The 64,319-nt window shown below is 32.4% G+C and overlaps 3 protein-coding genes and 1 long non-coding RNA gene across 4 annotated transcripts in view; all 4 read left to right on the top strand.

Annotated features, from left to right (window-relative positions):
• The window catches only part of LOC132758781 (uncharacterized), a 9,930-nt gene extending 5,045 nt beyond the window's left edge, over nt 1-4,885 (top strand). The window contains exons 8-11 of the long non-coding RNA XR_009629627.1: nt 2,344-2,467; nt 3,899-4,045; nt 4,347-4,511; nt 4,694-4,885. This is a non-coding gene — a long non-coding RNA (uncharacterized LOC132758781). The remainder of the gene's footprint in view (nt 1-2,343; nt 2,468-3,898; nt 4,046-4,346; nt 4,512-4,693) is intronic.
• Nucleotides 4,886-19,004: 14,119 nt separating this feature from the next.
• Nucleotides 19,005-27,394, top strand: LOC132758779 (uncharacterized). Its single transcript, XM_060750476.1, has 7 exons — nt 19,005-19,132; nt 20,881-21,108; nt 21,863-22,003; nt 23,101-23,145; nt 23,668-23,824; nt 24,821-24,943; nt 25,849-27,394. Exons 2-7 carry the CDS (start codon nt 20,906-20,908, stop codon nt 25,876-25,878), a joined length of 699 nt encoding a protein of 232 aa, XP_060606459.1. The 5' UTR covers nt 19,005-19,132; nt 20,881-20,905; the 3' UTR covers nt 25,879-27,394.
• A 5,069-nt stretch (nt 27,395-32,463) lies between these two features.
• LOC132758782 (degenerin mec-10-like) lies at nt 32,464-35,870 on the top strand. Its single transcript, XM_060750478.1, has 3 exons — nt 32,464-32,811; nt 33,040-33,435; nt 34,981-35,870. The coding sequence occupies exons 1-3, from the start codon at nt 32,682-32,684 to the stop codon at nt 35,694-35,696; spliced, it is 1,242 nt and encodes a 413-aa protein (XP_060606461.1). The 5' UTR covers nt 32,464-32,681; the 3' UTR covers nt 35,697-35,870.
• Nucleotides 35,871-51,020: 15,150 nt separating this feature from the next.
• On the top strand, nt 51,021-54,230 carry LOC132758780 (degenerin mec-10-like). The gene is made up of 3 exons (XM_060750477.1): nt 51,021-51,231; nt 51,445-51,840; nt 52,982-54,230. Exons 1-3 carry the CDS (start codon nt 51,102-51,104, stop codon nt 53,950-53,952), a joined length of 1,497 nt encoding a protein of 498 aa, XP_060606460.1. The 5' UTR covers nt 51,021-51,101; the 3' UTR covers nt 53,953-54,230.
• The last annotated feature ends 10,089 nt before the right edge of the window (nt 54,231-64,319 follow it).

Here is a 64,319-nt window from a genome sequence, read left to right on the forward strand (position 1 = left end):
ATATGGATACAATAAAGGGTACGGAATTCCGTATATTATAGATAGACAGGTAAAAATAAGTGAAATTTGATGTACGGGACCGTATATCATGCAATACGTATATGACTAATATACCGTGATCCGTACACTCGTAATATGCGGGAACTTTGAATGAAGTTCGTATTTACTAAAATACGTATTTTTTTTAATTACACGATCAGATATTACCAAAATATGTTTTTTTATTCTTGTAAATACAGATTTTGTATATAAAACAGTGAATAAAGATGTACTTCAGAATTACCCACTTTCTACAAGAGGAAAGAAATAATAGTCTGATCTGACATTTGTCAGAATAACATTAAATAGTAAAACTTTGAGTAAAATGTAATATTTCTCGGTTTTATTAACATGTCAGTTGCATACTGATTAAATAGTTAGTGAAACATCGACAGATCCTCTACAGTGCCCGTAGCATGTACAGACAAAAAAAATGACAATATATATTGAAATATCTTTATTTTGTATAAAGATTTACAACGCAACACTCCTTTGTGCAGTATCTAGCTCAGGGCCGCCGGTTCGCTAAAATCCGCAGACGTGTATTTACAGCGTTTCATTATATTTCATGTTTAAAGTACTGTTTCTAAATTTTCCTGTTCAAAATAAATTCTACCATAAATTTGGCTATACAGTGAATAATGAATATTTGCAAAGGCCGATTTGATAGTAATGTTTTTAATACAGCGTTTATGGTGAATCCTCAATTAATCGTTATTTTTAACATTATGATATTCTAAAATGATAAGCAAAACGAGAGAATATGTATTACAGATACTTGTAGAATCGAACGTGCTACATCTGTAATCCAACACCCACTGAGCTAACGTTTCAAGCATGACTGTTTGCTTCACGCTAATATAATTGACTAAGTTTCATTTATGAACCGTATATTTTAATTTGTCAATATTTCGCCAATTCTGTCAAATTGTTGCAATAGTTTTTGATTACAAGTGAAATTCAAATTCTGGTTTTTAATAGGTGAAATAAAATACATATCACTCACAGTATATCACTCATAGTGTGGGTAATGCAAAATGTATAGATTTGCAGAATTTCTTGTAGACTACGTATTAATTTATGATTGAATTTCCGTAAATTTCTAAATTTACATAAAAATATATAGTTGCTTTTGTTCCTTAAGGCATATTTCTCGATTCAAGTTTATTAATCTTATTGTATTACAATATCAAAAAGGAACGCCGCAAATGATTACTCTCAGCTGTATTTACTTTTGTTTGCGCAGTGTACGCGTTGCCGTTGAACGCCTGACGTCATTTTCTTTACATGCGTCTGTTTACAATTCCTTATGAAGTTATTAATCATGCTTAAAAACAAGAAAAAAATCGTTTGTTTTTCGCACAATTTTAAGAATTTGCAATGGAACATTGTTGTTTTTGTTTTATATGTATTAGTAAAACTCTAGAACAATTCTCTTGATAAGCTTTACATTATTGCCGCACTTTGAAGTCTCAAACGTATCGGCATACGTCGAATTTGGTTACAAAATTACTCACAGGGTGGGGTAAATAAAATCACGTGTACCGAAACAATTGAGTCGGTGACCCCCTAATTTTTTTAGTTATTTTGACTAAGTATACATTTTAAAGGACGTTTAAAGAAAAAAATCAAAAATTTATTTCAGGAATTTTTTAATAAGCCGCTTTAAAGCCGAAAATTGCGGCTAAACTGAACGTCAAATTTTACACAAAATTGACAATTTTCTTTCCATTACTCAAACAATTTTCGGCGTAAAACAATAGATTTTATATCTGCTTAAAGGAAAAAATAATTTCCGTCGAATGCTGTAGGATTTCAGATATTTTGTCCGCCAATGGCGTTGAAATACCCGTAACAGTTGCCAAGGATACGCAACGACGTCATGTTCAAAAACGGGCTTTGATGGTCAACTTTGACGTCATGTGTACAAAAATTGGCTGAAACTATTGAAATAAAATCAACGAAATCCAATCAGAAATATGGTAAATTATTTGCATGCCAATTTTCAAGACTCTACTCGAAAGTTCGCAAAGTGTCGCGTTCTACCTTAATTTGTGTATATGTCTACCACAAATGAAAAACATTTGATGTGATAAAACGTGGTGAAAAAATATTGAGGTGCAAAACCCCATGCGTTTTGTTTTGATGGAATTGATCGTCCTCGCTCATATTTCCGTAAGATAACAAGGTGTACAAGAATCCTATCGTTTATATAATTTTGTAGTTTTCTTTTCGCGATATTCAAAATTAACATAGAATGAATAATAAATTACTCTGTCTATTTATTTGACAATTATTACATAGGACTGCAACACCCAACCTGTGAATATGGCTCCTATTATTGGAAAGCGGAGTGATGAAAAATCTTGTTCAGTGTGTTGCAAAACGGACCATTGTAATCTGAAAGCTTGCAGCAATAACCCAGCAGGTATTGTTTCGATGTTTTGTAGACATTTAATGCAACAATAATTTGTCTTCATTTTAGATAGGCATCGAGTTAACTTAAAAGTGATATTTATTATGGAAGCATTTATTCTATATTAAATCGGCCGATATTTCGTATGAATTTACAATGTTTTGTACATTATAACAATAACCTTATATGTGCCACTTCAATGTGTTGACAAAACTGAGTAAAGGGCACTAACAAAGGTTCTAGTCCAGGAGACACTGTCTGCTATATAAGTTGAAGAACAATTCACTGCTGTTTATACAGGAGCGGCTTTCCTTTTTTCATGCAACTTTTAAACTTAAGGCGGTAGGGTCCATACGTGGCAGAAAACCTTACATGAACCTTACATGAATGCCCAGGTCAGGATGGCTGACAACTAGTATCAGGCCATAAAACACAGAGATGGTACACAGTGGTGAGGGAAAACCGTTGTAATATTTTCTATGAGCTAGAAGACGTAGCTAGTATTTCATATGGATCCATAAGCAGTATATTGCATGTCAATGAATCCAAGAATGCTTTTAGGTGACATGGAACTGTCTAGGATTACGATCAGTGGAGCAGACATGCGCATTGCCCAGATGGCTTTCATTATAGAGTTGTAAAATGTGATCACATCTGGCTTACCATTATGATCCTAAGAAACAGCAATTATGACATGGAAACCAATTCAACATAGACTTCCTTATCAACCATGAAGGTATCAAATGGCGACAATTTAATGGAACAGTAAAGAAGTGATCCACATCAATTACTTGGAATACTGAACCACAGTGAGGCATCATGCAAGTCTTGGATAGAAGTTGCGTCATCATTCAATCAAGGCAAAGTCCTGCGTGGAATCCTGTTTCATCTGGACAACGCACCCATTCACACCAGCCGGATTGCAATGCAAGCATTCCCCTTTTTCTCAAGACTAAACCCCGAAACGAACAATATCTTTGTGCAAGAAATTTGTAATGATGGTCAGTTGATTGCTGCTTTGGAATACTAGTTATTGGATCATGATTATGACTTTTACCGATCGGATTTCAATTACTTTTAAACTCAAATAACAAATGTGTAGAGCTAGAAGGATGTTACGTTTACAATAAAATAGAATTAACTCTCAATGATGTGGATATTTCGTACTTAACGCTCAATTGTTTTTATTCATATAGCCTCGTATAAATATGAATTGTGATATAAATTCTGCACTTGTATCAATATACTGTTATCAACACATATAGATAATAAATATTCTGGCCTTAAGATGAGCTTAGAAATTAAATACCGTCTGTACATTTTAAAATATATACCAGATTTACTTTTCTGTCGTGACAAAGGGTAAGTTATCATATGGTACCGAGAAACATACTTTAATGCATAGGAAAAACAAGATAACAATTAGAAATATTCATTTTGAAGGGCATATTTTTCCACTCGGACCAATTTCATCCGATTTGTGTATCGACTACGACACTGCATTGTGTTCAACATTCGGTCGTCTTAACCCAGACGCATGCAAAGAGCAAATAGTACTGAATAGATGTCCATCGTCCTGCGCTACTTGTGGTAAAAACGATTTATTTTTTATACCAATGTTGATTTTCGTATATTTTTCATTTCATTTCACACTCGTTAGTACATATATTTGGAAATAATGATTATCATAAAGATTGTTAAATATCAATTGAATTTTGTGCATTCAAAAGTTTGAGCATTCAAAGACTACAGTAATTTTTATATGTGCATACATGCATTGTGTAAAAGGTATTTTAGAGCCTCATTTTATCCAAATTTTTGTAATTCTTGATTTTTTTTGTGAATTTTATCCAATTTAAGCATATCTAGCATATAAAATAATATACTACAGCTCATGTTGTATGGGGCTCGTGGCAACCATGGAGTAACTGTTCGGCTCGTTGTGGGCTAGGTACTAGGAAACGATCGAGAACATGTCATCGGCGTTTCAACTTTGTTGGGACTTGTGCTGGACCCTCGGTTAGCAGTGCGGCATGTGAAGGACAGTACTGCCCAGGTTTAATATATTTTAGAAATGAAATGTTTTAATTTTATCTGAAATGTTTTAATCTTATTTTCTTTTAAAAAATTGTTATATCGTTAAATACATAACTGCAAAAATTAAGAAAGAAGGACAAATACGATAAACATTAACCATGTAAACAATCTTAGCTAGTAATCATTCAATTTCCTTTTTAGTGAACGGTGGATGGTTTTATGGGCCATATGACGACTGCAAAGAGGTCGGCGGTTCATGGCAATTTCCTGTAGAGTGTACTCAAAAAAAGGCATAACCACATGTTCTTGTCCATCGCCTCAAAACGGTGGTCTCCCATGCAAATAGATTCGTAAAACAATCGAGATGTAAATTTCATCGTGTAATGTTCATATCTTGGCGATGTAAAAAAAGAATATAAAATATGATAATTTCTCAACTGATTAAAAATATATTACATAACATAATGAATTGCTTGTAGCAAAATATAAAGCCTTAAAAAGCTACTACTACATAATATTCCATACATATATCTCCTTTATTTTAATGTATTATAATGCCTAACGATTGTACCCTCCTTAATAGTCAACACGGAAAAATAGCGTACCAGTCAACCGTGACTAACTTCAACAAGGAATTAAATAATCTCAAGATGTAAAAATGTTTTAAATTAAAAAATTTTTTAAATAAAAACTTTTCCCCATCTAGAAAATTTGCTAAGAAAATGTTTAATTGGGAAAAAAAAAAATTCCCTTGTTTTTCAAAAAATAAGTTAAATTTTCTTTTTAATTTAAAAGCTGCAGGGCCCGGGACTTTATAAATTAATTCCCGGGAAAAAAAAACGGTTTTATACATAAAGAATTTAAAATTAACAATTTTTATTTTTGGGTTCCCTTCCCCCGTAAAAAAAGGGTTTAACTATTTATTTTAAACAAAAAAGGGGTGCAAAACTCCCGTGGTAATTTTTTTTTATCTTTTCCAAATTTTTTTACAATCTAAAATAAAATGGGCTATCGTATGAATTTTATTTTTTTAAAAGAATTTTATATTAATTTATTTTTATATTTATAATTCATCTTAACGGCAGGGGGCGACTGGGCGTTTTTAGATTTTTTTTCTATAACAGTTTTTGAGATTTTTAATACATATGAGATTTGCCCTGACTATAAGTTGCAATCAAAAAAAAATCATTTTTCATTTTAGTTTTGGGACCGTAGTCCCAACTAGTGTACTTACAAACCCGAAATTTCCAACTATACAGGGTAAACGCCCACTGCCAGTTGACGTTTTCATCACCACTCTATACTGCTATAAATTGTATTCTTAAACATTTTTGCAGGTAAGTTGAATTCATAAAGTGTTCATTCATCCGACCATGACTGACGCATAACCGCCTCGAAGTGAAAAATAGAGCTCTGTAAAATTTCTTGAAAACTTTGATTTATTGCGAATAAGAAGAGAGATAAGAAAATTATTTTTTTAAAAATCATTTTGCAATTGTGCTTGAATAACGGTATTAGAAATGTAGCAGATATAATTTGAAAAGGTCGATTAATTCTATGAATGGAATGGTAATTGGTACATATGAGCCGTGTCACGACAAAACTAACATAATGGGTTTGCGACCAGCATTGATCCAGACCAGCCTGCGCTTCCACGCAGTCTGATCAGGATCCATGCTGTTCGCTTACCAACTCTATTACAAGTAGAGAAACTGATAGCGAACAACATGGATCCTGATCAGACAGGCTGGTCTGGATCCATGCTGGTCGCACACGCACTATGTTGGTTTTGTCGTGACACGGCTCAATTATGAAATCGACAACTTCCGGTTTACTTTACAGTATGACCTACTTGACAAGCATATCGACCTGTTTATCTCGCAAAAATTTCTTTAAAATTTTAACGAAAAGTTTTAGGGCCCCAAGGGAAAAGAAAAACTGACATCAAAAAATTAAAAATTTTTCTTTGTTATTCATCAAAAATTTATAACATAAATTTTGGGTTTTTAAAAAAAAATTAAACCCTTTTGGGCTTTAAAACCCGGTCGATATGGGTTGGGCAAGGGAGGGTTTTACTGTTAAAAGTAAACCGGAAATTGTCGAATTTATAATTGAGGGGGCTGTCACGAACCCAAAAAAACATTTGTGCCCCTGTGCGGAAACCAAAATATTTCCGTTAAAAAAGGGAATTTATGGGGTTTTATTTTTAACCCTTTTATTTTTTTCATTTTTATCTGAAAAACATTTTATTTTTTGATTGATCTTTAAATTTTGACATTTAAACCCCCTTCCCTACCCCCCCGGGGGATTTGATGCAAACCCAAACAGGACCTCCAGGGTGTGGATTTAGACAAAAATGGTTGTCTTTAGGGTGGGGATTTAGACTTCAAACATTTTAAGATGTCAAATTCCCCATGGTCAGGAAAGTAATGACAGGTGCACGATATTCACTTTTTATTCACATATCTACATGTCATAAATAAATATCATAATAAAATGATAAGAACATTTTCTATTTTAGTGGTAAAATTGTGGAGTAATATGAAGAAATATTATTATCAAAAAATTTCAAATTTTATGTCATTTCATGCTGTACACAATCATATAATAGTGTACATATATATATATATATATATATATATATATATATATATATTATATATATATATATATATATATATATATATATATATATATATATATATATATATATATATATATATATATATATAATATATGTGTATATATATATATATATATATATATATATATATATATATATATATATATATATATATATATATATATATATATATATATATATACATTGTATATACACATATATACATTGAAAGATACACATACTAAGAGAGTAGTATTAGATAATTTTGACGATGGAATCTCTAAAATTGATATTTTCAGGGAAATAAAAGATCATTTACTCCAATATTCACTTGGAAAGGCTGGTACATGTAGCTATTAAAAAAGAATAAGATTAAAGAATTTAGACAAGAAGATGATCACAAACAACAGGTACTTGTATAATATTTGATGTATATTTCACAAATCAAACTATTTTCCAAAAAGTATTCATGAAAACATATGCCTTTTTACCAGTGTCACCACAGGCCAGTGGCAAATAATGCCAAATATGCTTATTTTTTCCAAGTTTAGAAAAAATCATAATCGAGTCAAAATTCCCGTTATCTTTGAAAGTTGACAATTTTTCTTCATTCCATTTCAATCAAATATGGTACCAGACATAGGATGTTCAAAAACACATTTTTATGTATTTTTTATGCTTTGAATGATATACAATTTGTTCGATTAACAACTTTGTACAAGGTTCTGAATAATTTTCCCAATTAAGATGCAAAATTTCCTAACCTGTGCTAGGAATTTTTTCCCAAAATATGTCTAGGAAAGGGCTTGAAACTGAAAGTGTCTAGTTTGCATTTCTAAATCTACATTACTGAAAATAGTCCAAGACTTGTTTTATATATATAAAGGGAACCCCCCTAAAATAGAAGAAATGTAGGGGGCAGCTCCCCGTTTTTTTAAGTTTTTTTAAGGGGTTTAAAAATTTTTTGTCCCCAAAGGAAACCCATTACATGAAATATCATGGTAATTTTTTGGTTTTTTTTTTTTTTTGTACAAAAAAACCCAAACAATTAAAAAGGGGGTTAAAAGGGAAATTTCAAAAAATTTCAAATTTTCAGTTTATTCCCCTTTTGGAAAAATTTTTACAATTTTTTTATTTTTCCCCAAGGGGTTGGGGAAAACCCCAAAAGAAAAATAATTTTAATAAACAAAGCACCCGCTGTGAATGATTTTTTTTCCCCCCCAAAAAGATTTTAAATATGGGATTAAAAAAAGGTTTTTCCCCCCCTTTTTATTTGGAAAACCCTTTTTTCTTTTCTAAGGGGGTGGCCTTATTTCTAAAAAATTCTGCTTAAATTTAAGGCTGTTAAATTTAAAGGTTTTAAGGGAAAAAACCTTTTTAAAAAATTCATAATTTGGTTTTTTTAAACTAACCCCTAAATTTTTTCATTTATTTGTTTGGGCCAAAAAAAATAAAAATTTTACCCCCTTTTAAAAAAGATGCCCTTTTAAAAAAAATTAATTGTTAAAACTGTCTGATTTAATTGTGAAGAAAAAAAAACACAAAAAAGGGGGAAATTTAAATATTTTCTATTTATAAAATTTTTTAAAAAAAATTGTATTTCAAATATAAATTTAAAAAAATGCTAAAAATTTAAAGGGCATTTTTTTTAAAGACAAGAAAAAAAAATCTTTGTTTCCCCCTGCTTATAAATGTTAAAGGGAGAGACAAATTTAAAATAAGGGATTTAATGGGGAAATTTTTTTGCATTTTATTTTAATTGTTATTTTTCATTTTTTTAAAAGGTGGGCATGTGTCACTGTTCCCAAGGGAAAATTTAAGAATTAGGGAACCCCCGTCTGTGGGGAATCTTAAAGGGGAAAACCTTAACCCGGTTTTTTATAATTATTAAAAACCCAAAAAGTTGTTATGTCCATATAAACAATATATTGGGGGTCAACCTTTTTCCCCTTAAAACCCAAAATGCAAATCTTAATATAAATTTTGGGGGAAACCATCTTTAAAATTTTAGTAAACCCGAACAAATATTTGATGTTTAAAAGTATTTTTTTTAATTTTTATGTCAAACTATCATTTTTTACGTTTTTTGGGGAAATTTTTTAATATTTAGTCGGAACCATCCCTTTTTTTAAAGGTCAAAAAAAAACCCCAAAATATGGAAAGGGGCAAATCCCGTTTCCCTTTTATGATGTTCAGTCTGCCATTATATGATGTGAAGTTATGAATATATTATGTGGAATAATTCTTATATAGAGTCAGCATTATATGATGTCAACGCGTCCTTATATGATGTCAATCTATCATTATACGAATGTGCATTTTTTAGTATATTAAGTGAAACCATCCTTATATAGAGTCATAATAACAATATATTATGTCAATATGTCCTTATATGGTGTCAGTCTTTCATTATATGATGTGCAATTACGAATATATTTATGTGGAATCATTTTCTTATATAGAGTCAAAACAACATTATATTATGTAGAACCGTCTTTTTTATAGAGTCAACTTAACATTATATGATGTCAACATGTCCTTATATGATGTCAGTCTCTCATTGTACGATGTGCATTAATGAAATATATTATGTGGGAACCCTCTTTTATATAGAGTCAACTTAAACATTATATGATGTCAGCATGTCCTTATATGATGTCAGTCTTTCATTATACGATGTGCATTAATGAATATATTATGTGGAACCATCCTTATATTGAGTCAACTTAACAATATATGATGTGAATTTGTCCTTATATGATGCCAGTCTTTCATTATATGACGTGCAATTACGAATATAGTATGTGGAATCATTCTTATATAGAGTCAAAACAACACTACATTATGTAGAATTGTCTTTATATAGAGTCAGCTTACCACTATATGATATAATTTACTTTGAGTTTTCCCGCTGTTGTCACGAACGGTGCATAGTGAGATATAACCCGGTAAATTTAACCCCATCAGTATAATGACAGAAGCACACCATATAAAGATGTTTGCACTTCATATAAAGCAGCGGTCGTATAACAATAGATGCACATCGTATAATGAAAGATTCACATAGTATATTGATAAGTTGACTGTATATAATGATGCAACCACATAATATATTAATAAATGCACATCGTATAATAATAGATGCACATCGTATAATGAAAGATTGACATAATATATTGATAAGTTGACTGTATATAATGATTCTACCACATCATATATTCATAAATGCACATCGTATAATGATTGGTCGACATCATATAAAGACACATTGACATCATATATTGTCCAGTTGACTTCATATAAGGATGCATCTACATAATATAATCATGAGTGCACATTGTATAAAGAAAGAGTGACACAACAACGTTCATTTTTACAATCATAAGACAGTCAAGGCTTTCCATAGGAATCTCCAGTTTCCAGATGTAGTGATCATAATTGTATAGGCACCAATATGAACTCTTGAGACTAGTTGGACTATTTTAGAGGGGTAGTCTGAGTTAGCACTTCAGTTGAATCACCTGTCAATAGTAAAGGGCCAGTCATGAACATTGTGTTGAAGGAAAATGTTAAATCTAGTTGTTTTGGCTTCAAACAAAACCATGACACTTACCCAGCAGTGATAAATTAAATGTGATATTTTGACTGTTTTCCCCAAAAGGTTCCATGAATTGAAGCTCCTGAGACTTGTGTAACATATGACTGCACATTAAATATTGTGTAATGTTTAGCAATGATGTGTAAACATTCAGAGCTAGCATACTTCATAAGTTATAACATGTATCTTAGCTTGCCTGGTTAAATGAAAAGTAATAAACCTGAGAATTGAAACTAGAATAAATTGCTGTTATTATCACCAAGAGGGGACTAAAGGCTGACCCCTTTCTGTATGTCAATGAAATCTGAATTCTGATATTACTCAAAAAGTACAAAAGCAAGGTTCATCGTACTGGTATCTGATATAGAACCATAGCATGTTATTATAGTTTATGCTCTCCAAAAGGGAGAGAATACAGTTGCGGTCTAAACCATCTGTCTGTATTGACTCAATTGATATTATGGATAAATATCCGTGTTCATTCTATACATACTTGTACTTGTGGGGAACTTGTACTTGTGGGAAGTCATGGGAGGAAAATATGTTTCTTATGGTGTTTTTGAGATTTTAGATGATTAAAGAAAAAAACCCACATTGTGAACTTAGATAGACATCCGTCCTTCACACTCTTGTCCTGAATATGAATATAACTAGATACGTATTGAAGGGATTTTATGTAAACTTCACAAAGTGATAGAGACTTTTGAGAGGAAGTGCAGTGTTCAAGAAACATAACTCTACCTTGCTTCATGTTTTAATTATCTCCCTTAAGTTAAAAATGCTTATTCCAAACTATCACTGAAACTACACCCAGTTGTACAGACTCGAATTTGCCAAAGTGTCAAAGAACCACAACTGCATTCCTTAGTTTTTTTAATAATCTCCCTTTATAATACATTTACTGAATTATGCTTGCCAAGAGAAATACTGGAAAAGAGTTGATGGAATTTGATTAAAATTTTACATAGTGAAAACATTCAAGTGAAAGGAAGTGTATTTTCAAAGAACCATAATTTTTCCTAGCTTAATTTTACAATTATCATCTCTTAAAATACATCAACATTTAAAATATTGGTTGTCTGGAGTAAAGCTTTTCAATGATATCTCATTCAAACTAAATACAGTTGTAGAGACTAGTGAGCAGAAATGCTGTGTCAAATAACCAAAATTCTACTTTAAGTAGTTTTTTAATGTTCAGAGAGAGGATTAGAATATTGAAGGAATTTGATTGAAACTTCATACAATGAAATAGATTTGCATGAGAAGTGCAGTGAACACTTTAAAGCCATTATAAGTTCTAATGACATGGCCACAATCATATAATGTGATGCAAAAATATTGACCATTTGAGTGTTTTCTTGATACTGATACAGAAAATTTGATATATTTATATCACAATTGAATTTTCCCATAGCTTTGTCTCCCTTTATTATGTCATGTGTTAAAAAAGTCGAGCTTACAGTTTCCTCTGGTAGCTCTTTATTCACTTGTTGCTTTTGTCAAAAGGGCCAATAACGGTTTGTGATGGACTTTCACGTACATGTAACCTAAATATTATATTCGAACATGTATGTCATAGAATAATTGTATCAACTACTGTTCATTTACTGAATTGTGCACTTTATATTTATCAACCGGCAACAATCTTCACTCATTGAATTATCTGCCCCCGAAATAGTAAAAAAATGGTTATTTTGATCCTTCAAGTACGTCCCAACTGCAGTGCCTTCAGCACTCTGATTTTATCTTATATTATATTCGCTTCTTAAAACCCTGTTTTACCTATTCATACACAGATTGTAAACTTTTGTCTGAACAAAAATTGCTAAGTCACTCTCACATTATTATAGTGGCAGTGAACTTTTGCAAATTTATAACTATCTAAGTGTTCATCTGCTTGACCTTCACCGCTGTAGAATCCCGCCAGGGCCTTAGGATTATTTCACGTGAGGAAACTATCCAGCTATCTTACGGAACTTAGGTGAATTAGCTCATGTTCCCGTTTGTGTGCACGAATGGTGCACCATAGGTCGGTCTCTACCACTTCAGAAGGAAAATCGCTTTATAACATTACTGAAATTGTCGGAAAAAACTAATTAGGATTTTGTATGTCCTAATTAGAAGCTTTTAAAACTTAATAGGAAAAATAAAATTATTATTTGTTCTTTGCATAAAAAACCTAATAGTAAGATATAAAATTCAAAGTAAGTTTCTATTTTATATTTTTTCTTTTGAAGCTTCTCCTGATTGGGATTTTATTTCTCATCTCCTAATAATATTTTATCGCTCCTAGCTTATTATCAAGAGTTACAAAGTTGTTATAAGTTTATTTCTCCTAATTATGAGTATAAATTCCTATTCAGTTGTAACTGGTACAAACAATAATTAGAACGTTTTATTTCTCTCTGATCAAAATCTTAATTAGGCTTTTGTAGCTCTCAAGCAAAACTGAAAAGTCCTTATCAGGCTTCTAAACTTAGTAACAAAGTTTAATAAGGTTTTATAAACTAACTTCTTATTACTAGCTGAACAGATTTTAAAGAACATAAAGATTATGCACCAGACAGTTTCGTACGAAAACACCTATGAAAACGTCATTTTATTAGAGATTTTCGATCATGCGACCATATACATGCATCGAGGACATGTTGTTAGGAAAGTGACCGTGCGACCACATACACGCATCACAGAATTCCCCTTCTCATACAAGAAAGGGACAAAGAGCTGTCCGCCCTAGTATTAAAGGGCAGACTTTAAAAATATGCCATTCCTTTACTTTAGTAATAAGAAGGCTAATATTCACAGATACGTCTTGAATCTGTTTATATATAACGATTGTAATGCAGACAAAGCGGGGTTTCAGTTTACGCCCTTTTAAGTCAGCTTTTTCAAAATTTCAAAAAGATCATTTATAATTTCATAGAAAATTTGAGTTTAAAGTTTTGTTCCACTTTTCATTCTATGTATATAACAAAATAATTTAATTTTACCAAAACATGTACGTTTCAAAAACGTTTAATATTCATTAAATGTTGGAGATATATTTCACACATCGTTTTCAATATATTAACCCTGGGGCATTTTTGCCAAAGTAGTATTTAATTTCTATATATTCGACTTATTCTTCTTGTAATAGAAAAGGTAATGTGATGGGCTGCAAGAAAAAATAGATTAAACTTGAGTAGCCGACAATTCTGACACTTGTAAGATTGTACATATTTGCAAGTTTCCTCCTACCTGCTGAATATGTAAAATGCACAAGATCTGTCTATCAATCTGGGATATAAAAGTAAACATTTTTAAAAGTTAGTCAGCAAAAGTACAAAATCTTTTCGGTTCAAGCAATGTAAAGGCCAGAGGTTATATTTACGTAAATGCTTTTGGTCTAAGTTTATCCGAAGTTTAAACGAATTCTATTATACAGTTTTTAATCTGCCTTAATTTATGTTTATGTAACTGTAGCCTATGCCTTTAAACTTTCATTTATTATATTTTCCCAAGATATGAAATGATTTGTCTTTATGAAAGCAAAAAGATAATAAAGTGGTATTTTGTTTTTCTATTATTGGTAAAATATTAAATCATTTTAATTGTCGCAAAAGATCGTTAAGCGTTTCAGCAATATCTATTTAGTTTTGTCATTCCTACTTAGTTACTTAATGGGGGTTCTTTCAAACTTAAAGCAGCATGGGCCAAAATATTTCCCAAAAATGAAATTTAGAAAAATATTCTTCGATTTTAAGAAAAATAAAAGGATTCTACAAGTTATATGCCACTAATGACTGATTTTGTAGTATTTACCACCATAATTCTACTGCGTGACTAACGCAGCAAGGGTCTCTTTTTGTTAATTTACCTGGATTGTAAAAAAGAGCCGCTAGCAATAGCATTATTGTTCACTTCACAATATATATTTTACTTTAAATACATTTTTAAATTTTCATGTGCATAAGCATGAATCTGGAGGCTTTAAGTAGTGTGTAACACAAACACGGGTCAGCACACATGCTTACAGGAACTTACTATGTATGCGCCGTATAAAACAAACACTCACAAAAAATCGCGGAAGTACTTATCCAATAAATATGTCTTTAACATCTTTTAAAATACAGAAACGTGTGTTTTCGATTTGTTGAATTTGATTGAGATTATGTATTAAATGGCCAAAATGGTGTTTCATTTAGTCCTTAACTTTGAGTACATAACATCTTGTATTTTCTCATGTATATGTTAGGAATGCTGGAGCTGCATCGAAATTTGGAAACAAATATGATATGAGCCGCGTCACGGCAAAACCAACATAATGGGTTTGCGACCATCCGCGCGGTCTGATCAGGATCCATGCTGTTCGCTTACAAACCCTGTAACAAGTAGAGAAACTGATAGCGAACAGCATGGATCCTGATCAGACTGCACGTCTGGATCCATGCTGGTCGCAAACACACTATGTTGGTTTTGTCGTGACGCGGCTCAAATCTTTTATAATACACTATGATCGCTGAATGGATATGGCAAATTATTAATTATCATTGTTTTGAATATGTGTAACAGGGAACCAGTTGTTAAAACGCTTTTGAGAACAAAATTAACAGAATCTTACAGGTCTAGATGGGCCTTTAACAGTTACTGTAATTAAAAATATATTGTCTTTAACAATGGTTGGTAAGCTGGTTGACAGGAATCTGCTTAATCTGCGTGGATATGGAATTAAAGCAGCACGCCTCCAGATTCAGGTTAATTTTCATGACAATTTTGAAAATGTATTTGAATGTGTAATATTGTGAAGTAACCAAAAGGTAGCAATTTTCACATTATCACTGGCACTTACAAACCGCGTAAATTACCAAAATGTTGTCAAAATATGCATAAATAGCATTTACTGCGTTATATTAACGCAGTAGAAATATAGTTGTAAATACTGAAAAATATGCCATTAATCGCTAATAATTTGTAAAATATAACTCGAATCGTGAAACGTTTTTCTTTTCCTTACATCTTAGTGCATTTTTCTCAAGTTTGATATTTATTGAAATATTTTGACTCGCCATACCTGTTCATCATTTGTGCAGAGGCACTGTCAATATTAATAAGAAAAAACAAAGATATCAAAGGTGTTATAATTAATGAGAAAGAGTATAAGATTTCACAGTATGCTGATGATACTAGTATATTTTTAGATGGCACAGCCAAATCATTAAAGAATACTATGGAAGTTTTAAAATTCTATGCAGAGATATCAGGCCTTAACATTAATATGGAAAAAACCAAAGTAGTCTGGTTTGGCTCCTACAGAAATAGCCAAGTAGTTCTTTGTCCTGACTACAATCTAGATTGGAACACTGAAGTTTTTACAGTATTAGGTATTAAATTATCAACAGATCTGAAACAAATTGTAGATTTAAACTTTGATTTAAAGATTGAGGAATTAAAAAGATTATTTGCTTCATGGTCCAAAAGACTAATCTCTCCATTAGGAAAATTAGTAGTTATAAAGTCTTTGGCCTTGGCCAAATTGAACCACCTTTTTTTAAGCATTCCTAATCCACCTACTGAAAAAATCAATAAAAATTCAAAGTTTTTTTTACAAATTTTATGGAATGATGGTATAGATAAAGTTAAAAGAAATATTATTACTCAAGATTATAAATTCGGTGGCCTTAAAATGGTAGAATTGAGCTGTTTTATGAATAGTTAAAATTGACTTGGTTAAGACGTATTGTTCATAATACAATAAATATAGTCAGATGGTAGAAAGTACTTTGCCTTGTATACATAATATTTTTAAGTATGGAACAGATTTCATAAAAACAAAACTAAGTTGTGATATTAAATCCTTTTGGAAAGTTGGAAAGATGTAATGAAAAGTTATATGAGTCTTTCTATGAAAGTTAAGCCAACTTTACTCTATTAATTTATGGTACAACCCTGGCATAAAAGTCGAAATTCTTGTGTTCATCTAACTAGATGGATTAATGGAGGAGTCCTATTCTTAGGTGATTTAATCAGTCAGACAGGTGAATTTTATTCATTCAATGAATTTAATGAAATATATAACATAAGAAGCAACTTTCTAGAATATATGGGGATTATTAGAGCACTGAATGAGTTTTAGAAAGAATTCATGCCAGAGATCTACCTAAGGAATATAAGTATAATGTACATATTCCCCAAACACTAGGCAAATTCTTCATGATAAAAAAGGTTGCCCAACAGATTTATTAAAACTATGATTGAAACCGGACAATATCCTAACTCTCTTTTGAAATGGAAAAATGATTTAACAGAGGCTGTAGAAACAGAGTTTCAATTTAATTCAATATATGAATTACCAATATAAATTTTACAAAGGATTCAAAATTAATCTGTTTCCAGTTTAGACTGAACCACAGAATACTTGCCACAAATTATTTGTTGAAAAAAATGAACATTGTAAATAACGATATATGCACTTTTGTAAATCTGAGAGTGAAACTCTTATTCATCTTTTCTATGATTGTGAAATTGTCAAAAACTTTTGGAGAATATTACAAAATTATGTCAAAGATAAATGTAATATTACTTGTGATGATTGGAATGTTACTGACATTCTTTTTGATAATACAAAATATGACAAAGTCTTAAATGGTTTGATTTTAAATGGAAAACATTACATTTACTATTGTAGAGTTAAACAAATAAGGCCTTCTATTGCTAATTTTAAAACTCAAATATATGCCAGATATACAGTTGAAAAATACATAGCTAAACAGAATCAAACATATGAATTGTTTCAGAAATCATGGCAGAAATACAAAAACCTAGCAAATTTAGAAAAGTGTTTGTGTATTCTGTGTATTAATGAAGTTTTAAGTCATGTATTATTATTCTACAACTTTGCACTTCACTGCTGCGGCACCGGGAGACACCACCAAAAAATCTAAAATTCCCTATTATTTGAAATTTCAGATTTGAATCTGAGATAAAAATCCTTCTAGTAGATTTCACCGAACCCTTTTTATTTTCTCCATTTTTTATATCCTTTTTCTTTAAAAAGCATATTTATCCCATAGGTACAATATTTAAATATGGTATTTAATTAAGCATTCATTACAACATTGCTTTAAGCTATAGAGTAAAACTCTAAATATTATTAAAGGGGGAGGAAGGAGTGGTTTTTTCCTTTCCTCTTCTCAAAATCACTGTACAATAATATGAAAATCCTCGATTGATATAGAATTCTCTCTACTGCATCAGAATAAAGCAATATTGATTATAGTTATGTACAAATGATATGGTTAATACAGGTTCAATTGAAATCAATGTATTTGTACTGATTAATATGGTTTCATATGAAATTACTGTATTTGTGCTGATTGATATGGCTCCATTTGAAACTATTGTATTCGAACTGATTAATATAGTCTCATTCAAAACAGTTGTATTTGCACTGATTAATATTGCTTCATTTAAAATTATTATATGTGTACTGATTAATGTTGCTTCAATTGAAAGTATTGTATTTGTACTGATTAATGTGGTACTGGTACTGATTAATATAATTTCGTGGGAAATCATTATATTGGTACTGATTAATATTGCTTCTTTCGAGACTGTTTTGTTGGGGTTTTTTTTGGACTGATTAATAGGGCTTCACTTGAAACTTGTGTATTTGAACTAATTATAAAGTTTTTCATAGGAGACTATTATACTTGTACTGATTAATATGGCTTCATTTGAGAATATTTGTTTTTATACTGATAAATATAGCTTCATTTTGAAACTAGTGTATGTGTACTGATTAATCTGACTTCATCTGAACCTAGTGTATTTGTACTGATTAATATGGCTCCATTTAAAACTATTGTATGTGTATTTATTAATTTGGCTTCAATTGAGATTATTGAATTTGTATTGACTATGTACTTTGATGCATGATTACAGTCAAACCTGTGACCAGGGTCTTACAGAGGAGAAATATAACATTTCCTCTATAGACAAGAAGAGGTCTTTATCAAGAGAATCCTCTATCTGTTAAGCACTGTAGGGTTAGTTAGGGTGGCTTTTGTCATGAAAATGAATAATTAGTTAGGTGGTTTGGACACAGTTTTGACTGTTTATTGATTGCCAATACATTATATTGACCAAAAAATATTTCTGTTACATGTTTTGTACAATATGGGAAATAAAATGTTAATTACAAAAAAAAAAAAAAAAAAAAAAAAAAATATTTTGACTCATCTGGAGCATGTAGCTTTAAAATGTACATGTACAAGGAATATTGCATACCTTCTCGCTCCAGTAGTTTTCTTTATTGGTCATGTATAAATGTTGCTAAAAATAGAAAAATCGATTTACGCCTAGTGTTAAGATCTAGCACACTGTATGGCATGTAATGTTTAAGGATATTTAACGAACGATTTGGAATTGTTTGAATACCAAGGTAATATAATTTTCAACTATAATATAAGTATATAAAATATTAATAAACTAAAGAATACAAACTGATGAAACTTGATTGAATTATGCCATTTTGATAAATTCTGATTTGTACAATATATTTTATACATTATGCTTTACAGTACAGGTACGCTATGTCATACATTGCTGGTCGAATCTATAATTTGATTTTCGTAATCTATAGATTGTATACAAAGTATACGGTCAATGAACAAAAAACATGTATAATAATAAACATTCAGATGTTAGCAGAAGTGTTTTCTACAATTATATAGATCTACACGTACATCATTCTACAGTATAGCTCGGCAGTATTTTTGTGTTGAGGTACTTACTATACGTGTGTTTTTTATGCCAATCAAGTATGTTAAGCACCTGTAGACACACTTTAAATCATTTTCAAAATTGAAGTTAATGTACGGGTAACTTTTAGGGTATACGTGTATGAAGAATATGGCGAGATTTTGTTTAAAAATGTATTTCATGTATGAACACATAGGTTTATACGTTTCGTTATCTTCAAGATTTTGTTTTTTCTTTAAAATAACAATTACATATCATATATGTTTGACATAAACTAATTTCACATTAATTTTGCCATTTTACTTTCTAAATATTCCATATGATATTTTACCCTGATCTTTTCATTACAATCAATATCAGTCGCACTTATATTGGCATGTAGCTAGGTCAAGCACTAAATCAACATGTTATATGATTATATACTACATGTATATAGCTGTGCCGGATTTTAACCCACCGTAAATCATCGATAACCGCTATTGTGTTTGTTCAATTGACTGTTTCATGTCGTGGCGTTACTTTTGAAACCATTCATTGTGAACAATTAACTAAATAAGTTTGATATTGGGAAAAATTACATCATGATTTCGTTCCACTTTCAGTTTTTAAAGCATATATATTAAGCCATTTTGAATACCCTTTAGTCAAATTTCCAAACTTACTGAGACCTATACAATATGCAAATACCTTTTACTTCCGATTACGCAATCATATATTGCAAACTTATATAGTCTGATTTTATTGACCTGTCAATTATGAATGATAGCACTCATTTAAATTTATGTTCGATCACACTTCGGTTCTGTCCGTGTAGCTACGAGAATTAAAATGGAGACAATAACTAATTTTTTGAAAAGTCACACTGGTTTAATGTTTATAGTTATTAATTTAAATTTAAATTTTATTTACAATAACACTCAGTTTGTATAATATACAAAACATGAGCAAATCAAATATGTAAACATATAAAAGAAATAGGTCACTGTGATTCCTTCACAAAACAAAAAATAGGTATATAACAAAGAGGACAACAATATTGATTTATGTTTGTAAGCTGAGAAAATATAGTTTTTAGTTTTCGTTTAACAAAAATAAATAAATGTTTAGTACCGTTTGATAAAAAAGGGGTCTCATTCGTTGTCACATCTGCAATAGCACAGTCGGTTGAGTGGTTGCTATGATAGATCTGTGGTTCGATCCCTACTGTTGCCATTATTTGAAATCTACTGATTTTTTTTATATCAAAGTTTTTAATAGTTTCTATTGACCATACAATATGCCAGTCTAATGCAGAAGTCAGGTCATATAATTTCAAAGTGAACATATCACTGCAATGCTCCAATTGGCTACATGTATGTACTTTAAATAGGAAAGTTTTATTTATCAAATTTTATATTTGTAATGGTTACTATTTTAAATTGTTTTCAGTGTATTTGGTAAATAATACGTCGTAATGTTGTCGGAGTCGGCTCTATACCCGGATGCACCAGTTATTGCGCAACCCGGAAACACTCTTGGTCCGGCTCCTGGTTCCGTGCCGGAAAATGGGGTTTCAGTTCGTTTGTTGCAAGACACGCCAGCTGACGCGGAGTTCGCCGGCAGATTAACCGTCGAAGGTTTTCGCGGTAAATTTGCGCATAATATAACAGAAAGAAAGTATGTATATTTTCTAATGTTTATTTTCTACCTTAGATTGATTGATATGAAAATCCTTTATTAAGTACATAGCTAGGAACCCCACAGTGGCACTGAAGATTTTTGACATGACATGATTGAAAATATTACTTAAAACTTGTGTATCATTAAATGCAGGTCGTCTGGACTTGTATGCGAAAATTCAAATCATTAATTTACTCCGTTTTTGCCAGAATAATGTTTGTCTATTTTGCAAAATGACCCAAAAATAAAAAGAGCCAATTGCTTTTTAATTCAAATCAGGTTAGGTGTAGCATTAAAATGATATTTTAGATTCAATTCTGATGATCTATTACATGTTTTTCGTTTTGCATATTTTTTTCTCTTGTCATAGTTTATCTATGTTAAAAATTCAAATCGTTTATATGTTTCTTGGCTTTTTTGACATTACTGGGGTTATTTTAAGTATTAGCCTTAAGTGTCGCTTTGAGACTGTTACGAAATACATGTAAGTAGAATTTTCAATAAGTGATTCCGATAATAAATGTTCGTTTGCCTTAAATAAAAGGTCGGGGCTCTACCATACGTATTTGGCCGCAGATATTACATGTAGCTGAAGACAAGTTTTCCTTGTATTGCACGGACAACATCGATGTAATTATATTGTATTCTTAAGTTTTTAATGTTTTACAAAATATTTAAAAATATATCCTCAAGATTAATGTATTTTCATACTTGTTAACTTTAACCTATACTGTAATTATTTAATTGCTAGACTGCCAATAGCTGTAAAACACATGACAGCACAACACAGGGGCCAAAACCCGGCGTTTTACAACCGGACTTTCGTAGCTGAACTACATGGAACACCTGTCGGTTTACTGCAGTTGAAATTCAAGGGTGACAAGGAAATAGAGTGAGTGTTCTGAACACTTAAATGATATATACGTATATGTTTGTCTGTTTGATTGGGATTTACGTCACACCGACTAGGTATAGGTCATATGACGACGTTCAAGCTTTACTGGTGAAGGAAGACCTCAGGTACCATTCCGTGCATTATTTCAGATACGAACGAGCAACTGAGCAGAACCACCGACGTTCCGTAAGCTAGCTGGATACAAACACATTGTTGTCATATTCTTTAATAAGAATAAGAAAAATATCATGGTTTTGTTATAAGAGTCTCAGCGTTTTAATACGCATGTATTATATAATTATACAGAAATACTAGTTGACTAACAAAATAATCATCTGCCATTTAACCAGCAACGAGATTACAAATCACAGAATGCTTGTTCTTTATACTGTTGAGTACCAAACGAAGAAGGTTAAAATGCAAATATAACAGTGTATTTAGTTCATGGATGGGTGTTTGTGATGCTGCACATTTCGTTATCCCTTAATTAATAGAGATCCGAGTCTTCAATTTTCAGGTTCTTTGACCTTGAGTTTCACTTTTATTGAGAAGGAGATTCTCTTTTCCAAATTATTTTAAACAAACCTAACCATATATGACTAAATTTGAGCCGCGTCACCACAAAACCAACATAATGGGTTTGCAACCAGCATGGATCCAGACCAGCCTGCGCATCCGCGCAGTCTGATCAGGAACCATGCTGTTCGCTTACCAACTCTATTGCAAGTAGATAAACTGATAGCGAACAGCATGGATCCTGATCAGACTGCGCGGATGCGCAGGCTGGTCTGGATCCATGCTGGTCGCAAAGCCACTATGTTGGTTTTGTCGTGACGCAGCTCATATGTTTTCATTCAGTCTAGCAATTGACCTATTATATGTACAGTCAAACCTGCGTGAAGGATTATCTCCGAATAAATACCATCCTGTAATTAAAGACCACTTTTGATTAAAATACAACTGAAATACCACTTGTCTTTAAAGGTCATGCATGGTCTCTCCTTTGAATAGCCTTTATTCGCAGGTTTGACTGTAAACTGATTAACATACAAAACACTTGTTTAATATACTTTGGCTTTTGTATTTCCACGCAGAAAAGATGACCATATATCGGAACTTGGATGCTGGCATGGTTGTAGGTATGTCTTTTTGAAGTCGCATAGTAATTCTCTCTTTTTTTTGAACAACGTGTCTGTATCACATGAACCAATATTAAAACGCAAAAGTTCAACAGATCTGATATAGTAGTTTACAAAGTATTAATTGAAATTGATAAATATAAGTGAAATTTGTAGCATTTTACTCTTTACTGGAGTTCTTTACTTCAACAGTTTTTTTCCCAAAATAATGTTATTTGTTGTTGAAATATTATTTTTTCTCATCTTACAAGTTTGCAGTTCCTGTTTATAGCGTTTCTTACACGCTTCTTTCCATTGTTGACTTTTCTTTCGTATTTGAATTAGAAGGTAGTTTGTAACAAAAATCTTGATTTAATTTGAAAAAACAAAAAAACAAAAAACAACATCAACAACAACAAACAAACAACAAAATTACACAAAATAAAACAACGACAATAATTGGTGTACTAGTATTTGCTTAAATGCTGTTGGTAGCAATGTGTCGTTTCATGTTTTATTTGCTCTTTATAAAACGTTGTAAAGGTATGCTTGCTTTGGATCAACCTTGGATGAATCTGTGAATGATCGTCTCAAATGTTATTTGGATCATATATGTGTAGACGAAATGGCACGAGGGAAAGGTGTCGGTAAGGTTTTGATGCAGAGGGCAGAATACGAAGCGAGGTTGAGAAATTGTACAGTAAGTTTATTAACACATGCATTTGATATTGTCAGCGTCAGTGTTTCTGTGTAAATAAGTCAATTTTTGTTACTGCAACTTCTTATTCAAGGACTAAACTAAAGCTTTTATTAAATACCATGATTTAATTACTAGACAATATTCTCATTTTCATAAAAATATATATCATAGAAATTATCTTAATAAAAATGTTTCTGAGATTATATCCTTTTCAAATTTTAGATTTTTTTTGTCATGCATATTGTGATAATTGGAAGAATGTTACCTAAATTGATAGTATTCGATTCTTTACCATGACATTTTTGTTTAAAAGGGGCTTTTTCACAAGTTGATGAAGGGGTCTTCGTGAACATTGTTGGGAAAATAACATGGTATTTTTGCACAGGAGTTCACTGAAATTTAAGGGAAGACTGTATGAAATTAAAGAAGTTAACTGGGAGAAAGCAACCAATAACGACCCCCGCTTTAGATAGCATCGTTTCAAGAAACTTGCTGACCCGGAATGCATTTGTAGATTAAACACATTTATATGTTAAGAATGAAACAACTTAATCGGATAATACCTGTCATAACTGTAAGGAGCCAATGAAATTGCTACATTTTTAAAGTCCAAAACCTTTTCTTACTGTTTCGCATTGTCCGATTACATAATATGACAGCTAAGTAAGAACTTAAAGGAAAACGCGTATGAATTTTAACTTTTATTTCACCCCTTTATTCGCAGTGCCAAAATATATTTCAAAAGTTAAGTAGTTACAAGAGATATTAATTATTGGCTGAAAGGCTTAAGTGACTGGTTACAAACATATACATGTATACGCATAAAGATGGAATTACCGGTAAGATAAAAGTAGAAAGTTGTCTGCTCGCGAGACAAACAGACAAACAAAACATCTTTATAACAGAAAGCCGACCGTTGTACGGTGTACATTATAATGGATTTTCTGATAATATGTAAGAAACTACGAACAAATGTTACAACTGTTTACATTTCAGTCAATATATTTGTGGGTTTTAACTACAAATCGAGCAATCTCGCTATATGAACGACAAGGTTACCATGAAACTAGCAGCACGAGTATGTGCGGATGTCTTGGATGTTTAATAGGCCCACCAGGGGTAAGTTATATTCTTTGCCAATGACTCAACTAATGCCCACTTGATTTCTTCTCAAATCAGTGCTGGTTAAGGATATAACAAATAAATAGAATAAAACATATTTATTTTAGCTGATTTGTAAAGAGCCTCTATCTGCAACCTAGGCTGACCGGTCTTGGGAAATTTGACAGGAAATTTGATTCGGTATCAGTGTGTGTGTGGGGGGGGGTGCTGGAGGTGGGCTCGAACCAGTGATCCCTTTACTGAGAGAATACTACCTTAACCAGTGGGTCACATCTTCTATAAATAACATAATTTAAGTAGAATAAGTGACTTTAAACGTATAGTTATTTGTCATAAATGTTCCCTTGAAACGCAGTACCGTTTACTGATATGTACATTGTCAAGTAACATTTTTTTAAGTCATGATTGAATTTTAATTACTATTTTGTTTAATACTTCTCTAATACTTAGTCATTTATTTCCGTTATGTTGTGTATCGCTTTTCTCACGGGCGGAAACCCATAGTATACATTTCGTAAACATGACATTAATATTTACCGATGATGATAAACAATCAAGATAATCCACAATGTTTAACGTTGAATTCTTGAATTCTGCTTAAGCCGGTGCTAGGGGGCATAGGGGATAGCTTGCAATTTCCATCGATAAACAGACTTAATCAAACCGAGCCTGTAACATTTTAAATTTTACTGTTATGCACGTTCTTTGGGGTTGCTTATTTCTCTATTTGAATGTCCCTAATATTTATGTATCATAATAGTGCTTGAGGACATGTTACACTAAACATTCGAAATCATTTTAGGTTTTGTACCATATATATCTACTTTACCTGTGTAATTATTGTTTCTAACCAGGACCATGAGGACTACATCCTAAGTGTTTTTTTGTTGTTCTTTTTGCAGAAAGTTAAAGAAATGACCAAAATGCTCTGAAAGATGCAAGTCACCTCAATTCCACGTACTGTCAAGACACAAGTGTTTGAGCCGTCATGCCATTTATTTTGCTGACAATATAGTCTATCATTGATTGCTATTCAAATGTATATATATATACAACTTTTATATATATTCATATATTTTGTCGTTATACAAATTTTACAGTCTGTCTTTTTGCAATATGTCATCGTTATGTTTAAGTAGAAGTTTTGCAGAACTTCATATCATGTGGCAGATAATTAAGTATATATTACGCTCATCTTTGAGTAAAATAGTTTAACTGCAGAAATTCATTGAAATCCATAAAATTCGTACTGAATATTTCTTAAAAAAAACAACTACAAGGTGTTTTTTAATGAGACTATATATTCATTAATTTAAAAAGTGTGAAGATTTAAAACATAACATATCTACTTCGTGTGAAGTCAAAACATGTTTATTCTATATTTGCAAAGAGACCGTGTAGCATTTATCAATATTTTCAAATATCAAATTTGAGCATGGTATATCTTTAAAGTTATCGCTTATCACTTTGGAGTGGACGGTACATTGCATTTATTACTGCCGTCCATGTCAAGCGAGGCACATCCTTTTCAATTTTGCGGGTTTTGGCGTTCTTAAAGGTTTCATTTCAATTGTATCAAATTTTCTTATTTACACTATTTTTGAATACAAATGGTACTTATCTTTGCTTTAAAAAGATACATTTTTATATTAACTCATTTACGATACCATATTAAAGGAACTCCACTGAGGCCCAAAGCCTGAAAATATGAACTTTGAATTCTTTACATAGATAAGCTGAGACACTGAACGATATGCAAAAAATAGTAAATAGAACTATACTCAGAAATACATTTAATGTTGTTTTTTTGGTGCTATTCTTATCCCGATTCTTATCATTTTTCACAATTAGATTTTTTTTCTGAAATGATCTGAAATTTCGCACCAAAAGTTATTTGTCTAGACCTACATCAAATGGGACATTAATCTCGAAAAACGATTTATGGTTTCGTCATGCCAAATACCTCAGTGTTGTCCCTTTTAAATTTTATTGACATTTACACTAAATAGCTTTATCCTTACATGATATATTTTGTGATAACATGTTTTGTATATATTTGTTATTATAATGATTATATAAATAGACATCTCTTTTTTATTACCACGTTTTTATTAGCTCACCTGTCACAAAGTGACAGGGTGAGCTTTTGTGATCGCTTTTCGTCCGGCGTCCGTCCGTCGTCCGTCCGTCGTCCGTCCGTCCGTCCGTAAACTTTTACTTTAAATGACATCTCCTCATAAACCACTAAGCCAATTTCATCCAAACTTCACAAGAATGTTCCTTTGGTGGTCACCTTTAAAAATTGTTCAAAGAATTTAATTCCATGCAGAGCTCTGGTTGCCATGGAAACCGAAAGAAAAAACTTTAAATATCTTCTTTTAAAAAACCATAAGAGATAGAGCTTAGATATTTGGCATGAAACATCTTCTAGTGAGTGTCTACCAAGTTTGTCCAAATAAAAGCCCTTGGGTCAAAATTGGCCCCGCCCCGGGGGGTTATTGATTTTCCCTATATGCATATAGTAAAAACTTTAAAAATCTTCTTTTAAAGAACTCAAAGAGCTATGGCTAAGATATTGAGCATCAAACATGTTCTTATAGGTGTCTACCAAGTTTGTTCAAATAAAAGCCCTGGGGTCAAAATTAGCCCCGCCCCAGGGGGTCATTGATTTTCCCTATATGCATATAGTAAAAACTTAAAAAATTTTCTTTTAAAGAACCAAAAGAGTTAGAGTTAAGATATTTAGCATGAAACATGTTCTAATAAGTGTCTACCAAGTGTGTTCAAATAAAAGCCCTGGGTTCAAAATTGGCCCCGCTCCGGGGAGTCATTGATTTTGCCTATATGCATATAGTAAAAACTTATAAAATCTTCTTTTAAAGAACCCAAAGAGCTAGAGCTAAGATATTTAGCATGAAACATCTTCTAATAGGTGTCTATCAAGTTTGTTCAAATAAAAGCCCTGGGGTCAAAATTGGCCCCGCCCCAGGGGGTCATTGATTTTCCCTATATGCATATAGTAAAAACTTAAAAATATTCTTTTAAAGAACCCAAATAGCTAAAGCTAAGATATTTAGCATGAAACATGTTCTAATGAGTGTCTACCAAGTTTGTTCAAATAAAAGCCCTAGGGTCAAAATTGGCCCCGCCCCGGGGTCATTGATTTTCCCTATATGCATATAGTGAAAACTTATAAAAGCTTCTTTTAAAGAACCCAAAGAGCTAGAGCTAAGATATTTAGCATGAAACATCTTCTAGTGAGTGTCTACCAAGTTTGTTCAAATAAAAGCCCTGGGGTCAAAATTGGCCCCGCCCCTGGGGATCATTGATTTTCCCTATATGCATATAGTAAAAACTTAAAAATATTCTTTTAAAGTACCCAAATAGCTAAAGCTAAGATATTTAGCACGAAACATGTTCTAATGAGTGTCTACAAAGTTTGTTCAAATAAAAGCCCTAGGGTCAAAATTGGCCCCGCCCCGGGGTCATTGATTTTCCCTATATGCATATAGTGAAAACTTATAAAAGCTTCTTTTAAAGAACCCAAAGAGCTAGAGCTAAGATATTTAGCATGAAACATCTTCTAATAGGTGTCTATATAGTTTGTTCAAATAAAAGCCCTTGGGTCAAAATTGGCCCCGCCCCAGGGGATCATTGATTTTCCCTAAATGCATATAGTAAAAACTTATAAAATCTTCTTTTAAAGAACCCAAAGAGCTAGAGCTAAGATATTTAGCATGAACCATGTTCTAATGGGTGTCTACCAAATTTGTTCAAATAAGAGCCCTGGTGTCAAAATTTGCCCTGCTCCAGGGGGTCATTGATTTTCCATATATGTGTAAAGCAAAACTTTAAATTAAAAATTCTTTGAAAAAAACCAAATAGCTAGAGTTTAGATACTAAGCATGAAACATCTTCAAGTGAGTGTCTACAAAGTTTTTTCAAATAAAAGCCCTTAGGTCAAAATGGGCCCTGCCCCGGGGATCATTGATTTTATTTATGTGTAAAGCAAAAACTTATAAAATCTTCTTTGAAAAAACCCAAATAGCTAGAGTTAAGATATTTATCATGAAACATCTTCCAGTTAGTGTCTTCAAAGTTTGTTCAAATAAAGCGTTAGGGTCAAAATTGGCCCTGCCCTGGGGGACATTGATTTTCCTTATATGTGTATAGCAAAAACTTAAAAATCTTCTTTAAAAAAAAAACAGAATAGCTAGAGTTTAGATATCAAGCATGAGACATCTTCTAGTAAGTGTCTCAAAAGTTTGTTCAAATAAAAGCCCTGGGGTCAAAACTGGCCCCGCCCTAGGGGTGTCATTGCTTTTAACTATATGTGTATAGTTAAAACTTAAAAAATCTTTTTTTTAAAAACTCAACGAGCTAGTCCTTAGCATGTTTAGCGTGAAATATCTTCTAATGGGTGACTACCAAGTTTGTTCAAATAAAAGCCCTGGGGTTTAAACTGGCCCCGCCCTGGGGGCCTATATACAGGTGAGCGACTTCAGGGCCATCATGGCCCTCTTGTATAATTTATATGCTTATTTTATGTTTCATTTTATTGATATTTCTTTTTACAAAAATAAAGGAATCTCGACTTTGATATACTCGTTTTGAGAACTATTTTTCTTCTAAATATCAACGTCATTATTGTCATTTTACTCTTTTCATGCCGTGTATATCTAAATATTTCTATGTTTGTTGTATTTTGTAAAAAACAACAACCCCCCCCCCCCAAAAAAAATGAAAAAAAAAATAAATAAAAAATAACTAAAATAAATAAAATAAAATGAAATAAAAAAAAAAAAAAAACTCCAAAAACCACCAAAAAAAACACAACAACAACAGCAAATCAAAGATATTTACAATAGATTATATGAGCTCTAAATTCATCTTTTACCTCGAATGTTGCTAATACCTTTCTTTTTATGCTGCTTTTTCTTTAAATACATGCTTAGTATTGTCAAATCTACACTAGCGATGCGTATGACAATCATTATATAGCGTACTAGTTAGTAGGAGGAAAGAACCACCAATATAATAATTACTAGTATTAATGTATTAAGTACTAGTTATCAGATATAATATGAAAATTCATTGATACTCTGAACAATTTTATATTAATTTAAAACCTGTATACAGATGGTATGTTTTAACATGGTAATATTTCAGTGTTTATCTTCCTGCTAAATCTGATAGATAAAAAATAAATTTTTTATAACTTGATGAAAGTTTGTACTTTATTCACTTTTGCTATACATTGAATGTTGGCAGAAACTTTCTAAAATATTGTTGGTTAATTAATGTTCTACCGCCTTCGTGGCCGAGGGGTTAGAGTCGATGATTTCTAATCCAGTTACCTCTTTGGTGTGGGTTCTATCCCCGGGAGATGCTTTGGTAGTTTAGCACGGAGGAAGGTAGTCTAGTACTGGTGTAACTCTCCAGGAACGATGGTAAGGAAACTACCCGCTATATGACTGAAATACTGTTGGGAAAAGACATAAAATGAAACAAACAAACAAACAAACAAACAAACAAACAAACAAAACAAACAAACAAACTAGATTAAAACCAGTGTTTCGTATAAACTGACATATTGGCGAAACTGTGACCGTAACAGTTTCCCGCCAACATTTCATATAGTCGGCAACCGGACATTGTGCTCCTCTGAAAATGATCACGTGATATGCTGATGGAGTGATACTATAGACTTACAGACATTTTGTAGACTTCTTCATTTTCATATCATTAAACACTTTTAAACTTCGAGAAAGCACAATGTAGGGTCTTACATTTTGAGTTTGGTTAATGACACGTACAGACTTTCTGTATTCCAGTTTTCCTGCCACCTGAGTCAGAAGTATGAGGGGATCACATAGGAAATGGAAAATATGTAGTTTTCTTCATAAACCAAATATTTGAGAGAACATCTAATTTAGAACCTAATCTAAGTTTTTTCTTTTCCAAACCTGACTGACTACTCAATGTCGATTAAAATTGCAAATTTTGTATCTATCATAACTCGTGATTCTATCAATATACACATTGAAGACAAAACTTGTGTAAAACACTGATTTGGGACAATATGTATATTTGGATGTTCTTTTACATACATGTCTGCCGCGATCAACAGGGATGAACAAAGCCTGTTTTTAGACTGTCTTTCATATAAAAATACTCTTTACCAACTACAATGTAACACATTGAAAGTCTGTAGTTTGCTTAATCGTAGTCTACTTGGTATTATATTTACCTTTACAATTGATCTAAGACCTTACGCTTTAGTGGGCTTTAGGCAACCACAATCACACGAACCTTTTGTATAAATTGAGAAATTGCTGGAGCAATACACCAAAGCATAAATGCTTGATTATAAAAGAATGTACTAGGTCACCGGTCGCACATCCTGGTTATGATGATGAAAGATGATCGATGGAGCCAAATATATAGCACAATTACTCAGTAATATTTAGAAATGCATAATTACTCTCAGATATTCTAAACGCATCACGTGTTTATAAATTTCTAATGGATGCATGCCAAAATATAACCTATACTTCGTTACGATTTACTACTCAAATCATATGCTTGAAAAGTGTGATAAATCATAAATTCAATATATCATATTTGCAATGACCCATACTCTACAGGTACGAATAATTGTGTGAACAAAATAATTTTTGAAGTCTTCAAGCATAAACAAACAAATATTATACTAAGGTATTATAAATCATAAAACCGTAAAGATAACATAATGATAATTATAATAACTTCATCATCATAGACATTATACTTTATTTAGATGTTTGAAGTGTTTGGCGATACAGAACAGAATTATGGAGAGTTTTGTATCATTCAGAACTCGCAGGAGACTTGCAAGTTTGTACTTGTATTGTCTATAACGACGAGAACAAACGTTAAATGATAGAAGAATATTGTTAAGCGTTATATAAGCAACTGAAAGTATTTTTTTCACATTTAAACTGATGATCAATTGCAGGCCAGTTTGCTTGATTAAAACAAATAATTCCGATTTAGTCCAAGTTTTTTAAGTGAATTTTCCCATCGTATATACTTATACATGTATTTAGTTAAATTGTAACGGCGATTGATTTTTTTCTTTTTGTCTTATAAAATTTCATATTATTGATATTACAAAACTTTTGGTCTCACAGATAAAAGATTAGTAAAATGTATAGCTGAAAGAATGATTTAGAGTATGATTAAGACAACATCTTAAACATATCAATTATACTTGATAACATTCAAGAATAATATGTCAGTTTGAAACAATCTATAACTAACACTTAATATAATATATAGTTCAATAAATCTCATATTAAAAATGGTGCATTGTCCTTTTTCTCATGAACCATGTCGGTAATACATGACAAAGAGTTAAAAAGACGTAGAGTACACGTTCGTCAATAAAGTGCTGTTTGTTTATTTGTGTTATAAATAGTATCAGCCACAATTCTACTCTAATCGGTTGAACAGATCAATGGATGAATTACCTGTATTTTGTCATAGCTGTTGCGTGATCTTCAAGTCATGTGTAACGTATGGATTAGAAAAGCTAACTAAACTTTAAAACTTGGCAGCTAAACTAGTCTTATTTCATGTCTCATTTTTATGGCGTTCATTATGATTGTAGCTTTTGTAAAGTAATTTAATATAATTATTTGTAAATGAAACAGGATACAATTTTTGGTGAATTATGATTTTATAATCAGAAGCAATGTCAGAAGATACTAATATGAAGGCGCTCTTCAAAGACTTGGGAGAGACGAGTTCTCTTCATGGTATCCCAAAAATTGTTTCTTCGAAGCAAATCGTTGTTAAAGCATTATGGTGCTTGTTACTCCTCGGTAAGCTTTATATATTAATTTGTTTGCCAATAGAGCTGTATTACACTGGAAACAAATTTCTGATATATTTTGTTAAATACTGGTATACAACAGATTATATTTCAACTTTTCATCCATTACATTTCGTGATGACAGAACCTATTTAAAAGTAAAAATGTTTGTCATGATATTATTTCACATTGTTTTTTGTGTAAAAAAAATATTATTTTGCTTTTACATTTCTTGTAGGAACAATGACAGCCTTTGCTATTCAGCTCCATGGCTTATTTGAGGAGTTTTACTCCTTTCCAACGAAGACATCAGTTCGACTCGATTTCAAACCACTGGCGTTTCCGGCTCTAACGTTTTGTAACATGAATCCGATTAGATTCAGTCAAATCGCAAAATACGAAAATATTATGAAGGTTATTGTAGGAAAATCTTTTGCAGACTACGAAGAATATTTTGACTATGAATATTTGGACGAATATAACGAAAACATTCTACAGGATCATGCCTACGCCCGAGACACGTTTCATGCATGGAAAAGTAGATTTCTGACCGAGTATAGAAAACTTTCGGCTAAAAACAAATCGACTGCAGGGCATCAGAAAGAAGACTTTATTCATAGTGCGGTATTTTCAGGTAAATTTAACATTTTTTTTTGTTTTTATTTTTTGTTTCTCATTTGACACATGAATAATTAATTTTCGCATTTGGTTTATCAAAATTTGTTGGCATTGCTTCCAGAGTAGCTGCATAAAAAATTATTTTTGACTAACATATTTAACCAATGAAAAAAAAAGTTTCCAAACCTTCAGCTGAACAAAGATGTTGATCATCACCGTAAGAAGCTGCAGTTATGAAATTTGAGGTCAAATTATGAACTTTCTACTTTAAAATTCTCTAAGAATAAAATGGTCAGACGGAAAAATAGAACACTGCGTATCAGCAAAATATATTTGTTTAAAAATACCGTCCTCGTCTGTATATACTTCGCAGACTTATTTTTCTTTACAGGGAAACTTCGATCCATACAAAATGTGAAATTACTATAATAATTAACTAAATGTCATGTACAAAGAAGTTATATGGCCAATAAATCTTTTTTCGAAAACTGTAACAAGATTAAAAAAAAGTTATTTCATTTTATGCTTTCCAGTGGATAATAGAATTATTTGTTTTTATTATTAAAACAAGCGATAATTCATATTTTTTTTAATAAAATGAATAATATCACCGCCATTTAACGTTGATTGTCGAACTTATTTTTCAGCCCAGGACTTCTTGTATTTCATGAGAAATTCGACTAATACATGTACATAATAGAGGCTACCATTGGGGAAAAAGATTTTATTACTGACGTTAATATTAAGGAAATTTCGTTTTAACTTGTTTTTAAGCATGTGTGTTTGTTGTGTAAGATGTTAGATGTGTAAGATGTAATTTTATTTCATCTCGTGGATTTTAAAAACACGCCACTCGTGAGAATACTGTTTTTAAAGCCCACTCGATGAAATAAAATTTCATCTTACCCACAAACAAACAAATAACCTCTATATCATTTTAGGGCTTTATTGTCATTTATTTTACATACGATTCATTATAGTAAAAAATGTTTCAAGTAGGGTAAAAAGGTTTTTTTCTGCATTTTTGAAAGGAATCTTGTTTTATCTCATTTAAATATTTATTTAAATCACAAAGATTCTTTAAAATATAAAGAGCACTTAACAATTCAAATTTTCAACGGAAGTGAAAGTAAAAGAAAACTGCAACTTTGTTTAAATTATTATTATTTGAAACACAAATTTATTTTGAACAAGCAACCGTCTATTTGCGACGAAGTTAAAATATGTACAAAAACGGGGCACTTATAAAATGAAAACTGTTCCCTTTTTTCCAAACATTTTGATCCACTGCGCATCCTGTTCATATCATCAGCGGTCGTCAATTAGGTATAAGTTTCATGTTTTGTCTCCAACTATTAAACAAGAGATTTAAATATTGATTAGACTATGATACCTATATATGACATTTGAAACTGTTCTCCTTTCGTTCCAATCATTAAATAAGTCAGCTTTTAGAATTTCAAGTCGTGTAATAAAGGTCACTTTATTCCTCTTGAATTATTTGCTTTGATGTAATATTATATTTTAAAACTATCTCATTACCTAGTAAGTACTCTTTCAGGTCACCGTATGAAACTGTCCATCTTTGAAGAAATGCAGTCACATTTGTATGGTAACTGTTATACACTCGACGAAGATAAATTAATTGCCAGAGGAAGCGGTCATAAGAATAGTTTGTATATAGTATTCAATATTGAAAGTGCTGAATACTTGCATGACATTACCTCTGCATATGGAGTTCGCATGGTTTTACACGAACGAGGGACGTTTCCACTTCCAGAAGATGAAGGACTTACTCTTAGTTCGCAATTTGAAACCCATATTGGATTACGCCTTACACGGGTTGTGCGACTTGGCGGAAAATTTGGCGACTGTACAGATGGTCATGAGTTCAAAATGAAAAACAAAATAGAATACACAGTTCCAATCTGTTACACTATCTGTGAGACCGAATATTTGCAGTCAATTTGTAACTGCAGGTCGCTGTCTTCATTAACTCTTGTTGTAAGTGAAACACTACGGTTTTGTGAATACGACGAGGACGATGTTTGTGTTGAAAAAGTAATTGATGACATAAACGGCGGAATACTCAAATGCGACTGCCCAATACGTTGTAACGAAGATTCGTTTTCAACGACATTTTCTAGTAGGCACTGGCCACACAAGGAATACTTGAAAAGAGTCATTTTAGAAGAAATTTGCGACAGAAACATAACTGAAACAATTTTGATAGAGTATTTCGAAATGTGTAATAAAAAAAAATGCACTTACAGATGAGGATTTAGATCGAATTGCGCCCAACTTCCTAGCTGTTCACATCTACTTCGAGGACCTGAATTATGAAACAATATCAGAAGAACCTTTGTACAACACAGTTCGGTTTTTATCTGATATTGGTGGTGCTATGGGGTTGTATATGGGGGCCTCAGTACTTACTTACGTTGAACTTCTACAAGTTGCTTTGGAAGTGTTCCTTCTTGTTAAGCGAAATATGAAGCGAACATCACCAGTCAAAGACAAAATAGAAAATTAAATTAAATGCAACTAGAATAATGTTATCAATTTTTGGAAATTGATAAAAACATTTCATTTATTCGTCTGATTCATAAGAAAGGTTACACGACACGTATGATATGTATGGTTTTTTTATGTGAATTATGAAAAAGATAAAAGTAAATGATTGAAAATTTGAAAAGTTGAAAATAAAACAGTTTGAAGACTTTATAAAAAAAAGTGTACGTTTTGATGTGAATTATGAAAAAGATAAAAGTAAATGATTGAAAATTTGAAAAGTTTAAAATAAAACAGTTTGAAGACTTTATAAATCAAAGGGCTGCAAGCTCTGTGGTATTTTCTGATCTTTGCAATCTAAATCATACTGACTATCTGTATGTATTTTCCTATATCAGTTTATTTTTATATACTATAATTCATCTTACGCAGCGACTGCGTTAAGATTTTTTTCTATAACAGTTTGAGATTGATACATATGGAATTTTGCATGACTAGAGTTGCATCAAAAATCACACCCTAAGCGAGAGCGATACGGGCGCGATACCCCTGCACCACGGTGAAGTAATACGTAATATGTAGCCTGAATAAAAACAAATACATTGTAATTCTAAATTGAGAATTTCCATTTCGTGTTTGTAATCCTTATCAATTTCGAGGCATTTTGTTCACGATAAACCTGTTTAACACTGATAAAAATAATTTAGCGAAAATCTTCTAGCCAAAACAGTCCGACATGTATATATTCCACTACTCGGCAGTCAGATTTATTTGTGTACTACGCCCTGGAGTATTCAGTAATCGACATAGCTAAAAATAGCATTTTCATTGATTAAAATGATATTCATCCGCGAAATTTGTGATTGTAACCTCATATTTCTATTGACTAATCTGAACTTTCAATGCACTGTAATTCGTTAAATGCCTACATTAAAAATTATTCTGTCTTTTAAATTGCTGGTTTTTAAGCAGTTTTGAGTGAGAACTACTTTGCGTTGTTAGGTCTGTTAGGAAATTTTGTGTTAGACCGTGGATGTTAGCTATGTATTTACTGATCTTGCGATCAGAAAATACAAAAAGTGTACTTGGAAGAAGTGTGGGTTAATATGTTTGCCTATTTTATCAAACTAGCACATATAGAACGTATTTCTTAATACAATGTATATTAATGTCAAATCGTATATTTTGTCCTGTTTTAGTATGTGCTGTGCGTGTGTCATTTTTATTATTATTTTAATGTTTGTTTGAAGTAAAAATTAGCACTTGGGGTCCAATATGAAACACTTCGAGAATATTATTCTTATGTTATATTATACTTGCTCAACTCCCTATTGCGTTTGAACCTAATAATTTATTTATTAATTATAAAATGATGAAAAAATAAAAGCATGTTATCGTTTTTATCAGTTATAACTGACTGGAGTCGGATTGCAAACAGATCCACCCAACGGATTTATTAAGTAGTAGTCGTTCAATTTTTATACATTTTTGTTGTTATAATCGTAGTTTGAATATTATCAAATATTTATAAAATACGGGAGAGTTGTAAAAAGAGTATAAATGATGATTAAATTGAGGTTTCGAAAGGAAATGCACGCCATTAAATATACTATAATTAAGATTTAATTGGCTAATTTTCAAAACTTAAAAATAATGCATTTCCTTTGGACATGATTTACAAAAAAGAAGAAAAAAAAGAAAAGGAAAATAAATAAATAAAAATAAAAATGAATCAATAAATAAATAAAGAATAGAAAAAAAACTGTCTAGTTTTCAGGATAGATTTTATTACTTTCAGAGATTAAAGTATGTATGTATGTATGTACGTACGTACGTACGTACGTGCGTGCGTTCGTTCGTTCGTGTGTGCGTATATGTATGTATGTATTCTATGCTTAATGAGGGTCTATCCACAAACAGCTTTCACTGTCGAGTACGGACCCCGGACGTGTCACAATTCATGATCTGAAAGGCCAAAGTGGTCCGTGCAATTTACAAAGGGTAGTAGCGATAGAAACTAATTCTGATCCGAGAAGATCACTGTACAGCGATCAATGAGCACATAAATGTACATTAACCACTGACACTAATGAAGAAGGTTAGCCGTATAGAGCTGTTTGTGCCAGCAAAGGGCGCCGCCGTTCAAATCGTTTCTTCGTTCTAAAAGCTCACGCACCGTAATATCTTTCATCGCCATCCCTGTCACATTTTAGGGCCAATTCCGCGGCTTTAATTAGGACGTCGACATCTAAATCGTACAGTGCGATAGAAGCTTAACTTCCCGGCGACAAAGAAGTAGTTTGGTCTCCAGGACCTTACCTATTTGCATAAAAACAGCGCTCGGATCATCACCAGCCATCATGTCCTTGGTGAAAAAATTTACCCAAACCTCAAATTATCCTTCATGCCTTCTCTACGACCAGCACGTACCGTGGGGAAGAAAGATTTAAGTACTGTATGTTAATAGTTTAATAATGTCTTAAAATTGTGTTAACACTTCGTGTTGATACATTTATTACCAAAAATGCAGTATATAATAAATCGTGAGTAAACTTAAACAAATTTTAAAGACTGCCGAAGTCCTACCATTGCCATTTTTGAGTGTTGCGTAGGAAAATAGTTTAATACCCTCGATAATGTAAAACATTGAGATTTTGACATTAACGTAAGACTGCGTGGTTACATGTAGGCATAATATTATGTAGATATTTACTCACAAGAAATAATAGTACTTCATTCATATTAATTTAATTGAGTGACTTGTTTCATAATTTGGTCGAATAGTCGTTTTACGTTACGCGGAATGGTTTGAAAAACACCTTAGTAAAACAGTTTTAGATGTTTGTGGATTCACTAGAAATGTTACCTTACAACACTCTAAAACTGCACAATTTAAGCTTTCCCAATTGCATAAATTACTGAAAGAATAATGCTGTATCGAACATTAATATCTTTAGGGATTTTGTGGTATTACATTTTCCAGACTAGTTATTTGCGTCAACAAAAGGTTAGTCAAGTACATACATGTATTTTATCAAAGTTACATCACGTGTTCCATTGAATAAGTTATAGATTTTTATCACCATGGCGTGTGTTTGAATACAGCTCAAAATTATTCAATATTTGTTTCATTTCGTAATTGCTTTGAAAGCTTCAACTGTAAATTATGAATTCAGAGGAGTGTTGTTATTGCAATTTCATTTGCTACTACCTAGCAATAATCATATTGATGATTTATATCAATCTTTTATAAAATACTATATTCAGCCAATCATATTTTTGGAGAAAATATAATGAGCTCTAACAAATATTAACACAATAACAATTTGAGTTCACAATGATTCGAGAACTGCATTCTATCTTTTATAAAGTATTAAGGAAGCATTTCAAACTTAGAGATATTTGTTCCCTGTCATCACCCATATCTTGCATGTGAAGCATTTTAATTATGATGTTTATTGACTCGAAAATTCTAGCTCCGATAATTAGGATATCTATTATGAATTGCGTTTTGGATCCGAAGAAACATGCCCATTAAGAGATAACAAAGCTTGTCGGATTATTATATCAGATCAACAAAAATCTCTGAATTATATATTAAAAGAATTATTCAATCTAAGAACTTAAAATTTTATATGAAAATAATAGATATGTTAATAATAACTTCTTAATAACTTTTCATCTTTTTTTCTAATATCAAGAATAATTTATTTTTATAATCACTCATATTCAATATATGACAAGGTTTATAATTCTGGAATCTATATTTAAAAAGTTTTGATATTGGAATTTCTTGTGAAATAGTTCAGTTTTTACTGAACAGGTTTCATAACTACTATAAGCGAGTTTCTTAACACTAAAACCATTATAAGTGTACCTTATAAGAATTTTCATCAAACATCTCATGATTATTAACTCTGACAGAAGTGTTTCAAACATGAATCCAATCTAATTTTAACAAATCCATTTTGTCTCGTTATTGCAGTGAAAACTTAAGAAACATATCGGAACCACTCTCGATTCAAGTTACTTGAAAAAAAAATAACTAGTACAGATTGCCTCTTTTGAAGTTTCTTGTCTTTTTAAGGCTTTAACTAAATCTAAGACACTATTGATATAGCATTTACATTTTTATTACGAGGGTGAAATGTTTCTGCACAGGTAAGTGACAATAGACGAGAGTCGGATATTTATTTATGAACCAGAATTAAAGAGACGATATTCAGAATGACATAAACCGAGATCAACAGGACTCATTTAGTTCAGGCGAAAGCAAACAAATTTGAAGACCATGATGATTTTCACATACGATAATATAGGTTTATAGGCTGAGAATCGGTGTCCGATAGGAAACGTAAGTAAATAGAAAATATAACGGTTCATTTCTGATCATCTTAAGACCGTATATTCGTAACAAGCGACTACGGTTTCCTGATTGTACTCCATTGAAACTGCATGAAAACGCCGCATTCAGAATACTGGTAGGGTGGCGTCACTTTTAACATCTTATGTCTAGCTACCCTCAATATTCTACTCGACTTTGATCTATATGTTTGTTCGAGTTATAAAAGGCAGGCTTTACAGTTTTATGATCAGTTTTATTATTATGTATCCATTCCTTGTAAAAATGCCTTAATTTTTCTTTATGGCTAAGGCGGGTGTCCACACACAATCATTGTATGAAAGTTTGCATATGAATTATAGGACAAATTTCACATAAAACTACATTGTACATGTTGTTTAGTACTTAATCAAACACCTGAATATTTTGACAATAGTTTGATAATAAAAGTGTTCAAATAATTTCAAATTCAAATAGACATGCTATTACGATGGTAAATAAAAGAATACCCTGCCGGTGACATTTTCTTTTAAAACAAGAGAGGGGTCTTCATCATTTTCCTTATTCATGATGTGAACATTACCAAATAGTCAAATCAACTGGTCATTCCTGTTCGCCCTCCCATTGTTTTCATCTTGATTTATCCCAGAATCATTAATTTCTTCACAATATATAACAACGTGATACTATTGTATGAACTTCCAAGCAGACTTGCTAAATGATCTAAATTTTCCAAGTTAGATGCTGGTTTAGTAAGGTATCGATTTTAACATTATAATTTAGTATTTTGCTAACCGGAATGTATCACAAAGAACTTTTATGGCTTTTATACATGCAAAATCATAGATCTCAGTGGGGTAAGTCACGGATCTTTGTTTCAAATGTGAAACACATCGTGTGTCGATTTCATAACGAAAATATTCTGCATTAATTTAATACATTCTTCTTATTGTAGTCTAAAACTTACTTGAATTGGATGAAACCGATTGGGGTAAAAATAGTAAAGACATACTTAATCAGAGTCATATAAATTATATGTACTCCAATTAGGTATTGTGACATTCAAATAATTTTAACCAAAAATTTAGTAGAGTTTTACCAAGAAAATTGGATTATTCCGGTCGTTCTAATAAATTTGAATTAAGAAAATCAATTGTATGTTTTATTCTGAATCTTAACTAACACATTTGATACCAACTACTTAAGATATATCAAACGCATTAAAATATAAACATTGTTACCTCTTTTGATATGGTTAACTGTGGAATGTTAGATCAGAGCCTTTGTGAGTATAATATTTGTCTAGTCATAAAGATAAATGACTTACTTGAAATGCAGTAAGGTAGAGTGTCATTAGTCTGTTTAACGCCGTTGTACTTCATGAAAGGTTGTAATAAAAAGCACAACATAATTGTTTGCTAACTTATTCCTAAACCACTGCCTTGCCATTGTGTGACATAATAAGTACCAAAGTGCACAATGCACTTTAGTAAGCTTTTTTTCTTCATAACATACACCAAAGTTTGAAAAATGTTTATTCTTATTTCACATAAAAAGAGCTCCATTGCGGTCCGAACGACACAAAATTCGAAAATCAAATTAAGATCAGCAAGGGGATTTAGACGGAAAACATAAATAAGATAATACAGAAATATACTCCGAACTAAATTAAAAATGATACGTCGTGCGATTCATTGGCCAATTTTAGATTACAGCGTTTAGAATTTTCCACATTCAGTTAATCTTACATAATAAAAATGTATATATGTATGTAAAAATGGTCTTATAACAGTATCAATTTGACCACACTCGTGTGGAATAATTGTGTTAGATTTTCAGGCCAAATTAAAGTATTTAGAGGACACTGAAATAATTTTTTTTTATATATAATGGCATAATTATAAAACAAGAAGTTTTCATAATGTACTAAGTCTTATAAAATGCTGTACTAGTTCTCAGTCAAATAAAAACCAAACGCTTTCAAACATTTTCAGAGCACTTATAGACATGTTGTTTCGATGATAATTAGAAAAAATCTTACGGTGCCTCGGATTATTTTAACTGAGAGGCCGTCATTCTCCTTGTTCAAGGTGTGACTGTCGCTTCAAAATCAAATTAACTGGCCACCATTGTCCGCCTTGCATAACAGTTGTTTCTATCTTTTTTTATACCAGATTCACAAACTATTATACCAGATATTGCACCATGGTACTTGAATATGAAACCATTCTAGCAGACTACCTGGAATGTTGTTTTATTATCTAAGAAAGATGCTGTTTTGCAAAGGATCAATTAATACCTATTATGCTGCTGACCCAAATTAATCCAAGCTTTTAATTAACAAAAGACGTCATCAACAACAAGTTTAGTTATAATCACAGTATGGTTTTCTGTAGGTACAAGTTGCGTAGGCTTCTAAACGAGAAATATTAAAAATTGTTTGCTATAAACCTAATGAATTCTGATCATTGGGACAGGTTGTGTAATAATTTTATTTTCGCTGCATAATTATTAAGTGAAACGATATAGGTTAACGAATAAGAGAGATATGTCTGTCACGTTATATGCATTAGTATTCTAAACAGATAATGTTTCTAAGTATATATATAGCAGAACACTACAATGAATATTGATCCATTTTTTGCAGTTTAGCTTAAATCCGAGCAACTTATGCAGCTGTTAAATCTGAACAAAACAAAGTGTATCAAAAAAGTAAATACATTCTTAAGAAATTAGCCGTTTGTTATAAAAAAACAAACAAACAAACAAACAAACAAATAAAACAACATCTTATTTGATATGAAATAGAAACATATTGCAAACAAATGAGCCGCGTCACGACAAAACCAACATAGTGTGTTTGCGACCAGCATGGATCCAGACCAGCCTGCGCATCCGCACAGTCTGATCAGGATCCATGCTGTTCGCTATCAGTTTCTCTACCTGTAATAGGGTTAGTAAGCGAACAGCATGGATCCTGATCAGACTGCGCGGATGCGCAGGCTGGTCTGGATCCATGCTGGTAGCAATCGCACTATGTTGGTTTTGTCGTGACGCAGCTCAAATAACATCACGTTGATATAATTGCTTTGAAGAAGTTGAAAATTTCCGTTTATATTAAAATAATAAATGCCCCACAATATATTTCGCTAAAAAATGTAATTCGGTTAGCCTTAATATGATTAATAAATTTTAGTTTAATGCGCGGGACGTGATTTTAATGGTCTAATCTGTATAAGTAAGTCACGAACGAGCAATTTGTTGTCGCTTCAAAATAGAATTACCCGGTGAATAAAATATCAGAGCTAACATTTCTGATGCATATTTTTAATAATTGATGTCAAAAGTGAACGCTAGCACGGAATCATAATCATTACACTTTCAAACTTTGCTATGTAGGAAGACTTTAGGCTCCCCACTGTGCATTAATTTAGATACCAGCTGAGACCTGAGAAAAGTACCACTTGATAACTTTTTATGTAAAATATTTAAAAGTCATTGACGAGAGCAAAGTAAATATACAACGCAAGATGTGAAAAGGATTGCCGTTATTTGGTGCCATTTTGGAAAGTCCGCCTAATATTAATGAAAAAAAAATCTTCTAGCACAATCATTTTGTTCTGACCTGGTTGTGTTTTCCATGATAGTGCAAGATATAATGTTCTTTAGAGTTAATACAATGTTTGACCTAAAGACCTTTTCATAATTTGGTGCAGTTTTTGTTTTGGAACGGTCTGCTCCAGGAAATGAGAGATGCAAAATCCTAGCCAAACAATTTAGGTTAAAAGTGAAAGAACATATTTAGTAGCATCGAATATTATTTTCAATGTTCAGTAACTTGATGTTATATACATTAAGGTATTCATCCCTTGTGTATATACAGTGAAAGATTGTTCCATTCTTACTATTCTTTATGTATATCTGATAGATTTATAATGCAGCTTATTTTGTTTTTGTTGTTAATGCTGTTGTTGTGTTTGTCCTCTTTTTAGGATTTCTAGGATAAGCATTTTATTTATTAGATATATAATATATATATATAAAGGATCTTATCATAACCGTACCAATTTGACCACACTCATGTGAGATAATTGTACGTATTTACGTTAGAGTTTCAGGACAAATTTAAATATTTAGAGAACACTGAAAGAAAATAAATATATATAATGGCATTATTATAAAACAAGACGTTTTCATAATGTACTCATCAAATGCTGTACAAGTTCTTAAACAAATATAAATATTGTCAAACAATAATTATTTTCGCAGCATTTATAGACATGTTGTTTCGATTGTAATTAGAAAATATCTTGCGGTGCGTCAGATTATTTTAACTGAGAATACGTCATTCTCCTTGTTCAGGGTGTGACACTCGCTTCAAAATCAAATTAACTGCATAATTTTGAAGTAACGCGATTTAAGTCAACGAATAAGAGAGATATGTATTATTACTGGGAGAAAGCAACCTTTAACAGTCCATGCTTTAGAAAAGTATAGCATCATGCCAAGAAACTTGCTTCCGGAATGCATTTGTAGTTTAAACACATTTATATGTTAAGAATGAAACAAATTGTCCCAATAATGCCTGTCATAACTGTAAGGAGGCAATGAAATTGCTACAATTTCAAAGTCCAAAACATTTCCTTACTGTTTTGCACTGTTCGATTAAATAATATGACAGCTAAGTAAGAACTTAAAAAAAAACGAGTAATAGTGAAGAACTATAAATTTTAATTTTTATTTCGCCCCTTTATTCGCGGTGTCAAAATATATCTCAAAAGTAACGTAGTTACAATTGGCTGACAAACTACAAATATATACATGTATACGCATATTGATGGAATTATCGGTACTGTTAAAGTAGAGAGTTGTATGCTCGTGAGACAAAGAGACAAACAAGAAACATCTTTATAACAGAAAGCAGGCCGTTGTACGATGTACATGATAATGTATTTTCTGATAATATGTATGTTTACATTTCAGACAATATTGTGGATTGTAACTACAAATCGAGCAATCTCGCTATATGAACAGCAAGGTTACCATGAAACTAGTAGCACGAGTCTTTGCGGATGTCTTGGATGTTTAATAGGCCCACCAGGGGTAAGTTATATTCTTTATCAATGACTTAACTAATGCCCACTTGATTTCTTTTCAAATCAGTACTGGTTAAGGATATAACTACCAAATTCTCATATACAAATAAATAGAACAAAAATATATATATCTATTTTATTTTATTCATTTTAAAGAGCCTCTGTTAAATCTGCAGCCTGGGCTGACCGGTCTTGGTATTATGGCGGAAGATTTGATACGGTATCAGTAGGAGGGTTCGAACGCATGATCCCTTTACTGAGAGATAACTACCTTAGCACCTCTTCTATAATTAACATAATTTAAGTAGAATAAGTGACTTTACAGGTATAGTTATTTGTCGTGAATGTTCCCTTGAAACGCAGTACCTTTTACTGATATGAACATTGTCATGTAACATTTTTTTAAATCACGATTGAATTTTAATTACTATGTTGTTTAATACTGCTCTAACACTTGGCCATTTATTTCCGTGTGTATCGTTTTCATCACCAGCGGAAAACCATAGTATACATTTCGTAAACATGACATTAATATTTACCGATGATGGTAAGCAATCGAGATAACCCACGATGTTTAATGTTGAGTTCTTGAATTCTGCTTAAGCCGGTGCTAGGGGGCATGGGGGATAGCTTGCAATTTCCAGTACCGTCGATAAACAGACTAAATCAAGTCGAGTCTGCAACATTTTAACTTTTACTGTTGTGCACGTTCTTTGGGTTGCTTATTTCTCTATTTCAATGTCCTTAATATTTATGTATCATAATTATAGTGCTTGAGGACATGCTACACTAAACATTCGATATAATGTTAGGTTTTGCACCTTATATATCTTCTTTTCCTATGTAATTGTTGTTTCTAATCAGGAATACATGTTAAGAGTTGATTTTTATCAATCTTTTTGCAGAAAGTTAAAGAAATGACCAAAATGCTCTGACAGGTGCAAGCCACCTCAATTCCACGTACTGTCAAGACCCACATGTGTGAGCGTCAAATCATTTATTTCTGGACTGTCAGACAATATCGGCCTTTACCAATAGAAATGCAACATAATATATATTCATATTTATAATATCTTGTCATTATACAAATTATATAATATGTAATATTATATAATATTTAATCGTTATGTTTAAGTAAAAGTTTTGCAGAACTTCATATCATGTGGCAGATAATCAAGTATATACCACGCTCATCTTTGAGTAAAATATTGTAACTGCAGAAATTTATTGAAATCCATAAAATTCGTACTGAATATTTCTTTAAAAAAACAACTACAATGTGTTTTTTTTAATGAGACTATATATTCATTAAAGTGTGAAAGTTTAAAAGTAATAGAAAGAGCACCGAAACACGAGGCTATCTGATTTGTACGAGGGGGCGTAGCCCCCGAGTATTAATCAGATTGCCGAGTGTTTTGGTGTTCTTTCTCTTTTGTATCATAGTCAAACATAAAACACGTTCCCTGTTGTGACAATATGAAACCCCGGCAAAAATGAACCAATGAACGAACATCTGAATATGATGTTTCTGTCGCTTTCCCTTTCTCTGCCGTCGACACAATATGTAAACCCCAGCAAAAATGAGCCAATCAATGGACATGCTTTTGAGTGCGGGTAACTAATACCCGCACTCCAGTTAACGCACTGTGCATGTATATGTATACGATTTAACCCTGACACATTTTCAACAGAAAGGTCTCCAAACTATGATACAACATAACATATCTACTTCGTATGAAGTCAAAACATGTTTATTTTATATTTGCAAAGAGACCGTGTAGCATTTATCAATATTTTCAAATATCAAATTTGAGCATGGTATATCTTTAAAGTGATTGCTTATCACTTTGGAGTGGACGGTACATTGCATTTATTACTGCCGTCCATGTCAAGCGAGGCCCATCATTTTCAATTTTGCACGTTTTGGCGTTGTTAAAAGTTTCATTTCAATTGTATCAAATTTTCTTATTTACACTATTTTTGAATACAAATGGTACTTATCTTTGCTTTAAAAAGATACATTTTTGTATTAACACATTTGCGATACCATATTAAAGGAACTCTACTGAGGCCCAAAGCCTGAAAATATGAACTTTGAATTCTTTACATAGATAAGCTGAGACACTGAAAGATATGCGAAAAATAGTAAAGAAATATACTCAGAAATACATTTAATGTTGTATTTTGGTGCTATTCTTATCCCGATTCTTATCATTTTTCACAATTAGATTTTTTTTGAAATGATTTGAAAAATGATCTGATTTCGCACCAACAGTTATTTGTCTAGACCTTCATCAAATGGGACATTAATCTCGAAAAACGAGTTTTGGTTCCGTCATGCCAAATAACCTCAGTATTGTCCCTTTTATTGACATTTACACTAAATAGCTTTATTCTTACATGATATATTGTGTGATAAAATTATACATGTATTGTATATATTTGTTATTGTAATGATTATAGAAATAGACATCCCTTTTTATTACCACGTTTTTATATATATACTAATTCTATGTTTCATTTTATTGATATTTCTTTCTACAAAAATAAAGGAATCTCGACTTTGATATACTCGTTTTGAGAACTATTTGTCTTTTAAATATCAACGTCATTGTCGTCATTTAATTCTTCATGTCGTGTATATCTTATGTTCCAAACCTGTTTAACTCATTCTCTACACAGTCATATCTAAATATTTCTATATTTGTGTAAAAAACAACAACAACCCCCCCCCCAAAAAAAAAGCAAAAAAAAAAAAATAAAAATAAAAAAAAAAAAAAAATAAATAAATAAAATAAAATGAAATAAATAGATAACTAAAAAAACAACAACTCAAAAGACCACAAAAAAACAACAAAGATGTTTACAATAGATTATACGAGCTCTAAATTCATCTTTTATCTCGAATGTTGCTTATACCTTAAGTTTCTTTTTGTGCTGCTTTTTCTTTAAATACATGCTTAGTATTTTCAAATTCAAATTTACACTAGCGATGCGTATGACAATCATTTAGCGTATTAGTTAGATTAGTTAGTAGGAGGAAAGAACCACCAATATAATAATTATTAATGTATTAAGTACTAGTTATCAGATATAATATGAAAATTCATTGATACTCTGAACAATCTTATATTAATTTTAAACCTGTATACAGATGGTATGTTTTAACATGGTAATATTTCAGTGTTTATCTTCTTGCTAAATCTGATAGATAAAAAATATAATTTTTATAACTTGATGAAAGTTCGTACTTTATTTACTTTTGCTTTACATTGAATGTTGGCAGAAACTTTCTAAAATATTGTTGGTTCATTAATGTTCTACCGCCTTCATGGTCGAGGGGTTAGAGTCGATGATTTCTAATCAAGTTATCTCTTTGGCGTGGGTTCTATCCCCGGGAGATGCTTTGGTAGTTTAGCACGGAGGAAGGTAGTCTAGTATTGGTGTAACTCTCCAGGAACGATGGTAAGGAAACTACCCGCTATATGACTGAAATACTGTTGGGAAAAGACATAAAATGAAACAAACAAACAAACAAACAAACAAACAAAACAAACAAACAAACTAGATTAAAACCAGTGTTTCGTATAAACTGACATATTGGAGAAATGTGACTGTAATAGTTTCCCGCCAAAATTTCATATAGTCGGCAACCGGACATTGTGCTCGTCTGAAAATGACCAATTGATCTGCTGATGGAGTGGTACAATAAACCTACAGACATGTTGCAGACTTCTTCATTTTGATATCATTAAACACTTTAACTCGGAGAAAGCACATGTTTGGTCATTCATTTTGAGTTTGGTTAATGACACGTACAGACTTTCTGTATTCCAGTTTACGTATCACCTGAGTCAGAAGTATGAGGGGATCACATAGAAAACGGAAAATATGTAGTTTTCTTAATAAACGAAATATTTGAGAGAGCATCTAAACTAAAACCTAATCTAAGGTATTTCTTTTCTTTTCCAAACCTGACTGAACCCTCAATGTCGATTAAAATTGCAAATTTTGTATGCATTTCTAATTTTATCATAACTCGTAATTCTATCAATATACACATTGAAGACAAAACCTGTGTAAAACACTGATTAGGGACATCATGTATATTTGGATGTTCTTTAATAAACATGTTCTTCCGCCAATAACCGGGATGAACAAAGCCTGTTTTTAGACTGTCTTTAATATAAATTCTCTTTACCAACACATTGAAAGTTTGTAGTTTGCTTAATCGTAGTCTACTTGGTATTATATTTACCTTTACAATTGATCTAAGACCTTACGCTTTAGTGGGCTTTAGGCAACCACAATCACACGAACCTTTTGTATAAATTGAGAAATTGCTGGAGCAATACACCAAAGCATAAATGCTTGATTATAAAAGAATGTACTAGGTCACCGGTCGCACATCCTGGTTATGATGATGAAAGATGATCGATGGAGCCAAATATATAGCACAATTACTCAGTAATATTTAGAAATGCATAATTACTCTCAGATATTCTAAACGCATCACGTGTTTATAAATTTCTAATGGATGCATGCCAAAATATAACCTATACTTCGTTACGATTTACTACTCAAATCATATGCTTGAAAAGTGTGATAAATCATAAATTCAATATATCATATTTGCAATGACCCATACTCTACAGGTACGAATAATTGTGTGAACAAAATAATTTTTGAAGTCTTCAAGCATAAACAAACAAATATTATACTAAGGTATTATAAATCATAAAACCGTAAAGATAACATAATGATAATTATAATAACTTCATCATCATAGACATTATACTTTATTTAGATGTTTAAAGTGTTCGGCGATACAGAACAGAATTATGGAGAGTTTTGTATCATTCAGAACTCGCAGGAAACTTGCAAGTTTGTACTTGTATTGTCTATAACGACGAGAACAAACGTTAAATGATAGAAGAATATTGTTAAGCGTTATATAAGCAACTGAAAGTATTTTTTTCACATTTAAACTGATGATCAATTGCAGGCCAGTTTGCTTGATTAAAACAAATAATTCCGATTTAGTCCAAGTTTTTTAAGTGAATTTTCCCATCGTATATACTTATACATGTATTTAGTTAAATTGTAACGGCGATTGATTTTTTTCTTTTTGTCTTATAAAATTTCATATTATTGATATTACAAAACTTTTGGTCTCACAGATAAAAGATTAGTAAAATGTATAGCTGAAAGAATGATTTAGAGTATGATTAAGACAACATCTTAAACATATCAATTATACTTGATAACATTCAAGAATAATATGTCAGTTTGAAACAATCAATAACTAACACTTAATATAATATATAGTTCAATACATATCATTTTAAAAATGGTGCATTGTCCCTTTTCTCTTGAACCATTTTAGTAATACATGACAAAGAGTAAAAAAGACGTACAGTACACGTTCGTAAATAAAGTGTTGTTTGTTTGTGTTATAAAAAAGTATCAGCCATAATTCTACTCTAATCAATTGAACAGATCAATGGATGAATTACATGTATTTTGTCATAGCTGTTGCGTGATCATCAAGTCATGTGTAACATATTGATTAGAAAAGCTAACTAAACTTTAAAACTTGTCAGCCAAACTAGTCTTATTTTATTTCTCATTTTTATGGCGTTGATTAACGATTGTAGCTTTTGTAAAGTATTTGTTTTTGTAATTGAGACTGGATACAATTTTTGGAGATTTATGATTTTATAATTAGAAGCAATGCCAGAAGATAACAATATGAAGGCGCTCTTAAAAGAGTTAGGAGAGACGAGTTCTCTTCATGGTATCCCAAAAATTGTTTCTTCGAGGCAAATCGTTGTTAAGGCATTATGGTGCTTGTTACTCCTCGGTAAGATATATATAATTTGTTTGCCAACAGAGCTATAGTATTACACTGGAAATATTTTGTTAATACTGGTATACAACAGATTATATTTCAACTTTTCATCCATTACATTTCGTGATGACAGAACCTATTTAAAAGTAAAAATGTTTGTCATGATATTATTTCACATTGTTTTTTGTGTAAAAAAATATTATTTTGCTTTTACATTTCTTGTAGGAACAATGACAGCCTTTGCTATTCAGCTCCATGGCTTATTTGAGGAGTTTTACTCCTTTCCAACGAAGACATCAGTTCGACTCGATTTCAAACCACTGGCGTTTCCGGCTCTAACGTTTTGTAACATGAATCCGATTAGATTCAGTCAAATCGCAAAATACGAAAATATTAAGAAGGTTATTGTAGGAAAAACTTTTGCAGACTACAAAGAATATTTTGACTATGAATCTTTGGAAAATTATGACGAAAACATTCTACAGGATCATTCTCACGCCCGAGACACGTTTCATGCATGGAAAAGTAGATTTCTGACCGAGTATAGAAAACTTTCGGCTGAAAACAAATCAAATGCAGGGCATCAGAGAAAAGACTTTATTCATAGTGCGGTGTTTTCAGGTAAATTTAACATTTTTTTTTAAATTTGTTTCTCATTTGGCAGATGATCACAATTTAACTTTGCATTTTGGTTAATAAAATTTGTTGGGATTGTTTCTGAGTAGCTGCATAAAATTATATTTACTAGCTTACATGTTTAGCCAATGGAATAAGTTTCCATACCTTCAGTTGGTCATCACTGTAAGGAGCGGCAGTTATGGAATTTTAGGTGAAGATATGAACCTTTTAGTTCACAACTTTAAGAATAAAATAGTCATACAAAATGAAATCAAACGGAAAAGATAGAACAATACGTAAAATCAAAATATATTTGTTTTAAAATTACCGCCCTTTTCTGTATATTATACAACGCAGACAGAGAATTTTCGATCCATACAAAATGTTAAAACACTTTAATAATTAAACTATATGTCATGTACAAAGAAGTAATATATGGTCAATAAGTCATTTTTCGAAAACTGAAACAAGATCTCAAAGGAGCAAATGGTTTTTGAAAGATGAAAACAATATCACTTTTAGGGCTTTATACATACGATTCATTATATTTGACACTGTAGGAAATGTTTCAAGTATGGCCATTTTCTGCATTTTTGAAAGGAATTTTGTTTGATCTTATTTAAATATTTATTTATATCACAAATATTCTCTAAAATAATGAGCACTTAACAATTCAGATATTCAATGGAAGTAAAAAATAATATAAAAGAAAAAAATTGTTTAAATTATTATTACATGTGTATTTGAAACACAAATTTACTTGGGACAAGAAAATGTCTATTTGCCAAGAAGTTAAAATGTGTACAAAAACCGGGAAATTATGAAATGAAAACTGTTCTCTTTTTTTACCAAACGTTTTTACCACTGAGCATCCTTTTCATATCATCAGTTGTCGTCAATTATGTAAAATTGTCATGTATTGTCTCAGACTATTAAACAACACTTTTGAATATTGATAAGACTATGATACCTATATATGACTAACGAAATTGTTTTCCTTTCGTTTCAATTATTAAATGAGTCAGCTTTTGGATTTTCTAGCCGTATAATAAAAGTAACTTTATTCCTCTTGAATTATTTGCTTTGATGTAATATTATACATGTATTCTAAAACTATCTCATTACCTAGTAAATACTCTTTCAGGTCACCGTATGAAACTGTCCATCTTTGAAGAAATGCAGTCACATTTGTATGGTAACTGTTATACACTCGACGAAGATAAATTAATTGCCAGAGGAAGCGGTCATAAGAATAGTTTGTATATAGTATTCAATATTGAAACTGCTGAATACTTGCATGACATTACCTCTGCATATGGAGTTCGCATGGTTTTACACGAACGAGGGACGTTTCCACTTCCAGAAGATGAAGGACTTACTCTTAGTTCGCAATTTGAAACCCATATTGGATTACGCCTTACACGAGTTGTGCGACTTGGTGGAAAATTTGGCGACTGTACAGATGGCCATGAGTTCAAAATGAAATACAAAATAGAATACACAGTTCCAATCTGTTACACTATTTGTGAGACTGAATATTTGCAGTCAATGTGTAACTGCAGGTCGGTGTCGTCATTAAATCTTGTCGGAAGTGAAACATTACGGTTTTGTGATTACGACGAGGACGAGGGTTGTGTTGAAAAAGTAATTGATAACATACACGACGGAAAACTCAAATGTGACTGCCCAGCACGTTGTAAAGAAAATGTGTTTTCAACAACATTTTCTAGTAGGCAATGGCCTCACAAGAAATACTTGAAAAGTGTCATTTTAGAAGAGATTTGCAACAGAAACACGAATATAACAAGCTCGAAACAGTATTCAGAAATGTGTAATAACTTAATTGCAGTTACGGATGAGGATTTAGATCAAATTGCGCCCAACTTCCTTGCTGTTTACATCTACTTCGAGGACCTGAATTATGAAACAATATCAGAAGAACCTTTGTACAACACAATTCGCTTCTTATCTGATATTGGTGGTGCTATGGGGTTGTATATGGGGGCGTCTGTACTTACTTACGTTGAACTTTTGCAAGTTGCTTTGGAAGTGTTTCTTCTTGTTAAGCGAAAAATGAAGCAAACATCACCAGTCAAAGACAAAATAGAAAATTAAATTAAATGCAACTAGAATAATGTTATCAATTTTTGGAAATTGATAAAAACATTTCATTTATTCGTCTGATTCATAAGAAAGGTTACACGACACGTATGATATGTATGGTTTTTTTATGTGAATTATGAAAAAGATAAAAGTAAATGATTGAAAATTTGAAAAGTTGAAAATAAAACAGTTTGAAGACTTTATAAAAAAAAGTGTACGTTTTGATGTGAATTATGAAAAAGATAAAAGTAAATGATTGAAAATTTGAAAAGTTTAAAATAAAACAGTTTGAAGACTTTATAAATCAAAGGGCTGCAAGCTCTGTGGTATTTTCTGATCTTTGCAATCTAAATCATAGTGACTATCTGTATGTATTTTCCTATATCAGTTTATTTTTATATACTATAATTCATCATACGCAGCGACTGCGTTAAGATTTTTTTCTATAACAGTTTGAGATTGATACATATGGATTTTTGCATGACTAGAGTTGCATCAAAAATCACACCCTAAGCGAGAGCGATACGAGCGCGATACCCCTGCACCACGGTGAAGTAATACGTAATATGTAGCCTGAATAAAAACAAATACATTGTAATTCTAAATTGAGAATTTCCATTTCGTGTTTGTAATCCTTATCAATTTCGAGGCATTTTGTTCACGATAAACCTGTTTAACACTGATAAAAATAATTTAGCGAAAATCTTCTAGCCAAAACAGTCCGACATGTATATATTCCACTACTCGGCAGTCAGATTTATTTGTGTACTACGCCCTGGAGTATTCAGTAATCGACATAGCTAAAAATAGCATTTTCATTGATTAAAATGATATTCATCCGCGAAATTTGTGATTGTAACCTCATATTTCTATTGACTAATCTGAACTTTCAATGCACTGTAATTCGTTAAATGCCTACATTAAAAAATTATTCTGTCTTTTAAATTGCTGGTTTTTAAGCAGTTTGAGTGAGAACTACTTTGCGTTGTTAGGTCTGTTAGGAAATTTTGTGTTAGACCGTGGATGTTAGCTATGTATTTACTGATCTTGCGATCAAAAATACAAAAAGTGTACTTGGAAGAAGTGTGGGTTAATATGTTTGCGTACTTTATCAAACTAGCACATATAGAACGATTTCTTAATACAATGTATATTAATGTCAAATCGTATATTCTGTCCTGTTTTAGTATGTGCGTGTGTCATTTATATTATTAATCTAATGTTTGTTTGAAGTAAAAATAAGCACTTTGCGTCCAATATGTAACACTTTATATGTAATATTATTCTTCTAATATATTATTCTTGCTCAACTCCCTATTGCGTTTGAACCTAATAATTTATTTATTAATTATAAAATGATGAAAATAATAAAAGCATGTTATCGTTTTTATCAGTTATAACTGACTGGAGTCGGATTGCAAACAGATCCACCCAACGGATTTATTAAGTAGTAGTCGTTCATTTTTTATACGTTTTTGTTATTATAATCACAGTTTGAATATCATCAAATATTTATTAAACACAAGAGAGTTGTAAAAAGAGTGTAAATGATAATTAGATTGAGGTTTCGTACAGAAATGCACGCCATTAAAGATACTATTAATAAAATTTAATTGGCTAATGTTCAAAACTTTAAAAAAAAATGCATTTCGCTTGAACATGATTTACAAAAAAAAAGAAAAAAAAAAAGAAAAATTAATAAATAACAATAAATCAAGAAATAAATAACGAATAGATTTTTTTTGTCTAGTTTCAAGGATAGATTTTATTACTTTCAGAGATTAAAGTATGTTTGTATGTACGTACATACGTACGTACGTACGTACGCACGCGCGCACGTGCATGTGTGCGTTCGTGCGTGCGTGTATGTATGTATGTATGTATTGAAGTATGTATGTATGTTTTCTATGCTTAATGAGGGTCTATCCGCCCGTCAAGGCACAAACAGCTTTCACTGTTGAGTACGGACCTAGGACGTGTCACCATTCATGATCTGAAAGGCCAAAATGGTCCGTGCAATTTACAAAGGGTAGTAGCGAAAGAAAATAATTGTGATCCGAGAAGATCACTGTACAACGATCAATGCGCACCTTAATGTACATTAACCACTGACACTAATAAGAAGGTTAGCCGTATAGAGCTGTTTGTGCCAGCAAAGGGTGCCGCCGTTCAAATCGTTTCTTCGTTCTAGGAGCTCACGCACCGTAGTATCTTTCCTCGTCATCCCTGTCACATTTTAGGGCCAATTTCTGCGGCTTTAGTTAGGACATCGACAGCTAAATCGTACAGTGCGATAGAAGCTTAACTTCCCGGCGACAAAGAAGTAATTTGGTTTCCAGGATCTTACCTATTTACAAAAAAAAAAACAGCGATCGGATCTTCACCAGCCACCATGTCCTTTGTGAAATTTTTTTACCCAAACTCCAAATTATCATTCATGCCTTCACTACGATCTACACGTGTTGATGCATTTATTACCAAAAAATGCAGTATATAATACATTGTACATTGCATTAAATCGTGAGTAATTTTTAACACATTTTAAAGACTGCCGGAGTCCTACCATAGCAATTTTTTGAGTGTCGCGTAGGAAAAAGTTTAATACTCTCGAAAATGTAAAACATTTAGGTTTTGACATGAACGTGAGACTGCGTGGTAACATGTAGACATAATATTATGTAGATATTTACTCACAAGTGATAATAGTTTTCATTCATATTAATTAAATTGAGTGACTGGTTTCATAATTTGGTAGAATAGTCGTTTTATGTTACATGGAATGGTTTGAAAAACACCTTGTTTAAACAATTTTAGATTTTTGTGGATTCCCTACAAATGTTACCTTACAACACTTTAAAACTGCACAATTTAAGCTTTCCAAAGTGCATAAATTACTAAAAGAATAATGCTATATCGAACATTAATATCTTTAGGGATTTTGTGGTATTACATTTTCCAGACTAGTTATTTGCGTCAACAAAAGGTTAGTCAAGTACATATTTCTATCAAAGTTATATCACGTGTTCCATTGAATAAGTTATAGATTTTTATCACCAAGGCGTGTGTTTGAATACAGCTTAAAATTATTAATTTGTTTCATTTCGTAATTGCTTTGAAATTATGAATTCAGAGGAGTGTTGTTATTGTAATTTCATATTCTGCTACCTAGCAATAATCATATAAATGTTTTATATAAATGTTATATGAAATACTATTTCTATGCACGACTTTCATCCAATCTTATCTATGGAGAAAATATAATGAGCTCTAACAAATTTGAACACAATGACAATTTGAGTTCACAATGACTCGAGAACTGTATTCTATTTATATACAGTATCAAGGAAGCATTTCAAACTAAGAGATGTTTTTTCTCTGTTAACGCCCATATCATGCATGATAAGCTTTATAACTGAGATGTTTATTGACTCGAAAATGTTAGGTCCGATAGTTATGAAATATATTATGAATTGCAGTTTGGATAGGAATAGCTATCCAAAAGCTAGGTACCTGCTCATTATGGTGTAATAAAGTTTGTCGGATTCTTCATGTCAGGCGTATCAAAATCTCTGAATTATATATTGAAAAGAATTATTCAATGTTAGAACTTGAAATTTTATATGAAAATAATATATATGTGAATAATACCTTCATAACAATTTTTCATCTTTTTTTTAGATATCAAAATTATTTATCCGGGTCATCACTCACATCCAATATATGACAAGGGTTATTATTCTTGAATATATATTTAACAAGAGGGCCATGATGGCCCTAGATCGCTCACCTGAATTATCAAACTCATCCAAACAATTACCTAGACAAGCATTCTGACCAAGTCTCATGACAGGTGAGTCAAAAATGTGACCACTACAGTGTTAACAAGGATTATCCATATTTGAGCAGTGCGACCTAGTTTTTTACCCAGGTGACACATATTCAAACTTGACCTAGAAATCATCAAAACAAACTTTCAGACCAATTTCCAGGATACTTGGATCAAAACAGTAGCAACTAGAGTGTTAACAAGATTTTTCTATTTTTAGCTCCGGTGACCTAGTTTCACATGCGATTTCGAACTAATCCAAGCAATTACCTAGACAAGCATCCTGACCAAGTTTGATGATAATCGAGTCGAAAATGTGACCACTAGAATGTTAACAAGGTTTTTCCATATTTGGGCGGTGTGACTAGTTTTTCATCCAAGATGACCCATGTTTGATCTTGACTTAGAAATCATCAAAAAAAACTTTCAGACCAATTAACAGAATATTTGGATCACAACAGTAGCCACTAGAGTGTTAACAAGATTTTTCTATTTTTAGCTCATGTGACCTAGTTTTTCATCCGAGATGTCCCATGTTCGATTTATTCCAAGCAATGACCTATTCAAGTTTCCTGACCAAGTTTGATGACAATTGAGTCAAAATTGTGACCACTAGAGTGTTAACAAGGTTTTTCTATTTTTAGCTCCTGTGACCTAGTTTTTCATCCGAGATGACCCATGTTCGAACTCATCCGAGCTATCACCTAGACAAGCATCTTGATCAAGTTTGATGATGATTGATGCAAAAATGTGACCGCTAAAGTGTGTGTGTGTGTGTGTGTGTTTGGGTTTGTTTACCCTCGCCACCGGAAAGAGACCATATGGGCGAGCATATACTTCATTTATAACCTTTTTAAAAAAGGGGGAGCTGATGTTTAATTACTTATTGTTATATCCGTACATGTGTTTATGTGCATACCATATCCCCCATGACAGGGTAGTCACTACGTACAACCTCTGCCATGGGAGGAAGATGGGGCAATCCCATACTAAGATTAAGAATTCTAAAATTAAATTATTAAAAAGCACTTATTTTAAAATTGGCCAAGACGTTTATAGAAGTTACCGTCTTTTATAACAGGTCTATCTAATATTTAGTATAACTAAAATATTTTAAAATATTACCTATATTGTAGAGTTCGCAGACTTGCGAAGAAGGCATGTCAGGAACGTTTTCTGACCAATTCAATGTGGGCTGTCTATTATTTATATTGGTTTCTATTTACATGTTATAAACCGTATACATTGGGATGCATATTATTAATTACATGTTTGTAATTAGCAGAGTTTGTTTTAAAATTTTGTAAGTTTTACCGAACACCCGCTTTATAAAGTTAATTTTGATTGGTTTAGAGAGGATTGCCTCCTTTGTTCTCATTGGCCGAAAATTCTCTGTTTACAAAATAAGGAGGTCAATCCGGTTTTGTGATAATTTGCAAATTTTCTTAATTTTCGGATTGACCTATATCGACAAGTTTGTCGCGCGAACGTGATAGAGATTTAGCAGGTGCCCGTTGCATCCAATGTATACGTGTGTGTGTGTGTTTGGGTTTGTTTACCCTCGCCACCGGAAAGAGACCATATGGGCGAGCATATACTTCATTTATAACCTTTTAAAAAGGGGGAGCTGATGTTTAATTACTTACAGTAATCATCCTAGTTGTCTCCCTTCACCCGCTTCCGGTGGAGGCCATTTTGTAAACAAAGTCAAAATATTTACAAAATCAAAGTTTTATGATATAAATAGACTATATAAAAGCACAGACACGTTATATTACATTGGTTCACTTCATCGATTATTGATCGCCACCATCTACGGTTCACCTACACACGTTTTATATCTACATTCGACGTTGATCGTCAGCCAAGCAGTACCCCTCCCACCTACGCCACGTTCCATACCGGTTCCACACCAGCCCGATCGTCTTCTAGCTACTTGTTCACGTCTATAAATTATTTATTAGTACATATACTTACTGTTTAGTAACATATATAGTTAAATACTCCGTATTTAACTTATTTATATATTTGATCATTGATTAATAGGTCAACCATTATTTATTATTCTAGATAATTTGATATTTGGTTCTTTTGGTTGACATACAAAATTATATACAAGGTCATATTGACTATTGGTGTGTTTGGTTTATTTACCTGACTAGTGAGCCACTCTGTTTTTTTTTTGTGTGTGTATATATATAATAATCAGCTGTATATCATAATAAGAAAGTATATCATATACATAGTATATGTTTATAATTATAGTTTTAATTTATAAATAGATTTTTAAATCCAGTAAATATAAATATATTGATAATTGGCGGTTTAACCGCAGATATTGGCAAAAATGCCAGTCAAGGTGGCCCGTCACGGGCCATCTAGACATCACATGGATCTTTCGAGGGTCCTTGGTTGTGCTTTGGACCCTCGCAAGAACCATGAGATATCTTGCAACACGTCGGAGAATATAGGGGTCCTAAAAGGGTTAAGTAGGAAAATTACAGCGCTACCAATAAGGACCCTGGCCAAGGAACTCAATAGCAAGATCAAAAATATTAAGAAGGCAACACCCTTGGCATCAGGTAATCTTCTGCTAGAGTTTGCTTCTCATGAAGCACTGGTTATTAGTATAAAAACAGGGAAATTTAAGTTGAACAATATATTGTGTGTAGTCACAAATATGCCGGGGGAGACAACATATGATGTTGTCATCCACGGCATATCCATGGAGGAGGACCTGTCAGCACTCCAGCATAGGCTGGAGTTTGACAGGTCCAAGGGGGCGTCCCTTGTTGCTGTAGATAGGCTTCCCAACAAGAAGAGGAAGCCGTCTACAGCAATCAAACTTACATTCGCAGGTGCGTGCCCCCTTGATGTGTACCTGAGAGAGGATGACCTAACGATCAAATATAAAACTGAAACATATGTTAGGCCTCCCACCAGGTGCTATCTCTGCCAGGGCTTTGGTCATATGGCCAAGTCCTGCAGGGGTAGCACTAGGTGCGGTAGGTGTGCCGGGGCTCACAATACAAGGACCTGTGGGTCTAAGGCTATTAAATGTATAAACTGTGGCGAAGGACATAGCGCGGCATACACGGGCTGTGTCGCCTATTTCCGCGCCACAGCAATTACAGCTATTGCCCGGGCCAGGAAAGTGGGCTGGACTAAGGCCCAGCTTATACTGAAGGAGGAGGAGGCCATGATCAAGGAGGAAGATGATCGTGGCCTCCCCCCCAGGGACTCGCCTCCTGCCACACCCCCATGCTCGCCTGTTAATGGCGAGCAGGGATGTTTGCTCAATAAGAGTGTGGCAGGGGTGAGGACTCCTGATAGGGATTCGAACCTTCAACCGCATATTGGTAAAATTGGTAAAATTGATAAGAGTGGGAGTGGGGGTACTATTGAAGAACCCCCCTCCTCATCCACTCCCAACAACAGGGAGACCAGGGGGTCACCGCCGGTGGCAGAAGGGTCACCCATCACCACGGACGGTTCTAAGGATCGGACCGTGAGTGACTGCGGGGACTTTGATGTCACCGACGAGGACTCCATGGTCTCCATGCATACCTCGTATTTAAATAGTCCCTCGAGGGACCCGACCCCCGAGGGATACAAAAATCTGTCTCTTTCCGGGCTAATGTCTATCCCTGACACACCGGTTAAGAGCATAACTATGGTTCCGTCATTGGCCAATAAGTCAGCCCAAACGTCACCGGCCAATCAAAAACATGTACATTTCAGATCTATATATGTTAAAAAAGACAATAATAGATCTGCAGAAACCAAATCGGTCTGCTTAGAAGATCTTGTAAGTTTGATTATCAGCATAATCAAAAATAAAAGCAGACCAGCCCATAACCGACAGGACACTTTTATAAAAAATGTCCTGTTAAACAAATTTGGTTTCAAGTCCGAGCCCGAAAAAATAGCCAATGATGGGACTGTGGATCTAAAAACAAAAACCCACAGGGCCTTGACATCCCGGGGGGCTAACATGTTAGGAGGGGGGTATAAGGTCCCTGGCACCCCAGGTAAACTCAAGAAGGGGAGATCTTCTATAAGTAATTTTATAAAGTCTCCCCACAACAAGAAGTTTTCTCAACCGGCCCAGTCATGTCTAGATCTTTAAATATCTTTTCTCATAATATTCAGGGGTTTACAAGTCAAACACATACAGAAATAAAACACTTCATTGATAATAACCCTCATATTGATATTTTATGTATCCAGGAAACTAAAATGAACTCAAATAAAGAAAGATCACTTCCTGGATACACCCCTGAATATAAACACTTTAATAAGAGTGCCGTTGGTAGTCAAAATATAGCAGGAGGGTTAGCTATTTTTATAAAAAATTCAATTAACTATGAGGTCATTGCTGTGGACAACCCCATTAATTCAGTAGGGGAAGTGGCTTTTGAAATACAGGCAATCAAAATACATTTAACAGGTGCCCCTTTAGTCCTGGTTAATATATATTCAAGGGGTGCAGACCAGTTATCACTGAGTAAAATAAATGATATCATTACTCAAGATAACAATCTACTTAATTGTGTGATAACTGGAGACTTTAATGCTCATCACCAAGTATGGGGGTCATCAAGAACAAATTATAGGGGAAAGGAAATTTGGTCATGGGTCGAAAACACAGGTTTAGTGCTCTTAAATGATGGCTCACCAACTAGGTTAAATAAGGCTCATGGTTCATTGTCATGTATAGACCTTACCTTAGCCTCCCCAAAAATTTCGGCTTTATTGGCTTGGGGTGTAATAAATGATACAATGGGATCTGACCACTTCCCTTTAATTATATCACTAAATGCAAAAATCAATGAGAACCAAAATTTACCCAATCAAAAAAAATTTAATTATGAAAAGGCAGATTGGTCTACTTTTCATACATTATGTCAGGACATTACATATGAGGAAGTCTACAGTAATGACATCAATATTTTTTTAGAAAATTTAACAGGTAAAATAATGGACATGGCTGGACTGGCTATACCGACCGTCACCCCCAGGGCAGGTGGGCACAAGTCTGTCCCGTGGTGGAATGAAAATTGTCAAAAAGCGGTACAGGAAAGAAAAAAAGCTATAAACAAATTAAAAAAAAATCCAAGCCCTGGAAATTTAACAACTTATGAAGTAGCAGAAGCCAACTGTAAACATACTATATTACAGGCTAAAAAAGAAAACTGGTCAGAGTTTTGTGAGTCAGCAGGGTTCTCACTAGGACTTTAAAACATGGAGTCCATGGACTCCCAACCCTGAAAAAGTTGGAGTCCAAAAGCGCATCGCAATTAATATGTTTACAGATTAGTCATTCAATACTCACAATAGCATTGCTGATATTTTGAATCTTCAAGAGACTTCCAAAGTTTATAGTTATTCAAAAGAAACTCTGAACTACATAGTATAATTATTGTTTTGTTGTTAATATTTATTATGAAATTATTTCATTATAATGCATCAACACATGGAAATCGTCTTTTTTTCACTTTTATACCAAATCAAATTTTATTCTGGTTAAATAAGTCCACTCTAAAGACAAAAAGTTTGTATTTGTAAAAGAAAAACGTAAATGTATATAGGCAGCGTTTAGCGGAATGAATAGGAAAATCGTGTACAGCTTCACACAGTGTGTAAGAGATTCATCCGATCGACAATTATTTTAGCAAATATCTTCAAAAGGGGGCAAATTGAAGATTGATTTTTAAAGATTTAATGTTTATTAAATAATAAAGGAACAATTTATCGCATGTTTGGCATGGAAACCGAGAATTTTTGCGAAATTTTAGGGTTTCTGGCGAACGTGAAATCGCCAATGTTTGGATCAATTTTCGGATAGAATCTAAATATCAAAGAAAAGCGTATGCGTACCTGGCATTTCGGCACAATATCTTAAATTCTTAATACCCTTATAGAACGATTTTGCAAGAATGAAACTAAAGCAAAATTGTGCCTAGAAAATGCCGAAAATAATCGACAATCATTATTATGCGAACATATTCGACAATCATTCAAATTACACTCATTTGTAATTGAGAAAACAGTCTTTAAACTTGCGGCGTAAATAGTCGGTAATTTTTTCCTTTTGTCGGTAAAATTTGCTAATTTCCAATCAACTGTTGATCTATCACCTTGTGTTATATCTGAATTACATGAACTGTACAGCGCGTGTATACATTTAATTAGTCTGATCACTATAGCGTGATAATGATCGGAAGCGTTATCGCTGATTGGCTAATCGCTTCATGGGTTGATGTGCATAGGACCGCCTACCTATAGACTGACACGCGCTAACGCATTTGTGTATTTCTGGTTGTAAACAATCGGTAATGTTTATGCGTCCCCAGGCAAAATTAAGCGTACGTGGAATCCTTGCTCTGAAATATTTGCGTCCAGCTGTAATAAACATGCGTACCGGGACGCCGAAATAAGCGTCCCCGAGAACCCTGGTCAGTGTCCACTCAGAAATGTAGTGCAAAAATGTTTTGGCAGAAAATTAAAAGAATTAAAGGCTCTGCTACAAATCCTGTACCATTATTAAAAT

This window comes from Ruditapes philippinarum, unplaced genomic scaffold (assembly GCF_026571515.1).
Source record: "Ruditapes philippinarum isolate M1 unplaced genomic scaffold, ASM2657151v2 ctg9548_1_1_1_1, whole genome shotgun sequence".
Lineage (NCBI taxonomy): Eukaryota > Metazoa > Mollusca > Bivalvia > Venerida > Veneridae > Ruditapes > Ruditapes philippinarum.

What these genes read in the sequence shown, in the direction of transcription:
- LOC132758779 (XM_060750476.1), top strand. Translation starts at nt 20,906, where the DNA reads ATGTTGTCGGAGTCGGCTCTATACCCGGATGCACCAGTTATTGCGCAA. An exon ending in AAGGGTGACAAGGAAATAGA is followed by an intron (nt 22,004 to 23,100) that starts GTGAGTGTTCTG and finishes ATTTCCACGCAG; the next exon opens with AAAAGATGACCATATATCGG. An exon ending in CGAGGTTGAGAAATTGTACA is followed by an intron (nt 23,825 to 24,820) that starts GTAAGTTTATTA and finishes TTTACATTTCAG; the next exon opens with TCAATATATTTGTGGGTTTT.
- LOC132758782 (XM_060750478.1), top strand. Translation starts at nt 32,682, where the DNA reads ATGTCAGAAGATACTAATATGAAGGCGCTCTTCAAAGACTTGGGAGAG. An exon ending in ATGGTGCTTGTTACTCCTCG is followed by an intron (nt 32,812 to 33,039) that starts GTAAGCTTTATA and finishes CATTTCTTGTAG; the next exon opens with GAACAATGACAGCCTTTGCT. An exon ending in TCATAGTGCGGTATTTTCAG is followed by an intron (nt 33,436 to 34,980) that starts GTAAATTTAACA and finishes GTACTCTTTCAG; the next exon opens with GTCACCGTATGAAACTGTCC.
- LOC132758780 (XM_060750477.1), top strand. Translation starts at nt 51,102, where the DNA reads ATGCCAGAAGATAACAATATGAAGGCGCTCTTAAAAGAGTTAGGAGAG. An exon ending in ATGGTGCTTGTTACTCCTCG is followed by an intron (nt 51,232 to 51,444) that starts GTAAGATATATA and finishes CATTTCTTGTAG; the next exon opens with GAACAATGACAGCCTTTGCT. An exon ending in TCATAGTGCGGTGTTTTCAG is followed by an intron (nt 51,841 to 52,981) that starts GTAAATTTAACA and finishes ATACTCTTTCAG; the next exon opens with GTCACCGTATGAAACTGTCC.